The sequence below is a fragment of the Callithrix jacchus genome, chromosome 19 (genome assembly GCF_049354715.1).
Source record: "Callithrix jacchus isolate 240 chromosome 19, calJac240_pri, whole genome shotgun sequence".
Lineage (NCBI taxonomy): Eukaryota > Metazoa > Chordata > Mammalia > Primates > Cebidae > Callithrix > Callithrix jacchus.
In genome coordinates this window covers 37,653,019-37,713,966 of record NC_133520.1, presented here as the reverse complement: position 1 = coordinate 37,713,966, position 60,948 = coordinate 37,653,019, and the positions used below count along the sequence as shown (strand labels likewise).

The window sequence follows — 60,948 nt, the reverse complement described above, 5'->3', positions numbered from 1 at the left end:
AGGACCAGTCTTCTCTATACTGCGTCTTAGCCCTCCTCAGACAGAAAGTCCATCCCATGCAATCAACAGATACAGAAGAGCATAAAGGGCCATGTCTGAGAGGGTTCCGTAGATCCGGGTACTGGAGAAGGGAACTCACTTTGCCCACATATACAACGGATACAGAAGAGCATAAAGGGCCATGTCTGAGAGGGTTCCGTAGATCCGGGTACTGGAGAAGGGTACTCACTTTGCCCACATACAGCTCAAAAATTGCTGAGAGATGTGGTCTGGTGGCATCCCAGAAATTTGGAGAATCAGGGGTCCGTCTGAGCCCCCCACAGGATTGCTTAATTGTGGGATCAGCACCATGAGAACATCATGCAAGTTTGAATCCTGTAAAAGCTTTTCCTCGCCTGGCCCCCCACCTTTTCACAGACATTTATGAAACGTTGCTGTGGCTGCCACGGTTCCAAACTCTGCCTTGGGAGGACACAGCCCTCTTGGCTCTCAGTGTATGCACCTTCATCTTTTAAATTTGGCATTTAAAACAACCTTCACAGACCACCTCTGCCTGCATCCTTTATCCTGATACCCATCCATCTTTGAAAGAGGTATCCAGAGTATATGGCAAGAATTTCACACACAGGATTCTGAGGTCGGGGGAGAGTTCATTATACCTGTGACTTTACAGTCTGTGGGAAAGGACCCTCCTGGGACCTGAATGGTTCATTCAAAATAATTTTCCCTAGCAATGGGCAGCTAAGGATCAAGAGTGGGAATTGAGAATATCAGGAGGCCGGGCGCGGTGGCTCACGCCTGTAATCCCAGCACTTTGGGAGGCTGAGGCGGGTGGATCACGAGGTCAGGAGATCAAGACCATCCTGGTCAACATGGTGAAACCCCGTCTCTACTAAAAATACAAAAAATTAGCTGGGCATGGTGGCCTGTGCCTGTAATCCCAGCTACTCAGGAGGCTGAGGCAGGAGAATTGCCTGAACCCAGGAGGTGGAGGTTGTGTTGAGCCAAGATCACGCCATTGCACTCCAGCCTGGGTACCAAGAGCGAAACTCCATCTCAAAAAAAAAAAAAAGAAAAAGAAAAGAGAATATCAGGAAACACGTACCAGGATGTGTGGCTGAGGATACAGTGCAGTTCATACAAGACCGCAGCACAGGGAGTCGTATAGCTGCCATTTAGACTCCCCCCAAAATGTGCTTGGGTAGAAGGAGGAAGCCATTAGAAGAGTGAATGGGGTCTTTTTTAACCTAAAGTACAAACAAGTAATTACACACATACTTCTGGACATATCAGTTTTTTAATTCTCTGATGTTGTGGGTAGGCAGTGTGGGGAGGAAGACATTCAAGGTCTCCAACTTTTAAAGGTTTATAGAAGTGTTTGGAAATGTTTGTAGATGGGCTTGGAAGTGCCTAAGAGATCAAAGCAAGACTTTCAGCAGAAAGAGAGCAGTCAGAACTGATGAGATGATGGACGTCAGCCGGGGGCTTCCGCTACGGGCGTCCGTACAGAAGGTGCGGATTTTTATGTTATTTATCGCTTCCACATCCGTCAGGTTGCAGGCACTTTCAGTCGCACAACCCATGCCGAATATCGACTGTTGATTATTACCTGCAAAGAGAAAGACCCAGGGGTTAGACTTGTCTCTCACCTTGTCTCCCCTCCTCATCCACATCCTCAGGGCAACCTATATGCATCAATTGTGGAAGAAAAGGGTGTGCAGAGTGCCCCAGAATCCCTGACTTCTGCCTTCTGTATGAAGCATCAACAGTTGCACCAGCTCCAGCCAGGGACAAAGCCTTATTTCCCTCTGGTTCCAATATCTCTCCAGTTTGGGAGAGACCCCTAAGGGACCTTGCTATCTCAGATGGATGACTGAGACTGGGGCCTTTGGGTCCTGACTAAGGGAGGGATGGTTGATTTAGGGAAAAACACTAGCAAGAAGTCAGACCTCGTGCATTTGGCTAAAATATTTCTGTGCAACCTGTCCTCCTCCTTCCCTTTGCTCTCTTTGGAAAACCCAGAGTGAAATATTGCACATTCCTCTCAAGACTGTATCTCTTCTATCCAGGGCTCTGAGTTTCTTGGGAGATTAGCACTGTGAAATCGCATTCTATGCCTGTGCTATCCCCATAATAAGATGGAGTAGAGAGACTGCCTCACTTTCAACAGCTCCAACCCTCCTCTGTATCCTACGTGACATTACGTTTTTCTCAGTCACCTCAACACATCTAGACAAAGGGCCCTTCACCTGTTAGTGCTAGACCCTCCTTTGAGACCTTTCTCCCTTTCCCTCCAAAGAAAGCACAACACATCTCTTTTCCCAGTAAATTTTCTCTTCTATCATTTAATAGCTCTTAAAGCACCACTAATTCCAGGAAACCTCTGACAAATTATCAGAGGAGAACTGACAGTACCCATCCAACTGTACAGTACAGACTAGAAATAAAAATATTATGATTGAGTGGAACATGTGTCCTTCACCACAGATATACTTTGTCCCTACTGACGAAAATTACAAATCATTCCATAGATTTCAGAAGGACACCATGCAAAAATTAAATGCTTAATCATGGGGTTTGGTAATGATAATAACGGTAGTGATGAAAACAGCCAGAACTGAGGTGCCGTCACCCCTTCATTGCCAATGAGCCAAGAGTTGATTTCAGGACACCATAGTGATAACGTCCTCCTCAAGCCTAAGTCCTCGCTATGGGAAGCAATTGTGTTTTCTATTCTCCTCTCTTCCCTTTTCCTTTATTCTCCTTCCAGACCTTAGCAGGATAACCGAGCACCTGGCCCTGTAGCACACCTGGCTAGATGTGCTCATCGGCCTCTAAGATACTCCCCAGTGGTTCCCATCCCGTGGCATTTGTGCACTTGCACAGACCTCTCCCACGCTGTGTCCGACTTGATCTCTGTGTCACCAAGAGTACAAGTGGAAGCGATGATGTGTCACTTCTGAAATTAGATTATTAGAAGCTATAGCTCCTCCCTCTCTCCTGTTATCGCTTGTTCTGGGAGAAGCCAGCTGATATGTCATGATGTAACTCAGGCACCTCCGAGGCTCAGAGGAGAACAAAGGACTGCCAGCAACCACGTGAACTTGAAAGCAGACCCTTCATCCAAATGACCATAGCCCCTATGACACCTTAACTTCCACCTCATGGGAGACCTGAGCCAGAACCACCCAACTATGCCACATCCAGATTCCTGACACACAAAAACTGTAAAATAATAATGCTTTGTTGTTTTCAGCTCAAATTTTGGGGTAACTAGTTATCCAGCAATAAGTGGGTAATATACTACAGGAAAATGAACACCAAGATGCTATGGATACCTGAGCCTGTAAACACAACACAGCTTTTCTCTTCCCCTTGACAGGCGAGGGAAGTCTGTTTACAGATAGAATCACTTTCGCTGTAGCAGGTAGGACAGATAATGCCATTGGGATCTGAGGATTTCCGAGCCACTGAACGAAGAGAGAAAAATTTTATCTTAAGGAATAGGCAGATAAAATTAAAAAGAACATGGTTATTCTAGGATTTCTACACACACACACACACACACACACACAATTACAACGAGGATGCCATGGGAGGAGGGAGGAGGATTGTAGGTATTAGATGTTTCCATGTAAAGTAATTAAAAAAAATTTTTATAGGAACTCAGTGTTACTTTCCCTTTCCATGAATCACCCCCTCTCTGCCCTGGCTGGAGAAAAATATTTGAAGAATGGTAGAGAATATAAACTGTAGTTTAAGAAGATACTATTGATGGAGTGAGGAATTAAAGACATGAGGAAGCTGGGTGCGGTGGCTCACGCCTGTAATCCAAGCACTTTGGGAGGCCAAGGCAGGCAGATGACAAGGTCAAGAGATCGAGACCATCCTGAGCAACATGGTGAAACCGTGTCTCTACTAAAAAAATAAATAAATAAATACAAAAATTAGCTGGTCATGGTGGCACGTGCCTGTAGTCCCAGCTACTCGGGAGGCTGAGGCAGGAGAATTGTTTGAACCAGGGAGGCGGAGGTTGCGGTGAGCCGAGATTGCGCCATTGCACTCCAGCCTGGCGCCTGGTGACAAAGCAAGACTCAGTCTCAAAACAAAAACAAAAAAAAAAAAAAAAAAAAGGAGGGGAAGGGCAAATCTTTCAGCTGGAATAGGAGATAAAATTATTTAAGTCAACAGACTCACATTAATGGAAAATCCCCAGAACCAATCGCTGTCACCCACCATCGCTTAGTCTCCCCTGCAGGAGAGGGACTTCTATCGATGGTGCTCCACAAGGAGAGCTGCAGGAAGGACAGGCAATTGGCAAGTAACGTCAGTGGGTATCTCAGAAGCAGAGAGATGAACTGCGGGCAGGTTCTTAGAAGGCAGAGGCTAAAACCAGTGGATGGGGATCAGGAGCAGGAAGGGTAGGAGAGCACAGAGCTGGGCTGGTCCTCACCTTGGAAGTCCTCTTGGTTACAATTGTCAGTTTTGCAGCATTGATGGCCATACCCAAATGTGATCTTATCCCCCAGTGTTGCCGAGAAGAACAGTGGTTTACACTGGCTTGAACAGCCTTTCTGCAGGATGTGCTGCCCTGCGCAGAACCAAACCCCAAGAATTTTCTCTCTGAGGCACATAGGCAGTGATGCCCAATGGGCAGCCAGTCCCTACTCCATTGTCTTTAGTCTTTCCACTTCTCCAAAAGACTGCCCTGGCATTGGTCCATTTCACAGAATAAACCGGTGGAGGGACAATAGGTTAGAATTTGCTAAAAAGGAGTGTCATTCCTCAACGGTCCCCACTAGCTTGATGTATGGGCCCAGACCACCCAGACCTTTCCCTGGACACTCTGTTTGACACAGCACCCCATCCCTGCCACCTCCTGCCACCCCACTCTCCCAGCCCCATACTGGCAAGACATTATTTTAGGAAGAAAGGATGAACTAGACGATACATGAAGGAAGGAGGAAATACGTCAAGTTTCTTAACAAAGTAACCCTCTTACACTAAGTACCTCCTTTGTCTGCCCTGAGTGTCCAGCAGCTTGGGCAGGGTGGTTGGTGGGGCCTACCTGTTGATGTATTATTAAATTGTTTCCTGATGCTGAAGCAGATTTCAGTGTTCGTACAAGTGCGTGGTGTAGAGGTACATGCAGCATCAGCACAATCTACACATGTCAGACTCTCTACTGAAAGGAAATAAATATTGTTGAAAAAATAATTCAAGAATGAAAGCTGTCAAGTCATAGTTGATGTTTCCTATAGCCAGAGATCCCTGGGAATCAAAGTGCCATGACACCTGCTCCATGTGGGGCTGGATGGGTCTGGGGAGGCCCACATGGTCCACAGTTGCCCCCAAGGGACTTTATTGCCATCCTCACCCTCCAGGTCTTTGGGAGAAAGGGGCAATTGCTCATTCTTACCCACAGTACTGAAAACAAAAGTCGCGAAGGCACAGACGATGAGGAGACTCTTTAAGCTGGAGGACAGGGACATGATGGCTCCTTTGATACGCTGCAGAAAAGAGAATGGAGGAGAAAGGGCTACAGCAGGGCCCAGGCTCCTACTATCACATGTACTAGAAAGGTCTGGGCTGCTGCACTTCAAGGAAAGCACCTCCTTAGCTGAGGACGCAAATTTCTCAGTTTTGAAGTCACTGTACCACAAACAGGCAGCCACTCTGACACGGGTATTGCCAACCCACCCTGCAAATGCTCACCTTCAAGTATTTTGGATCTTCTTGTGGAGGGACTGCCTCTGAGATGGAGAAGAAGGCAAGTGTTCTTGCCTAGAGAGGGAAGACTTAGAAAATGAGGAGAATCCTGAAGGTGGACTATTCCTACCCCTTCCTTTCACTTACTTTTATAGGACTGTATTTCCAGTGGCCTAATAATTAACCACTGCAGACCAATATCATCTTGACACAAACCCAAGTGCAGTAGATTGCACTGGCCTAGGAAGGTACTGCAAGAACACCTGTTCTGATCCCCTAATGGAAAACTCTCAGGGGAAGAAGACTATTGTGAGCTTAGCAAGTAAGTCTGAAAAAAGAAAGAGTTAAGAACAGCTTGTTTGGGAGGCCGAGGTGGGTGGATCACGAGGTCAAGAGATCGAGACCATCCTGGTCAACATGGTGAAACCCCGTCTCTACTAAAAATACAAAAAATTAGCTGGGCATGGTGGCGCATGCCTGTAATCCCAGCGACTCGGGAAGCTGAGGCAGGAGAATTGCCTGAACCCAGGAGGCGGAGGTTGCGGTGAGCCGAGATCGTGCCATTGCACTCCAGCCTGGGTAACAAGAGCGAAACTCCGTCTCAAAAAAAAACAGCTCGTAATTCATAACTGCCTGGTCATATGTTCTTCAGCAACAATTTTAATGCTGGGTCTCACATAGGTATTTATCAAGAACCAGCTCCACAAATGGACACACAAAATGCAAGTGCTGTTGTAGCAGAGATGTTGACAGAACTAGAGATTCCTGTGGAAGACCCCAAACAACAAATCTCTTCTAGAATTAAGTGTCGCTGGCGGGGGCGGGGGGAACTGCCTCTCTTTCAAAGAAATAGCATGCTTCCTTGTTTGAATAATATGAACTATGAACCCTTAGATAAAAGAGTTTTGGCCACCAGAAAGCTCAGAGTTGTATTTCATACATGATTTCTCTAATGGCCTCCTCCTGTCCTTGTATGTTGGTATGTTCATCTTTTTGAAGACTACTTGTCACCATTCAAGGGCCAGTAGAGATATTAGCAGTAGGTCCACTTGTAAAAGAACATGACTAGGAGAAAGTGGTCATCGTGGTGGGGGGTGGAGGCGGTGGTTTGCAGCACCTTTGGGCCTGTTGTGTGAGCTGTAAAGAACAGTCCAAAGTCTCACTCCCTGGGTTTTGTGGGGATTAAGGAGACGGAATGTCTTGGGCCCACAGCCACTATCATTGTCCACCTGTTTCTCAGGGGTAATTCTCAGATCTCCTTCTCATGAGATCCATCCCTTCCGTTCTTCTCCCATAATCAACTCTTATGACCTGCTTATATTTCTCTAGACAAGGAACTGGGAATCTCCCTCGGCCCCATTTTCCTTCTCCCTCTGTCTTTCTTTTCTTGCTAATCTGTTGTTAGGGCATAAGCTCTATCCTAGGCTACTCGTTTGAAATGGGAGACAAGGGAGATAAGATAAACACCTTTATAAGCAAACGTTGAGAATTTGTTATTACAACATATGTCATTCTTCATTGGTATCTATGGACAAGTCAATATTTCTAGCCATAAAAGGCAATAAACCCTCCTGCAGGCACTGAAATGCTGATTGCACAGTCTGACAGTTCAGGATATGGTGGTTATTCTCTACAGCGGGCAGGAAGGGGCCTCCCGGTGTCTCCTTCAGCTGAAGAAGAAGGTGTCAGGCCTGCAGGAGAGAAGCAACAGGGCTGTCCAGGTGCCTCTGAGGCCAAGGCATGGAGGAGCAGGAGAGGGACAGGACCAGGACAGAGGCGGAGATCAGCAGGGTCTCCCTGGAATCCCTGCTGAGGCGCAGCACGATGCCAAGAAGCGATGCAGGGAACTTAGCAGGTTCTTGTTTATTGAACAATGTCGATTAAGAATTTCAGAGGAGACAGAAACAGGAGCTCAGAGAAGGCCAGAGGACTCACAAATCCCTCAGACATGGTTAGGGTAGAAGAGGCCCTTCAAATGTGTCAGGAAATGTCAGCTTCCATTCCAGACAGAACTCTTCTCAGGCCCCAGAAAATGACAGAGCCAGGACTTGCTAGACAGATTCCGGCAGTCATTCTAAACATTCTGTCACCAACTCTCCTTTCAAAGAAGATGTATGGACTTCCCCAACCTAGGAAGGAATCCCAGACTCCCTGCCTTGTGGAACTTCGTGAGCTATCTCCTCTACCACCAGCCTGTCCCACCCTACCTGCTTAAAAACTCATCTTGCCAGGGGTTGGAGGAAAAGCCTGCAAAAATCCTGCTATGTCATGGCGTGAGAACTCAGGAACGGTCAGGGCTCTGCAGCTTTTCCTTCTTGAAGGCAAGTTTTCAGGAAATGGCAAAGATGCATTTCAGACTCTGAAATTCAGGTTTCATTTTCTATAACCCAACCCAAGCAGAGACAAATCTATCTGATACCCAACCAAGGACGACATGCAGCCCCATTCCAACTTTCTCCTGTTCAACCTCCATCATAACCTCAAGATAACAGAGAAAAACCTTGTCTCTTGCTCTCTTTAGAAAGATGGAAAATATCACTTTACCTGGAGAGGGGCTGGTTGTGTGCAGTGAGAAGAGGCTTTGGAGTGAGGCCTGTCTCTAGCTCTGCCACAGAGCACTGTGTGAACCTGGACACGCTGTCCCACTAGTCTGAGCCCCAGTTTCAGGAAAGTGCAGGGAAGATGGCAGTGCCTACTTCTCAGGGTGGGAGTGGAGACCATGCATGCCCGTCGCAGTGCAGGCATATAGCAGTGGACTTCCCTTGTCCATGTTAGCAACATGTGAGCAAATATCAGCAACAGTTTGTGGTTGGTGTAGCAAGGTCAATGGGGCCAGTCCACCTGTTGGAATGCTCTGCAGACGCCAACATGGATGTGAAATGGGAGCAGAAATATAAAGTGACTGCACGTCTTGTGTTTTTCCTCTACCATCTCAACTGAGGACATGTCTCACAGGGTGACCAGATGCCCAGAAGCCCCCAGAGGCTTGGATCCCCAGACTGGAGACTCCCATGGAGTCCTGTGTGTGCTTGTGTAGAAAGAAAGACAGCATCTTCATTTTTACTGACTTCTATCTGAAATGTAGCTTTCCTTCCATAAAAATGGAGCCCACGAACCACAGCAAAACCACCTCCCAGTAGCCATCATTGAGGTTTCCTTATGATGTGGCCTCCTCAGATATCTGAAAGCATCCTTGGTCTTCATGAGCTGCTCTGGATTATTTCCTTATCAGTCCCCCTGATAGCTCTTGGTATCTAGTACTAGTCCACATGCTGAGAAGGGGTTCATAGGGTCCACAGCATGGTCCAAGGCTATGCATTTTACGGTTCTTTCTTTCCTTGGCCCATTAAACCTCTCCCCTTTTTTTCTAGTTTCACTTACCTATGAATTCTGACCAGCTGAGGTGGCTAAAAATAAGGATTGTTTCTGGCAGATGAATGTCAGGCCAGGAAGCCAGACTTACAGTGTAGTCTTGGTTAAACATTTGCTAGTTACATCCACCAAACTGCTGCAGTGCCATGATGCTGGATGCCTGCCTGGGCTGGCTGTCAGTGTGGCCTGGAGGGTAGGGAACCAGCCCCCATACCCAACCAGTGGGCACCCCGAGTTCGCTGGCAACAAAGGAATGAGAAAAAGATTAAGAATGAAAGTGGGATCGGGGACCATCATTTGTACTGGAGCAGTGAACGCCCCGAGCTCCGGTTCCCACAGTATTTGTTGGTTACAATGACCCTGAGCCGTCAGCAGATGGTGGGGTGAAGTTGAGGTGATGGTGGGGAGGGGTGGTACGAGGGTGGAGCATTCGTCGGTGAACAGGAACTGGCGGGTCGTTCTAAAGACTGTAGCAGTGGCAGCTTTGTGGGAAACTTTGAAAAGCAGAAGCATGTGGTTATTATCTACAGACTGCATTCTAGGCACAGCTGGAGGAAGTGCGTCTCACAAGGAGCCCACAGGTCTGGTTACTTTGTGATGCTACAGAAGGGGTGTTAGGCCCCTGAGCATGTGATGCGCCGTGGCAGAGTCAAGGCCACTCTGCACCGGGAACATGAGGCTTAGGGCAGTTTGCCTCGCGACAGGCCTGACGCAGTTTGCCTCTGTTCCCAGTACTTGTAACCATTTTTTGTGGGCACTCTGTAAGCCCTTCCTCCATTGCCATTCCCCCAACACTGAGCCTGAAGTGCAGGCCAGGGTCGGAGAGGAGGGATAGTCAGGCAGAATGAACAGTTTCGCTGATACTGGTCAAAAGCCAGCATGTGCATCACTCATGTCACATGGAGAATAGAATGTCACAGATACTAAATTTGGGACAGTCCCGCTCCGTGCCAACTTCCTACTTCCCCAAACAGACCCTGAGCAAATTCTCTGTGGCCCAGTGAGCACAGACCTGGGCTTACCTGTTGTTACTGTGGTGAAGCTGCCAGCAGCCCACCCGGGGTCGCCATTCCGGAAGAAAAGCAGAAGAGAGCCCGAGACACTCACGGGGAACATGGGTATGCACTGTCTGTGATTGATCGCCTCCCACACCTTGTGGCTTCACAGCCAGCCCGCAGATCTCCCTGTGGGTGTCCCACTCTCTCCGGGCAGCTGAGATCATTCTTGGAACCAGAAGCAACATTCTTCTCCATGTTCCAGATGAAAGCACTCCCTGCGGGCACCGTGGCCTCCCTCCCATCAACCCAGCTCCTGGGTTTGCTTCTGAAAGTGGCACCCTCCCTGTTCTCCCAGTCACTCACAAAGATTTTCTGCTTGACCAAATTCTGCTTCAGGTTCTCTCTGAGCTCTCTGCTCTACTGGGCCCTGACTTTTGGGCTTCCTTCTGTATTGGTTTTGCCTTGTCCAGTTTCAGCAAGAATCCCGCTAAGTCCATTTAACCACCTTCAGTATCCGATCATGCTTGCGATCTGATCAGATTCCTCATTCTCCATCAGCCCCAAGGTGATGTCTATCTTCAGCAAGAATCCAGTTAGTTTCCCTCTGCCAGAATCCCCTTTACACAATGTTTCTTCTTAGCAGTTTTCCAGCCACTGACTCCCAACCTTCTCCTTGGCTGTTAATGCCGATTTTCCGACGTCGTATTTGGAGTTGAGCCCTATCTCCCTTCCCCGCTGCAGAAGCCTGTTGTGCTGGTCCCTACACCTGCTGCCATGGCCTCCCTTGAATAAAGTCTTTCTTACCATCTTCAGTAACACAGAATACTTTTTGTTCTCTAGCACCATTCTATTTCTCTGCCCCTGTTTCCTCCTACATAAAGTTGTCCCATTCCACTTCTTAGCTCTGTGTGAGGAGCTCACTGAGAACAGCTCCCAGCTCTAGCAGACCATCTCCACGTTCATTATCTTTATCCCCACAGATCAGGCAGCATTTCCCTTAGAGCATTTGCTTCCTGAAAGGTCCCTGGACTGTTCCACAGGTCGGGTGAAGATGCCAGCATAGACCAGCTGGACACCAGGCTACAGGGCAGCCACTGAGATACAGTCAATAAGAGAAGGTGGTAGCCCATTTCCCCAGACATACCATGGTCTTGTCCTGTGACCCGGGGGAGCCTCAGTCTGGAAGGGAGGCTCTGACCCTTTGGAACCCCAAAAAGTTCCTTCCTAGAATGAAGTCCTTCTCCTTTTGAAAGACTCCCTCTGGTCAGAGAAGCCAGTGCCTGAACCATGAGTCCTCAGTGGCCTGAGTAACAGGAAGGAAGCACTTTGCTCCATGGTAGGAGACGCCTGACCTGATCGGCCAGGATGCCAGGGCTGGGCCTCTGAGGGCTGGATGGCGATGTGGTGATGCTCGTGCCAGGTTTGCAGTAGGACCTGGCTTACCTGCAAAGCTGAACATCCAGGCAGGGGAACCAGCCCGGTGACTGCCCCATTCCTAATGGACAGCGGGTTCTGAGGAAGGGCTGGGGGAAAGGCAGAGGAAGGAGCAGAGTGATGGGGACCCAACCCAGTCAGAGCTACTAACAAAGACGGGAGGGCTTCCTAGGGTTCAGTGGGAGATGAGCACCCAGCCCCTGGTTGGGGCTTTCAGATTCAGGCTGGAAATACCCAGGGCAGACGGGGACAGCAGCAGCAGAACAGTGAGGCTACAGAACGCAGAAGTCAGGTGAGGTCAGTGAGCACTGTCAGGGCAGGAAACAGGCTCAGGAGGGAGCAAGTGTCCTGTGTGCCCCTGACCGTCAGAGGTCATGCTACAGGACACTGGGTGTGATCCATACGCTCAGGTCACCACGTGACTCCTGGCCTTTCTTTCTTTTTATTTCTTCCTTTCCCCATTGAGTTTGCATATCTGCTGTCTCAGAAAGGCATCTGTACAGAAGCGACTCTGGGTCCAGCCCTAAGCCCCTCGATGCCTCTCTATGCTGGGTCAGGCAGCATAGAGGGTGAGGAAGTGTGAGCACAGGAAATGGCAAAGATCTATTTCACACTTGGAAATTCAGCTTTCATTTTCTGTAACCTTAAACCGACCCAGGCAGAGAAAAATATATATGATACCCGACCACCAGCAAGCTGCAACCTCATTCCAACTTTCTCCTGTTCAGCAGGGAACCCCCTTGCTACACTGGGTCAGGAAGCACGGGGGTGAGGAGGTGTGAGCACAGGGGTGGCAAGCAGGTGGGCACTGCCCTCGGGAGCTTCTCCTCTCAGGCCCCGTGTGAGCCGCCGAACACAGGGCTCCAAGCCTGATGGGAGGCCACCGGCCGAGCACAGGGCTCCAGGCCTGATGGGAGACCATGGTCCCCACCATGGTCCAGCAAGATGTCAACGCAGGCTCAGGCTCCTTGCTGCCTCCTTGCTGCCTCCTTGCTGCCTGCTTCTCCTCTCTGTTGCCACCCTAACTGCTGTTCTTTCTCTCCAGCTTCTCCTCCTTCTCTAAGGTACCATCTGCTCCTCTGATGAGGAAAACACTGAAGCAGAAACATTAATGGCAGCAGAGAGGAGGCCAGCAGCGTGGAGCAGCGGATGCCCACCCAGCAGTCAGGAGCAAGGCGCCCCGATGAGGAGCAGAGGAAGGACACAGGCTGTGAGTGCCTCCTTGGGTTCTGTTGGCTTTGAACTTTCTGAAGTTTTCCAAGGTGCTTCGTCACTTTTGTTGCCTTTGAAGCCGAGAGGCTGGTTCCTGGAAGTTCTGCCACTGCCTGCTGGCTGCGATGTTACAAGGCTCATCTGTTCCTGAGCTGAGTGTGGTGGAGGCCTGATTGCAAGTCTCACCACTACTCACCAGTCAACTAGGTCCACGGTGTTGAGAGTGGTCAGAGAACATCTCCTTCCCAGCCCAGGGGCCTCGGGGTTAGGCAACCTGAGTTTGCATTTCGATTCTGCTGTGTGGCCCTAGTCTAGCTACTCAACCTCTCTGCACCTTGGTTTCCTCGAATATAAGATGGGAGTGATATCATAGGGTTGTGTGAGGCTTAAATGAGTTAACCTGTATAAAACACTTAGAGCAAAGAACACCTGGATTACAGAAGCTCTCAACGAGTGTTGGCTACCATTATCATGTATTAAGCACCTACTGTGTACCAGCAATTTTAAGCAACAGTGAACAGGCATAGACTTTATTTCAAAGAAAGTGGGTGAGAGAGGAGGCAGACAGGAAAGCAGGCAAAGAGGTCACCGAGTGACAAGGGACATGAGAAGCCATAAAAAGGGCCCTCACCCACTCTGGGCACAGGAGGGTCTGCAGGACGAGGGGCCCAGGAGTCCTGGCCATGCACCCACAGCCAGCTAAGCTAAGTATGTTTGTGAAGAAAGAGAGGTAAGGACCCAGCTGGATCAGCTAGATTTAAGCTCTCAGGGGCCAGGTTGAGAGCCTGGCCATGTTCCAGGGGTAGGACTGATGCCAGCTATACGTGTAGCTCTGAGACACCGGACCCTGAGTCAAACCCTCCCCAGTGGGAGAAGCAGGTGGGCCTCTCCCGGGGGCTCTGAGGCTCAGCAAGGCCCCTCCAGAGATGAGAGGCAAGAGAGCACCCAGGGAGAGTCACTTTCCACGAGTCAGAGATGTCCAGGGCCCGGCTGAGTCAAGAGCAGGGCCCGGCTGAGTCAAGAGCAGCACCGGGCACGGACGGCTCCTCTGGGAGCCCAGAGCTTTCTCATCTCGGCAAGGAGGTTAGACTGGAGACCCCTGTGGGTGAAGGGTACTGAGAGCAGGATGCAGGAGTTGGGAGTGTAGAGAGAGAAGAGCCAGGCCCACGTGGAGGGCCCTGGGGACCTGCAGAATGCCTGGCCCTGCCTCCACTGTCCTCACCGACTTGCCATTCTAGCCCTTATTATTTTACAACCCCTGGCACAGCATAGGAGGCTTCATCTGAAGGTCTGAACAACTGCCAATTATCCTCAGAAACTGAAAGCCAAGTATCAGCAGGTCACAGGCGGGTCAAGGCAGGGAGCAGTTTCAGCCTGGAGAGCTTTCACTTTTACTTACCAACTACCAGTCTTCCGTAAGGACTATTTGTCTAGGCTTTGACCATTTGTGTATTAACATCTTAATGTCTTTTCTTAGCATTTTATGACAGTTATACATGTATATGAACTTACATATGTATATAAAACATATGTAAACACATATTATAACTTCTATATAAAGATGTCAATTTTATCATATTTACTGTTATTTGGTTCAAGTTCTATCATTTAACATTCCATTTGGGAGATTTTTTGTTCTGGTTAAGATGCCATTAGTTTTGCTATAAGCACATCTTGTAGCTTTTCCCAGCTGTGGGCTCCATGGCATAAGATTTCCATCTGTTGAGTTCACGCTTGCATCTCTAGCACATGTGATGGTGATACCTAGTCAGTGCTGGGTAATTTTTGTTGGTGAATGATTATTATTCTTGATCCAAGAATGGCAATTTTATATTGTTTGAGGCTTTCTCTTTAACTCTTAAAACATGGAAAACAACATGGAGTACTATGTGGTGATAGAGTTAAACTTTAGGGCCCACATTTCTTGATTACAGACTTTTAATAGAAATCAGCTGTCAAAAAACTAGGCCGGCATGGTGGGGACACCTGTAATCCCAGCTACTCAGGCTGAGAATCGCTGGGACCCAGAAGGCAGAGGTTGCAGCCAGCCAAGACAGCATCACTGCACTCCAGCCTAGACAACAAGAGCGAAACTCCATCTCAAAAAAAAGAAATGAAGAAATCAGTTGTCTAACCCCAAAGACTAATGAGGCAATATGCCATAGTCAACATAAACTTTTTATTTCCGCTAAAGCCACTGAGAAGATGAACAGGTCGTGCAGAACCAGCCACAGTCCTCATCTCCTCAAGTCCTCTTCTGTCTCTAGAAACGTGTGCACGCAGGTGTTGACAGGCTTGTTTTCACTCGTGATCACCCTCCCCAACGTAAAGCAATCGGTAACCCTTCTGCAGCTTCCCGGTCAGTGGTTCCCAACTCAGCACAGAAAAGCACTTTCAAAATTGCATTTTCTGACCTAAAGTTCCACCAGTTGGGTGTCCCCAGTCTTTGAATTTTCAACTCTTCTAAACATTTCTGATTGTGGTGTAGAAATAGAACATATTTGGCAGTTCATGCAGCCAACTTTTACACATTGGAGCAACTAACAGAAGCATGTAAACTAAGCATTATTGGTTGTTATGACTCAATGTTGCCCCTAAAAATTTATGTCTTGAAGACCTAACCCCCAGTACCTCAGAATGTGACTCTATTCGTGTTACTGGAAGAAGGCTCTTGAGTGACTTGTCCAGGTCCTTGGCATTTTGAACAAAGAATTGGACAAAATGCACAAAGTAACACAGGAATGAAGGGTCAGAAGCAGGGATTTATTGAAGCGAGAAAGCAGGCCACAGGGTGGGCGCGGGCCCGAGCAAGCGGCTCAAGGACCCATTTACAAAGTGTTCCGGGTTTTAAGTACTTCTTTCTGAAGGATTTGCTCCGTGGCTAAAGGCTGAGGGGAGCTGGTGCCCTGTGCAGATGAAGGGACGGTCCCTGCTTGGCCCACAGCCAATCCAAGGCCCTCTCCCTTTCCACGTGAGCCTTGGTGGAAGCGGGAGGGTTGCAGGAAGAGTAGCCTCTGATTCTTTGTTATCGGTGTGGGAAGACGGAGATTTTCTTTTCTTTTTTTTTTTTGAGATGGAGTTTCGCTCTTGGTACCCAGGCTGGAGTGCAATGGTGCGATCTTGGCTCACCGCAACCTCCGCCTCCTGGGTTCAGGCAATTCTCCTGCCTCAGCCTCCCGAGTAGCTGGGATTACAGGCGTGCACCACCATGCCCAGCTAATTTTTGTATTTTTAGTAGAGATGGGGTTTCACTATGTTGACCAGGATGGTCTTGATCTCTTGACCTTGTGATCCACCCGCCTCGGCCTCCCAAAGTGCTGGGATTACAGGCGTGAGCCACCGTGCCTGGCCTTAATCCTTTCCCTTTTTAAGCTACTTAAGAAAGGTAATACCTTCAAATAATATATCAGTTCACACCTGTATTTCCAGCACTTTAAAAGCAATACCTTAGAATAATACATCAGCTCATGCCTGTAATCCCAGCACTTTGGGAGGCCGAGGTGGGTGGATCACAAGGTCAAGAGATCGAGACCATCCTGGCCAACATGGTAAAACCTCGTCTCTACTAAAAATACAAAAATTAGCTGGGCGTGGTGCTGGGTGCCTGTAGTCCCAGCTACTCAGGAGGCTGAGGCAGCAGAATCATTTGAACCCATGAGGCAGAGGTTGCAGTGAGCCAAGATCACGCCACTGTACTCTAGCCTGGAGACAGAGCAAGACTGTCTCAACAACAACAAAAAAACAATGATTAGATGAAACCATTGTCTAGATAACGCTCCTTTGCCGATTCTTTTCTTGGCACTCAGAAATGCCAGCATTCCCTGAAGACCTGCAGTCCCCATCCAGGGAGAGGCACAAAAACATGAAAATTATTAGTTTGTCACGTTGTACACTGAGTTTTCTGGTGGGTGGTTTTTATCTTCTTTAGGAAAGCTTAAAACAATATATATTTCATCCTACTGACAGAGTTAAGCTTGCTTCATCTGCTTAGTGTCCTGAAGAAATTTCCCAAGAGATTACAAGAAAATGTAGTTTCAACACCAGCAATGGCAGCAATATCCACAACTTGTTATGGAGATTTTATAAGCTTTTCTGTTTGAAAATCAGTTTCTAAAAATGAATTGGTTGCAATAAGGGAATGATAATTCTGCTTACATAGGGCAGTAGAGGAAAAGCTGGAAAAAGAACACAAGCAAACTTGAATGTTGATGCAGTTTTATTCATTCAGCAATTTATATAAAGATATAAATAGGAAGAGCCTATTTATAGGCCTGCCACCACCACCACCAGCACCCATGCATGCCACCCTTGGGATGAAGACTGATAGCAGAGGGATGCAAAATAATATTTCATGCAACTGGAAATCAAAAGCCTACAATAATAGCTATACTTATGTCAGACAAAATAGAGTTTAAGTCAAAACTACATAAAAATAGACAAAGAAAATCATTAAATGATGAAGAAATAAATTTAGCAAGAAAGTATGACAATTATAAATATATACACACCCAGCACTGGAGCACCAATGTAAAGCAAGTACAGTTAGAGCTCTATTATTTATTTATAATGCAAAACAACTGCAATTAAAGACAGAAATAGACCCTCAATGTAATAATAGTTGGAGAATTTGTGAAAGAAAAATAAATCTCGGGGCCCCAAAATCACTAAGCTAAAGGGAAAAGTCGAGCTGGGAATTGCTTAGGACAAACTTGCCTCCCATTCTATTCAATCACTCCTCTGCTCACTGAGATAAATGCACATCTCATTGCATTTAGCCTTTGGAGGGGCTAATCAGAAACTAAAAAGAATGCAAACATTTGTCAGTTACCTACCTGAGACCTGGAGCTCCCTCCCTCCTGCAAGTTGTCCTGCATTTGCTTCTAGTTATCCTGCCTTTCCAGACTGAATGGATGTTCAGCTTACATCTGCTAATTGAGGTCTCCTGTCTTCCCAAAATGTATAAAGCCAAACTGTGCTCTGAGCACCTTGGGTGCATATCATAAGGACCTCCTGAGGCTATGTCATGGGTATGCATCCTCAACCTTGACAAATAAACTTTTTAAATTAACGGAGACCTGTCTCAGATATTCAGGGTTCGCATTCTGTTAACCATGGAGGGATTCTGAATGGAGATGCCCCTTAAAGTTTGACACCTCCTGACATTGCTTGGTACCAGCATGAGCTAACTTTATGGCTCAAGCCAATAGGACAATTTGCTGAGGTCTGGGAGCAACCCCTCTAGATGATACAAGAGCTAGAAAAAAAATATTTAGGCAGTTAGTGAGGGTAAGAGAGTCCTCAGCAAGGTTTGCCTTTTAATAAAAAGCAGCCCCAAATCATTTCTCTTCTAACAAACAGCAGCCTGAAAAATCAAACTGCAGACAGAAAAGCAAGCTAGAATCCTGCGTGGGTGAGTGCCGGCAGCTGTGCCAATGGGAGAAGGCACCTGAGGGCCAGGCATGCTCAACATGAAGGCTCCATCTTCCCTTTCTTTGTCTACTACATGTACAGAAAGGAGCAGATAACATGGAGCTGGCCAGGAGAGGACCCATCTGCATAATAACAGATGAGGTGGGGCAGCCAGCTTTTTTGTGTACTATGTAAATGGCACAGCTGGTCCTACCAAGGGTCTCTCATCCCCTATGTAAATCAGACTATGCCTCCTCAAGCCCACCCATAAAACTTCACGCATTTCACCACGAAACCAGAAGACCCACTCGAGAGCCTTCTCTCTCTGGAGAGTTTTTTCTTTCTCTAGTCTATTAAACTTCCACTCTTAATCTCACTCTCGTGTGTTCGTGTCCTTGATTTCTTTGGTATCAAGCAGCAAACCTTGGGTATTACCCCAGATAAACAATGCTGCTTCACAGAGAATACCTGATCTCCCAAAATTTCGTTGAGATCTAAAGTTTATTTGCCGTACAACTCAATTTTTTGAAGTTTTACTTGCTTCCAACAAGGAAGGCAAGATTCCTGCTTCCATGATGATGGAGGGCAGCTAACTCCTTTATGGAGTTTAAGCGCATGCCCACCAGGGAAGATGAGTTTCAGTTTTTATCCCAACTGCAGGATGGCAGAGAGCTGTCTTCAGGTGGAGACTCGTCCCTAAGTAAGCTAAAGGGAGAGATAGACCCTCAATGTAATGACAATTATAAATTGTCTTAATTTCTCTCTACCAGTAGAGTGTTCAGTAATCATATTGGGGTTGTTTCTTCCAGACTTTCTTCCATCGGATTTGACTGATTCTACCTGACTGGGTCAAATCTGAATGAGAATTCCAAATTATGGGTAACAAAACCTCTCTACTTTGGCTAAAATGCCTCTCCACTGCAAAGAAAGGGTGAAAAACAAACACACACGCTTGGTTTCAGAGTTTGCTTCCTGTCCTAATAAACAAATATTTTTTCATTTTATTTTCTTTCACACTATACCTCATCTTCAGGCCAGGTAGAGGAAGCCGATCAAAATAAACTGCAATCCTGAATGCAGGGCCAGCAATGAAAGCTATTCAGCTCCTTAAGGCCGTGGCCTATCACAGAAGACGTGGGCGTGTGAGATTTTAAGAGGTGATTAGAGATAAATAAGTTTAGTTTCTCTATAAATTAATCCTTAACGTCAAAGTCACACTGATGCAAGACCAACATATGGACCCCTGTGTCAGATTAACAAGGTTTTCTTGAAGCATTAACTGACTCTTTAATACAGGTTATAAAAATTATAAGAGGCTTGTGGAAGTTATATCTTATGATTAGGGCTAAAATTGTATAGATTGTTTATAAAATATCAAGAAACAAATTTAATTGGCTTAATGCTGTTTTTATTAGGGGTTATTGTTTGGAAAATTGAGTCTCCTCTCTCAAAGAACCGAGGTTTTCACCTGTGTTTGAAATCCTTGCGTTATCACTTTAGTTAAGTGAATGACTTATTTTACAATGACCTGTAACACCAAGTGTTTTAAATTTTTGATATTTGACAAACTTTCCAAAATCAAGATATAAATTATGTCTTTTTCTGACCTAATTAATCCTTGTGGAGTTAAAAATGTGCGTTGAATATTTGTTTCTGCCTTCTCTGTTCTGGTCCATTGGTCTATTTTTCTGTTTTCATTACACCACTATGCTGTTTTGGTTCAGCTTACAAGTGAGGTGGTCTGATGAGTCCAGCTTTGTTCTTTTTTTCTCAGGATTGCTTTGGCTGTTTTGGTTTTTCATGGTTTCATATGAATTTAAGAATTGCTTCTTCTGTATCTGTGAAGAATGTCATTTGTATTTTGATAAGGATCGCATTGAATCTGTAGATTGCTTTGAGTAGTACAAATACTGTAATAATTATAATCCTTCCAGTCTATGAACATGGGATATTTTTCCATTTGTTTCTGTGTTCTCTTCAATTTCTTTCATTAGTGTGTTACAGTTTTTATCGTAAAGCTCTTTCAACTCTTTGGTTAAATTCATTCCTAGGTGGGGTTTTTTTGTAGCTCTTATAAACTGCTTTCTTGATTTTTTTCAGATTGTTCACCATTAGCAAATAGAAATACTACTGATTTTTGTATGTTAACTGTGTATCCTGCTACTTTACTGAGTTCATTTAGCAATTCTAACAGTCTTTTTTTTTTTTTTTTGAGACGGAGTTTCACTCTTGTTACCCAGGCTGGAGTGCAATGGCGCGATCTCGGCTCACCGCAACCTCCGCCTCCTGGGTTCAGGCAATTCTCCTGCCTCAGCCTCCCGAGTAGCTGGGATTACAGGCACGCGCCACCATGCCCAGCTAATTTTTTGTATTTTTAGTAGAGACGGGGTTTCACCATGTTGACCAGGATGGTCTCGATCTCTTGACCTCGTGATCCACCCACCTCGGCCTCCCAAAGTGCTGGGATTACAGGCGTGAGCCACCACGCCCGGCCTCTAACAGTCTTATATTCTCTAAATATAAGATCATGTCATCTGCAAACAAGGACAATTTGACTTATTTTTTTTTTCTAATTTGGATGTCCTTTATTTCTTTCTCTTGTCTAATTGCTGGGGCTAGAACTTCCAGCACTGCATGGAATAAAAGTGATGACAGTGAACACCCTTGTCTAATACCAGATCTTGGAGGAGAGGCTGGATGTTAGCTGAATGTTAACTGTAGCATTGTCATATATGACCTTTATTGTTTTGAGGTGTGTTCCTTCTATACCCCATTTGTTAAAGGTTTATCATGAAAAGATAATGTAAGTATGTTAAGTGAAATAAGCCAGGTACAAAAAGATAAATATTGCATGTTTTCACTCATGTGGGAACTAACAGAGTTTATCTTATGGGTATAAAGAGTAGAATGGTGGTTAACAGAGATTAGTAAAGGTAGGGGGAGGTTGGTTAATGGATAACAAAAATACATTTCAATAGAATGACTAAATTCTTGTGTTCAATAGCCCAGTAGGCTATACTTTTTGTATCTCAAAATAGCTAAAAAAAAATAAAAAGATTTGTGACGTTCCCAATACAAAAAAAATTGATACAATTCTGAAGTGATGAATATCCCAATACCTGGATTTGATCATTATGTATTATATGCATGTGTCAAAATATCACATATACCCCATAAAATATATGTACAATTATTATGTATACATTAAAACACGTACGTTAAAGAGACATAGTGATAAGTGGTTTTTACTTCAGTTCAATTTATGTTTCAGATGAAAGGTTATTTGGAGAGTAGTTCCGAGTATAGTTCCAGAAACTTTTAGGTCAGACATGCTAAAAGCCCAGTCTTGAGCAGAAAGAAAGGAACCCACACCGCCCTCTTGTCCTCCTAGCTGGGGCAGTGAGAAAGGGTCAAAAGGGCTTGGGGTCTGATGGGTACAGTGCCCTATCCTATCCCGGTCCATGAGGCAGAGTTGTTGCTGGGAAAGGCTGACCCCTAGGGGCTGTTCTGCCTGTTGTCTTGAGTCCAGGTGTGGAGTGAATGCTCAACTCAATGGATTGTGAGCAGGGTGTTGCCAGTCACTTCCAGGAGGGGAGAGTGGAGATGCCTGGGCTAGAGTGGAGTGGGCTGTACAGGGGCCTAGGGGAAGTACTGGGGAGGCTTTCCTTCACCGGGGTGGGGGGTAGTTACATGGGCAAGTTTGTTGATACTCAGTCTGCACACATACATTTTATTGTATGTATATCCTGCATAACATATAATTTTGTGTACAATTTGATTGTAAATAAAACATGGGCAAAAGAGCTTTACAAATTATAAAGTATTGTGGAAAGACAGGGCATTACTTGTCATTAGTCCAACCATATGGTGTGAGTGTAGAATTCTGCAGAGTTTCTTAGATGTGGAAGCTTATCCTAGAGCCCAGGCTGCACTTAAGGAAGAATTGGCGGTAAGGGCTTTAGCTTAGGGGCAAAGTATGAGACCTGGCTCAGGCACCAGAGGACAGGAGTCTGGAGTTAAGCATGAACAGCCATGAGAAATAAAAGGGTTAGAGGCACTTTGCTCAGCTCCCTGCTCTGGGTAAGGAGGTGGGAGCCAGTAATGCATGAACATACATCTGTAGGGTACTAGTTTATCCTCCATTAATAGAATGAAAAGCATCGACCCCTGGGCAGGTACCCACTATTTCTGTTTCAGTTTCTTGCTGCCCTTTCTGCCGTCTTGCTGCCTTCGTCCTGCAGTCTAGGCAAGCTTCCCAGAATGGAAACCTAATCCCACTCTTTCTCACTTACTATACACTGATTCCCCATGGCCCTCAGTCTGAAGCCAGAGTCATCTACAGGGTTGTGGAGACCTCCTGGGATCTGACCCTGCTTGCCCTTCAGGCAGCCTCCCATGTGACCCTTTGCTGTTACCCAGATATGGCACTGCTGCCTCACATCAGCCTTGAGCACTGGGGCTTCCAGAACAGGTCAGTGGGTAGTGCAGACCATGCAGATAAGAGGCAGAGAAGCCCCCACTGCAGTCAGTGAGGCCATGGTGTCAGCAGCCACGGAGGGCCTAGGAAGGGTGAGTGAAGTGGACAGGAGATTCTGAGACTGAAACAGAAGCAGCTATAACCTTAGTGAGGTTGGCACCATCCGAGGGAGCTGAGCTGGGACAATTCCTTCCACATCAGCATTTCTTGTGGCCTCTCCTCTTCCTAGTGTGTTTACAGAGTACCTTCCAGACTACAATCTTCTGCTGTTAACATTTACTCCTCGCCAAGCTCTGTGCTAAGCTTTACAGGGAGACCTATGTCTACAGATCTCACAACCCCACATAGCAGACCTTAGCACTATCCCCATTACACAGGTGGGGATGCTAAGGCCCAGAGAGGAAAACTCTCTTGCTCAGGGTTCCAGGGCTGGAATTATGTGATGGATGCCACTGTCAGCCCTGGCCCCTAGGCCACTCTGCATAGCTCTCTGGACTCTCTTTCTCTCTCTCTCTTTTTAATTGTCAGCCAGCTGCAGACAGAGCACTTAACTGAGAGTCCAGTGAGTCATGAGGGATGGTGGAACCATGGGATAAAAGAAGCGTGACACCTGGTGGGGCACAGTGGCTCACGCCTGTAATCCCAGCACTTTGGGAGGCCGAGACGGGTGGATCACTTGAGGTCAGGCGTTCAAGACCAGCCTGACCAATATGGTGAAACCCCAACTCTACTAAAAATAAAAAATTAGCTGGGTGTGGTGGCGTGCGCCTGTAATCCCCGCTACTTGGAAGGCTGAGGCAGGAGAATCGCTCGAATTTGGGAGGCAGAGGTTGCAGTGAGCTGAGACTGTGCCACTGCACTACTGCAGCCTGGGTGACAGAGAGAGACTCTGTCTCAAAAAAAAAAAAAAGGAAGCATGATACCTTCCTTAGTCTTGGAGAACAGGAGAACAGCTGCTCCAGACAGATGCCCAACCAAGAGCATCTATATGGAGTTTAAGTTGCTGAGAAATGAAGTCACATTGTGTGATTGGTTGTTTTTTTTTACTAAGGTATGTTTGTTATAGCAGGCCTAGCCTATTATATTAAGAAGTATGGCCAGGCACGGTGGCTCATGCCTGTAATCCCAGTACTTTGTGAGGCCGAGGCAGGAGGATCACTGGGTCAGGAGTTTGAGACCAGCCTGGCCAACATGTTGAAACCCTATCTCTACTTAAAAAAAAATACAAAAATAATTAGCTGGGTGTGGTGATGTGTGCCTGTAATCCCAACTACTCAGGATGCTGAAGCAGGAGAATTCCTTGAACCCAGGAGACAAAGGTTGCAGTGAGCCATGATCAGAACACTGCACTGCAGCCTGGGCAACAGAGCAAACTTCAGCTAAAAAAAAAAAATAGTAATAGCAACTTCACAACGGAAAAACCTGAAAGAAAACCTTAACCAAGGTTAATGTCACCTGTAATATGACACACTGACATCATGCATCTCCTGACAAAATGCACTGAGACAGGCAGGTCGTCGCTGTAGTTTTCTTGCCAAAAATGCGTAACCTCAATCTGATCACAAGAAAATGTCAGATGAGCTCAGATTGGGAAACATTCTACAAAATGATTGGACAATACTCTTAATTATCGAGGTCTTGCTAGATTCCAGACTGTTACAGTTTGAAGGAGACTGAGGGGACATAACAATTAAATGCAAAGAATTGGATCCTGGACCAGGAAAAAAAGGACATTCATAAAAATTGGTGAAGTACAAATGAGTTCTGTTCCTTAACAATATTGTTTCAATGTACATTTCCTGATTTCAGTGACTGTATCGTGATTTTCTAAAATGTGAACATGAGGAGAAGCTGCCTGAAGGAGATAGTGGAACTCTCTGTACTAATTTTTGTAACTTTTCAGTAAGTCTAAAATTATGGTTCAAAATAACGAGCTGAAATAAGTAAGAGTGCACGTGGTGGTGTGTTGCCATCACATGACCTTCAGGTGGCTTTGTCCTTCCTGCACTGTCAGCAATCCTGGCTAAAGTTGACCCACGTCAGTTTACAAAAAGAAATTTACTATAGCAAACCCCATGTTTCCAAGTTCAGCTCAAAAGGCCCACCTTATTTACTAGACCTGGACCTCTGGGCATATTTGACTGAATGGTTTTCTTGTTCCCTTGGCATTTGATATGGAGTTAGTTACTCCGTGCTTGATTATAAGCTCTCGGACGGCTGGACTGGGGCTCTGTAGCCGCATTCCATTCCGCACAAGACTGAGAAAACTTCCTCAGCTGGGAATGGAGCCCAGCACTGCTGGCTGCCCAGTGAAGCCTAGACAGGAGGAGTATGCTGGTCTTTAGCAGCCCCTCCAAACCCTCCAGACTCTCTATGTCACCCAGGCTGATGGGTCTCTCTCTGTCACCAGTGTGACGGGTCGCTGAGGCCATATTGCTGTTTGTGACCACAATCGGGACAACTGTTGAAGAGCCGTATTTGTCCGGTACTAAATGAGCTTCCATGTTGGTACTGGGCCGACACAAGGCCTTATAGGGTAGGCTGGGGGCTCCTTGTGTGTGAGAGTGGGGATGGCGGCATGTTGGTCCCCAGGGTGCAGGGCTGCAAGGTCAAAGGGTTGGCTTCTCAGAAGCAAGATGAGCAGGGAGCAGGGATCATCAAATCCCAGAAACAAAAGTGCACAGGTTTCAAAGGCAAGGACTCCACCTCTAGCCCGGAAAGGGGCAGTGACGCGAGAGGGCAGCTCAAGTGAAGCCCAGCCCAGAATGCATCAGGACGGATTTGGGCAGTGAAGGGACCAGCTCTTTAATAATGGAGTAACAAGGCACTGTCAGCTTTACCTGGAGATGTGTGACTCCCACTTACTGGGCAGTTAAACAGGACGGGCGGGGAAAGAGTGTGGCAGCACCCCAGTGGTACTGGGTGAAGTACAGCTCCAGCACCTCAGAGCAGCAGTCCCAGCAGAAGGAGGCTGGCGAGCTCCAGGAAGTTGAGGGAAGCTTTGGAGCCCATGTTGTGGGAAGCGGCCGGTGTAGACATGGGGGTTAAGCTGTTTGCATCTGTACACTCGAACTTTCGAAAGATGACTCCTCCAACCGTCTTATTTTCACCAGACAGGAACTGACAGGTGGAGTTACTGACATTGGAACAGCCTTTCAGCACGAGACGCTTAGACTCAGTGTCTGTGAATGCAAAGGAGACAGTAGGGACCCCACTCAGTCCTCTGTCCTTCCACCCATGCCCGTTCTTAGTTGGTCACCTGCAGCGTGGTGGCCCAGTGACCAGCAAAAGCTGGTCTGCTCCTGAAACCCACGCAGGAAGAAGGAGCCTGCACGTCCAGAGTCAAGACCACCATGAGGTCAGAGGCCTAGACTCCCACGTACACCTAACCCTGGAGGAAGCAGACTCCTGGAGGTGAGGGGCAAGCCCAGGCTAAAAGATGAGGGTCAGCACTGGACCTGAGACTCACACCTGTGTTCCTGTGCAGCTGGCAGGTAGAGAAGCCAGGTAGAGACTCACACCTGTGTTCCTGTGCAGCTGGCAGCTAGAGAAGCCAGGTAGAGACTCACTCCTGTGCTCCTGTGCAGCTGGCAGGTAGAGAAGCCAGGTAGAGACTCACTCCTGTGCTCCTGTGCAGCTGGCAGGTAGAGAAGCCAGGTAGAGACTCACTCCTGTGCTCCTGTGCAGCTGGCAGGTAGAGAAGCCAGGTAGAGACTCACTCCTGTGCTCCTGTGCAGCTGGCAGGTAGAGAAGCCAGGTAGAGACTCACTCCTGTGCTCCTGTGCAGCTGGCAGCTAGAGAAGCCAGGTAGAGACTCACTCCTGTGCTCCTGTGCAGCTGGCAGGTAGAGAAGCCAGGACAGGCTCAAAGGGCAGTTCTCTGTTCTCAATTCAGGACTTCCCTCTCCCCTTCCAGGGTTTGCTTTCAGTCCTCGCTCCTCTCGGGACCTGAGTTCTCCCTGCCTGAGTCTTCCCTGAGAAGAAGGAAAAACCACTTTTTTTTCAGCTGAGTAACTCTTTTCTTCACTCTGTGACTTATTTATCTATTCATAATCACACAATTGGAACATCAAAATATTTTCTGTCAACGTATGATTTGATTAAATGAAGCAGGGGGAAAAAAATCTCACCCCCAGTGGTACTCTCTTGAAATTCATGAAACTGGCCTTTCACAAACTGAAGCACTAGGCTTGATTTGCCAACAGCAGACTCTCCCAGAAGAAGGAAGGGATATAGGAGACCAGGGCACATCTCTGCCATGAATTGGAGTTCTGCTATGTTTAATCATGTTTTGATATTCAGGTTCTAGGACAAGGCCAAGGGCATTTGCAGAGAAGATGTAACCCTGATAGCAGCCACCATGTACTGAGCACTTTTACTGTGTGCCCCACCTGCTGTCAGTATGTACTGAGCACTTACTGTGTGCCCCACCTGCTGTCAGTATGTACTGAGCACTTACTGTGTGCCCCACCTGCTGTCAGCTGCAATTCTAACAGTCCTGGAAGCTGGGCCCCTCAGAGGAAAGGGACTCAAGGAGGTGAAGTGACTCCACCTGCCACTTGTCAGGGGCAGAGCCGCAATTTGAGTTCAAGGCTGGCTCTGGGACCAGGGAGGGTGGCTTGCGCCTGTAATCTTAGTACTTTGGGAGGCTGAGGTGAGAGGATTGCTTGAGGCCAAGAGTTTGAGACCACTGGGTAACATAGTGACAACCTGTTTCTATGGAAAATTACAAAATTATCCAGGGCTGGTGGTACATGCCTGTAGTCCCAGTACTTGGGAGGCTGGGGTGGGTGATTGGCTTGAGCCAGGAGTTGGAGGCAGCTGTGAGCTAGCGATCACACCACTGCATTCCAGCCAAGGTGACAGAGTGAGGTCCTGTCTCAAGCAATAACAAACACTGACTCTAAACTTGCTTGGAAAAGGAGTGAGAAACCTCCAAATGCTGTTTTATAGCAAGCATCAGTGCTGAAGTTTTTGTTTTGTCTTGAGATGCAGTCTCGCTCTGTAGCCCAGGCTGGAGTGCAGTGGCACGATCTTGGCTCACTGAAGGCTCCGTTTCTCAGGTTCATGCGATTCTCCTGCCTCAGCCTCCCTAGTAGCTGAGACTACAGGCACATGCCACCATGCCTGGCTACTTTTTGTATTTTTAGTAGAGACGGGCTTTCACCATGTTGGCCAGGCTGGTCTTGAACCCCTGACCTCAAGTGATCAGCCTGTTTCAGTCTTTCAAAGAGCTGGGATTACAGGCATGAGCCACCACACCTGGCCAGTGCTGAAGATTGATTTAGAGTGAGTTAGGAAGGTGTGTTTCATGGAACATTTGTACTGTATTAAAAGAATGATCTTGGACAAAAACAAACAAAAATACCCCTATATTTATGATAGCTTTAATTTGTTTGGCTTTCAGCTCAAGTCAAATCCTATAATAAAAAAGAAAATCTATCCCTTTTATCAGACCTGGGAACCAGATAAGCAGAGAGAGAAAATCCTTCTGATGTCATGTTGCCCTAGACACAGCTTTAGAATCAAAAGCCTAGCAGTTTAGACATCCCAGATATTTTAAAAGTGAAAGAGCTTTAAATGCATTTTACTAAGGGAAAGAAGGCATTTTGAAAATGCTACGTACTGTATGATTTCAACTACAGTATAGTGTGGAAGAGGCAAAACTGTGGAGGCAGTAAAAATATCAGTGGTTCATGCCTGTGATCCCAGCACTTTGGGAGGCTGAGGTGGGCAAATCACGAGGTCAAGAGATTGAGACCATCCTGGCAACATGATGAAACCCCGTCTCTACTAAAAATACAAAAATTAGCTGGGCGTGGTGGCGCGCACCCGCAGTCCCAGCTACTCAGGAGGTTGAGGCAAGAGAATTGCTTGAACCCAGGAGATGGAGGCTGCAGTGAGCCGAGATCGCACCACTGCACTCCAGCCTGGGTGACAAGAGCGAAACTCCGTCTCAACAATGACAACAAAAAGACCAGTGGTTGTCAGAGCTTAGAAGGGAGGGAGGGATGAGTAGGTGGAGCATAGAGGAGTTTTAAGGCAGTGGAAACACTCTGTATGGCACTACAATGGTGGCTATGCATCATTATACATTTGTCCAAACTCATGGAATATATACACCAAGAGGAAACCCTAAAGTAAGCCACCAACTTCGGGAGATAATGATGTATCAATGTAGCCTCAATGATTATAACAAATGTACCCCTCGGGGGGGATGTTAACAATGGAGAAGTTTATGCATGTTCGGAGCACGGGAAATTTATATAACTTCTGCCCAATTTTTCTGTGAATCTAAAACTATGCTGAACAATGAAGTGCATTAAAAAAATAATAAAGAGGTTCAGGGCTGGACACTGTGGCTCACACCTATGATCCCAGCACTTTGGGAGGCTGAGGTGGGAGGATCCCCTGAGGTCAGGCGTTTGAGACCAGCCTGGCCAACATGGGGAAACCCCGTCTCTACTGAAAATACAAAAAGCAGCCGAGTGTGGTGGTTCATGTCTGTAATCCCAGCTACTCAGGAAGCTGAGGCAGGAGAATCGCTTGAACCCAGGAGACGGAGGTTTCAGTGAGCTGAGATCACACCACTGCACTCCAGCCTGGGTGACAGAGTGAGACCCCATCTCAAAAAACAAAAAAAGAGGTTCAGGATAAGCATGGCCCTAGATGCCACTGCAAAATAAATGATTACGGGTAAACACTGATTCCTGATGCTATAATTGACACTTCACAAATATTCAAATCAAACTGTGCCTGGATATTAGTCTCTTAAACTCTTACTGCTTTGGCAGAGACTGGCTTGTTGTTTATTTTAGCTTCATGCCTCTTTCCTTCCTTCTGGGTCACACTAGTCCACGTTCTCAGCCTCCCTTACAGCCGAGATGGCTATCTTACTGGGCTCTAGTCAATGGACTGTGGAAGGGAGTGATTCATTCACATCCAGGCCTAACCCATAAAATCCCTTCTGCCTTCCTTCACCACCTCTCTTTTCTACTGCTGGCAAGATGCAAAGGACAGAGCACAGAGCTGCCAAGACTTGGTGGGTGGGGGCCAGAGCAACAAGACAGAAGGAGCCCATGCCTCAAACTCTGCAATGAACTGCTCCGGCAAGAGATAAATATCGATTGTATTGAACATAGGCTTTGGAGATTGTTCTTCAACTCTTTAACTAGTGAAGGTTTCTAAACTGTCTTGGCTTTCATTTCTAAGACAGCATGTACTGAGAGATGGAGTCCACATAAATGAAAGTTCTTTGGGGTCCTCAATAATTTTTAAGACACAGAGTTATAGCAGAGGGCCTGAGATCACACAATTTGAGAATGACTGATGGGCACTAATGCCCTCTCACACAGCCTGAAGCACTCGTACTGTCTGTCTTCACTAAGAAAGAGGGGAAGCATGGCGGAAGTGCTGTTTTGCCCCTCTGTTTCCTACATATCGCTGTGAGTCAGAGGTTAATGCCATCCGGATATGCACTCAAGTGCCTGCACTTGCAATGTCCCCCCAAGGGAAAGGAGAACAGATGAGAAAGGAAGAGCCAGGGCTGGGAGGACACAGGAGGCTGCCCGCAAGGCCAGCACCCACCCAGGGCATCGCTGGTGCTGTTAACAGCAATTGACTAACCTTAACAAATTTATTAATCTGTAACTATTTGGGCAAATGTTAGAAATGTGTATTGTACAATGGTTAGTACCAAATTGCTTTCGTAGAAAAGGACAATTGGTTGGACTTTAAAACCCAATTTGGGCTGGGCGCGGTGGCTCACACCTGTAATCCCAGCACTTTGGGAGGCCGAGGCGGGTGGATCACAAGGTCAAGAGTTCGGGACCAACCTGGTCAACAAGGTGAAACCCTGTCTCTACTAAAAATACAAAAATTAGCTGGGCATGGTGGTGCATGCCTGTAATCGCAGCTACTCAGGAGGCTGAGGCAGGAGAATTGCTTGAACCCAGGAGGCGGAGGTTGCGGTGAGCCGAGATCATGCCATTGCACTCCAGCCTGGGTAACAACAGCAAAACTCCGTCTCAAAAAAAAAAAAAAAAAAACCAATTTGACTCTTTCTGCCAGGTGATCCATGCTACCAAAAGCCAACACCTCTTAGTGACAAGTAAAGAAGAAAAGCGTAGATATAAAAGGAAATAAAAGTTGCACCCACCCTCACCTATGCAGTAATGCAACCTAGTGAAGAAGTAAATGGGCCGGGCGCGGTGTCTCAAGCCTGTAATCCCAGCACTTTGAGAGGCCGAGGAGGGCAGATCACGAGGTCAGGAGGTCAAGACAATCCTGGCCAACATGGTGAAACCCTGTCTCTACCAAAAATGCAAAAATTAGCCAGGTATGGTAGCAGATGCCTGTAATCCCAGATTCTTGGGAGGCTGAGACAGGAGAATCGCTTGAACCAGGAGGTGGAGGTTGCAGTGAGCTGAGATTGTGTCACTGCACTCCAGCCTGAATGACAGAATGAGACTTCATCTCAAAAAAAATAAAGAAGCAAATGTCAGGAGTGGTGTGATACATTTAGACAGATATGACTTGATTATAAGCCACAGGGGACTAGAGTTTGAGAGAAGCGCAGCCCAGGAGAAACAGCTCTGGTCTAAGAAGGTAAAAACAGCAACTAGCTCAAGGCCACACTAACAGCCTCTTGATTTCAAACACATTATGACCCTGTCCCCCTTGTCCGCTGCTCCCCTGGTCCTTCTGTGTTAACCCAGAATTTATGAACCAAGACTCGACATGTTTCCAACTCAAGTCCCACATGGGAATTAGAACTCCAGGACTTACCAGTCTTCAGGTCTGCAAGTAGAAAGATGCACTGTTCTTTTTCATAACATTTCCAGGGTTTCCCACTACAGGAAGTTCCATTAGATTCATAACAAGCAGGGCACTCTATGCTGCTGGACACATTCTTCAGTGGAGGGTCTGGTGGAGTAAGAGTCATGACTCAGGACAGTGTTATCAGACAGAACGTGGGAGGAAGGGGATAAACCACACCCTTCCTTGGGGATAAGCCAAGCAAATAAACCACCGAAGACATCCCGAGACTGGAGGAATCGCATCATTGGGAATCTCAGATGTAGCCTGGAAAACACCATGTCCCCTCAAAATATTTCCTACACACTCCGTAGATCTGACCTCACAGACTCTCTCATCTTCACGAACTATGACCCATCAGTGAGTTGGGGTATAGACTGAGAATGGCAAGATTTTGAGCTGAAACCAAACTATAGTCAAGGTCAGCATTCGCCAGCCATTCTGAACATGAGCCAGCAAGTGTGTGACTGTTACTAACTCTTGCTCTGAACAAATGAACACAGGCCATTACTTAACATTATCACTAGAAGAAGAAAACGCACAATGAGACCAGTTCTGGGGTTCATTAACTGTGCTTTATGACCATGGTCAATAAACTTTGCCTTTTCAGCCATATTTTCTGTTCTTCAGAAAGAGAGCTGTGGTCTAGATCAGCAGATCTCAAATTATGGTCCGGTAACCCCTGAGTCCCTGAGACCCTTGCAGGGAGTACTGCAATGTTCAAAGAAGATCCATGATAATACCAAGATACTATTCACTTATTTTACTCTCTTTCTCTTGAGAATGTAAAGTGGAGCTTTCCAGAGGCTACATGATGTGTGAGACTCTAACAAACAGACTAATGCACAAGTTAATATGAGAATCCAGCTGTCTTCTATTAAGCCAGAAACTAAACACTTTACAACATGTATAATAACAATACCACTCATCCCATTTAATATCTTTCTTTTGGAAAATATAGTTATTTCTATGTAAAAACATTATTAATGTTGATGTGTAATGCGTTTTGGTTATTCTGGAGAACCAGTTACAATTTCTAAATTGTCTTGGCTTTAATTTCTAAGATAGATGGAGTCCACATAAATGAAAGTTCTTTGGGGTCCTCAATAATTTTTAAGACACAGAGTGGTAACTGAGAGCCTGAGATCACATAATTTGAGAACGACTGATGGGCACTAAGAATGCCCCTCACACAGCCTGAGTGCTTGCACTGTGTGTCCTCACTAAGAAAGAGGGGAGGCTTGGTGGAAGTGCTGTTTGGCCCGTCTGTTTCCTACATAATTGCTGTAAGTCCGAGGTTAACGCTATCCGGATATGCACTGAAGTGCCTGCACTTGCAACGTCCACCCGAGGGAAAGGAGAACAGGTGAAAAAGGGAGATCCAGGGCTTGGAGGACACAGGAGGCTGCCCGCAAGGCCAGCACCCACCCAGGGCATCGCTGGTGCTGTTACACTCCTTTCCTTGACAGCACTGGCTCACAAAATGAAAGCGTTCTTCAGCAGACACGTGGACAGTGAAGGCTGTAACAGGTGCCTCCTCACTGCAGTTCTCCGCGGAGCAGGACATACTCTGGTATGATCCGCTTGCTCTCTCTACACAAAGACAAACACAGACTGTCAGCCCCTGGTAAGGAGCGGGTGTGGGGAGGGTGGGGACCCTGAATTGCAAGTGCTTCAGGCAAAGGCAGAAGGTGCAACCACAGTTCAATGCAGTTTTAAAGACGCTGGAGAGGGTTTTCTGGAAATAGTAATAAGAATAATAATAATTCTTCCCCATCAGGTAGCTCTTTCTTTCAGTCGGAGACTATCAGCAGTGCAGGTTAAACTCCAGGCAAAAGGCTGATGGGGAGCCTGAAAATGGGTGGTCCAGGTGAACAGCCCCTGAAGCCAATAGAAAGTCTTAAGATCTGTGAAAATGATCAAACAGATGTGATGAGCCTTATGTACAATATGACATCCGAAGTTCCTGCCTAAAAATTGAACCTGAATCCAGTCAAGCTTCTAGCCAGAGCTATCTAATATGGTAGCCACTAGCTATTTGTACCTATTTAAATTTAAATTTTATTAATTAAAATCTAATCAAATTTAAAATGAAGTTCCTCGGTCATAGTAGCCATATTTCAATATTTCCAGTGCTCAGTAGCCATGTGTGACTACGGTATGGGATAGTGTTACTGCAGATAAGTCCCTCATTGAAGAAGGTGCTACTAGACAGAACTGATTCCCTCCACAAGAAACAATGAGAACAGGAGAACAAGTCAAATGGTACCACTAGGAAGCAATCAACCACAGCTAGAAAATGGGACAGCTACAGGGCAAACGACCCTCTTCTCCAACAAACCAACAGAATTGAACAAAAAGTGACGGAAGCTGTTATAAAACAAATGAGGCTTAACAGACCTAACAGCAAAATGCAATGTGGGGATTTTGCCTGGATCCTAACTCCACACATAGACCATATCATGCATGACATGTTTGAAACAACTGAGAAATGTTTAAGATGGCCTGGGTATTAGAAGAAATTAAAGAATTACAGCTAACTTTCTTGATATGATAACAGTATGTGTCTTAGTTCATTTTGTGTTGCTATAACAGAATACCATAGATTGGGTAATTTATAAAGAAAATAAATTTATTTTTTATGGTTCTAGAGTCTGGGAAATACAATATTAAAGTTCCAGCCTCCTCTGGGGAGGACTTTCTTCTGCATCATCCCATGGCAGAAGAGCAAGAGAGAGTGACAGCAAGTGAGGGAAAGAGAGGGTCAGACTCCCTTTCATCAGGAACCCACCTCCACATTAATGATGCTTATCCATTTACGAGGGTGGAGTCCTCATGCCTAATCACCTCTTAATACAATCACAATGGCAATTAAGTTTCAACATTAGTTTTGGAAGGAATATCCGAACCATAGCAGTATGATATTTATGTAAAAAAAAAAGTATTATCAGAGATACATAGTGAAGCATTTACGGAGAAAATGACAAACGACATGTACATACACACACATTATATAAATATAAATATGTGGAGAACGATCCAAGATGGCCGATCGCTAACATCCCGAGATTGCAGCTCTCAGGGAAGGCGCGGAGAACTAGAGGACGCCACACTTTCAGACAAAGTCTGGTTGCTCACGGAGCAGAAGATCCCCCAGTGGAGGAAACACACAGGTCGCCAGCGTGACTCTCGTGGCCGGCGCAGCAGCTCTCGGAGCAGAGTAAACAGGTTCGGAAGACCCGCACGGGCCCCCAGCACAAAACCAGAGCCCGGCGGAGCCGCTGTGACGGCACCTCGGCGCGAGAGCGCTTGGCGCAGAGTAAACGGGACGGGTTCCCCTTCTGACCGAGGTTTGGAGTCCTGGGAAGGCAGAGTCGCCTACTACGGACACAAGAAGGAAGCCAGACAGGAGAATCCTGGGCAGAAAAGCACCAGCAGTTTTAACGCTGCTGCTCTGGCCCTGGGAACTAACAACCTGGACGTCCACTCAAGAGACCTAATCTGAAAGTTGGTAATTTCAAAGACGACAGGAGGATAAATTTGCAATGATGGGAAGAAACCAGCGTAAAAAAGCTGAGAATACTCAAAGTCAGAACGCCTCTCACTCTAAAGATGACCACAGTTCCACATCGACAATGGAACAAGGCTTGATGGAGAACGAGCGCATCCTGATGACAGAATCACTCTTCAAGAAATGGATAATAACAAACTTCGGTGAGTTAAAAGAACATGTTGTAGCCCAACGTAAAGAAACTAGGAACTTTGAAAAAAGATTTGATGAAATCCTATTGAGAATAGACAACTTAGAGAGGAGTATGAGTGAATTAATGGAACTGAAGAATACAATACAGGAACTCCGAGAGGTATGCACAGGTTTAAACACTCGAATTGTTCAAGCAGAAGAAGGGATATCAGAGGTCAAAGTCCAACTTAATGAAATAAAATGTGAAGAAAAGATTAGAGAAAAAAGGATAAAAAGGAATGAGCAAAGTCTCCAAGAAATGTGGGACTATGTGAAAAGACCAAATTTACATTTGATAGGTGTACCTGAATGCGATGGAGAGAATGAATCCAAGCTGGAAAATACCCTTCAGGATATTATTCAGGAAAATTTTCCTAAACTAGCAAAGCAGGTCAACATTCAACCCCAGGTAATACAGAGAACACCACAAAGATATTCCTCAAGAAGAGCAACCCCAAGGCACATAATCGTTAGATTCACCAGGGTTGAAACGAAGGAGAAAATACTAAGGGCAGCCAGAGAGAAAGGTCATGTTACCCACAAAGGCAAGCCTATCAGACTTACAGCAGATCTCTCAGCAGAAACTCTACAAGCCAGAAGAGAGTGGGGGCCAATATTCAACAACCTCAAAGAACAGAACCTTCAGCCCAGAATTTCATATCCAGCCAAACTAAGCTTCACAACTGAAGGAAAAATAAAATCTTTTATGAACAAGCAAGAACTCAGAGATTTTATTACCACCAGGCCTGCTTTACAAGAGCTTCTGAAAGAAGCATTACACACAGAAAGAAACAACCAGTATTAGCCTTTCTAAAAATACACCATAAAGTAAAGAGCACCAACATAAAGAAGAATTTATACCAACGAATGGATAAAACAGCCAGTCAACATCAAATGTCAGTAACCCTAAATATAAATTGACTAAATCCCCCAATCAAAAGACACAGCCAAAACCCAACAGCATGTTACATCCAGACCTGTTTCACATGCAAGGATACACAAAGACTCAAAACAAAGGGATGGAGAAAGATTTACCAACCAAGTGGAGAGCAAAAATAATAAATAAATAAAAAGCAGGAGTTGCAATTCTCGTATCGGATAAAATAGATTTTAAAGCAACAAAGATACAGTGGTAAAAGGATCAATGCAACAACAAGAGCTAACGATCCTAACACCCAGATACGAGACTTAGATTCAATGAGACAGAAAATTAATAAGGATATCAAGGACTCGAACTCAGATCCGGAACAAGTAAACTTAATAAATATTTATAGAGCTCTCCACTTCAAATACACAAAATATACATTCTTGTCAATACCACATCACACCTACCCATAAGTTTAAATGAAACATTGATTGGCCATTATTAATACCCAATTTTTTTCAAAATAAAGCAATATTTCCATTTACTCTCCCTCTTTTTCTTCCTCTTTCTTCCTCTCCTTTACTTATTTTTTTTTTTCTTTCCTTCTCTCAAAAAAAAAGAAATCAACTTGTAAACCTCTAGATCCAGGTCCGCAATGTCTCTCTCATTGCTTGATTTCCTTCCTTCCCTTCCCTCCCTCCCTCCCTCCCTGCTTCCTCCCTTCCTTCCTTCCTTCATCCCTTCCTTCCTCCCTACCGTCCTTCTTCCCTCCCTTCCTGCCTTCCTCCCCCCCAAAAATAAATAAATAAATAAATATAAATATGTATATGTATATTTATGTAATGTGTACTTTAAAATGCCATAGCCAAAAATACTATATTAAAAAAAACATAGCCAAAAAATAGCAAAATGTTAATAACTGCTGACATAGGGTAGTGGTTACATGGCGATTTGTTATACTCTTCTTCCTACTTTAAACATACATAAAGTATGTTTGAATGTGTCTATTAGAAAAAAGTTAAGAACCCTAAGTGCTCTGAGAAAGCGGTTATAGTAATGGTTACACTCAACACACCCTGTGGGGAAGTCCTGAGTGAGGAAAGTATGTTTGATCTAGAAGAGGAGGAACCGTGAGGAAGAGAAAAGGGGCTGGGGAAAAGGAAGAATGAAAGCATCCTGAGCAAATCTGCCTGGTAATTTAAGAGCTGCCCTTGCTTCTCACATCCACTTATCCGTGTCTAGAATGACGCTTTGTGATCAAGGGCAGCAATTTCCAAAGCACGCCAGGGATTCTTGTCTGCACCGTCCCTGTTCTTGTCTGGCTTCTGCTTGTCTCAGCCATGCGCTGTTTCTCCTGGGAATTGCCTTTGGAAGTTCCTCTCCCCTTGCACAGCATGTCCCCATCTCTGCCTTTCTTTCCTCCCTGGTCATCCTCTCCAGCTCCCTCCCACTGCCAATCCCAGAGGCAGCAAGGACATACACCCAGACTCACCTAAAGAAGAGTTGGCTGAGGAACTGATACAGCTGGTGTTGGCATGTGAGGGACATTCAGTGGCAGTGCTGCTGACACAGGACTTTCCCCACGAATTACACTGCACACAGCTCAGGGATTCTGAGGAGAGAAGATACCCAACGTCTGGCAATTTCAGTGGACACTTATAGAGCATACTCTATGCTAGGAAAAGCACTGCTCCCACCTTGCAGTAAAAGACACAGACGGAGTGGCATCGCTGCCCTCTGGGGATCCCCAAAATTGATGCTATGAGATGGAGCCACCATAATTAGTTTCTTCCGCTGCTCACTATTCCCCAGTGGAAAGATCCAACCTTGAACAACAGTACAGAGTGGCCCCATTGAAAGCCGGCTGCACAGATAGGTCCCCTGGTCTTCCCTGACCACAATGTAACACGTGAGGCCCTCAGGGCTTTGAGAGCCAGAAGACACTGGTGAGATGGAAAAGGGGGTCTCCATTTTAAAGACGGGCCCGTGACTTCTCTTACCTACAGCGGAAACCAGAAGCACTGCCATGAGACCAGCAATGAGGATGCCCTTCATGGCGCTGGAGCTGACTTCTCCCAAGGATGGGGCCATGGAGCTTCAGGCCTAAAGAGACAAAAAGAAGGCAGCCCTAGGCCCTTGAAGGGCTGCCTGTCATCCCCTGGGGGTTTTAATCACACTGTAACAAGCCCAGTACTCAGTCCATCCTTGTGGCAGAAAGAATCAAAGTCCTGAGCTGGGAGCGAAAAGCTGTGACACAGATTCCAGCCCGCCCCACACAGAAGTCCAAGTTCTCTTCATCTCAGCCTGCAGTAGCATCTATGCATGGATTTGAAACACAGCCAGGGGGCATTTCCCCTGGAGCCAATTCAGTTGCAAAAATGCGCAGGCAGATTAATTTTTAGTTTCACTGGGGATGGGGTCCAAGAGGAAAGAGCTGGCTGGGGTCTGTGCCCCTCCCTCCCCCAGAGCACAACGGCCCTCCTCCAGCCTGCTGCTCACTCATTCATATTTTACACTTAGAGTTCTGTTGCTGCCACCTCCTCCACAACAGGTAGACACCTATTGAGCACTTACTCTGTTCCAAGCACTTTATAGGTATCAATTCATGTAATTCACCTACTGTAGCAGCAAGTACTATAACTAGCATCCCAAGAAAAATCAAGCGTTAGCAGGGTTCGGTAATGCACTCAAAGTCGAGGTCTTACTTCTGGGAGGTATCAGAACTGGAGTTGAGCGTCTGTCCCTAACCGCCAGCGCCTCCCAGGGTCCTCAGCCTGGACACACTCAACCTGCAGCACCAAATCAGAGTCTCCCATGCACTTCCGAGTCGTGTGTCGCCAATCTCTCCGCACCTTGCGTTCCCTGCCTGCAGATTGTCTGAATTATAGACCTTTGGGGATTGCTAAGGTTTGGTTGCATTCGTGAGAATTCTGAATTAGAACTCCCAGAATTTCAACTTGCTTGTGTGTGAAAGCAGCACAGAGGGCAGGTGTCTGGCTCTGCCCTGAGCGCTTCTTAATCACTATCTCATCTACCCTATACACGGTTTCCGTGAGCCACACATGGCGATTTATGATTCTCCCAGGTTAAAGTGAAGCATTCTGTTTTTCAGTAGCACCGCCACATTCCAAATGCTAAGGGGCCACATGAGGCTGGCGGCTGCTGTATTGGCCACTACAGGCACAGGACATTTCCATCATTGCGGAGAGGCGCATGGGACAGTACTGTGTGACAGAGGCTATCACCCCACTCCACAGGTGCGAAAACTGCAGCGTGGAGGGATAACAAAGTGACCGAACTCGCTCAGCTTACAAGAGCCAAAGTCAGTGCTCTATTCTAGGACCTCCCAGCTCCAAAGGCTAGCTGCCCCATAATAGCTGCTACTGACTGAGACAGAACAGCCTTCACCTGGAAGCCCCTACTCCCACCTCAACACACACGCGCACCACATCACGCACCACAGGCACACCACTCACACACACCACACACATCACACACACACCACATCACACACCACAGGTACACCACTCACACACACCACACACATCACACACACACCACTCACACACATCACAGACATCACACACACACCACATACCACACACACACCACACATACATCACATCACACACCACACACATCACACAAACACCACACATACACCACATCACACACACACCCCACACACCACACATACACCACATATACAAATACCACATCACACACCACACACATACACCACACACACCACACACCCCACATATCACACACACACTGCACATACACATCACACACCACACACATGCCACACACCAGACATCACACACACACATACACCACATCATACACCACACACATCACACACCACACACACCACATCACGCACCACAGGCACACCACTCACACACACCAATCACACACACCCCACTCACACACACCACACACATCATACACACACATCACGCACCATACACACACCACTCACACACATCACAGACATCACACACACACCACATACCACACACACACCACACACACACCACATCACACACCACACACACAAACACCACACATACACCACATCACACACACACTGCACATACACATCACACACCACACACATGCCACACACCAGACATCACATACACACATACACCACATCACACATCACACACACACCACATCACACACCGCACACACACCACTCACACACACCACACACATCATACACACACATCACACACCATACACACATCACTCACACACATCACAGACATCACACACACCACATACCACACACACACCACACACATCACACAAACACCACACATACACCACATCACACACACACTACACATACACATCACACACCACACACATCACACACACACCACATCACACACCGCACACACAGCACTCACACACACCACACACATCATACACACACATCACACACCATACACACACCACTCACACACATCACAGACATCACACACACACCACACACATCACACGAACACCACACATACACCACATCACACACACACTGCACATACACATCACACACCACACACATGCCACACACCAGACATCACACACACACATACACCACATCACACACCACACATCACACACACACCACACACATCACACACCGCACACACACCATTCACACATACCACACACATCATACACACGTCATGCACCATACACACACCACTCACACACATCACAGACATCACACACACACCACATACCACACACACACCACACACACCACATCACACACCACACACATCAAACACCACACATACACATCACACACACACACCCCACACACCACACATACACCACATACACAAATACCACATCACACACCACACATATACACCACACACACCACACACACCACATATCACACACACACTGCACATACACATCACACACCACACACATGCCACACACCAGACATCACATACACACATACACCACATCACACACCACACACATCACACACACACCACACACATCACACACACACCACACATACATCACATCACACACCCCACACCCCACACATATACCACATACACAAATACCACATCACACACCACACCACACACCCCACATATCACACACACACTGCACATACACATCACCCACCACACACATGCTACACATCACACAACACACACAACACACACACAACATATCACATGACACACATCACATATCACATGTCACAAACACTACACACACAGCACATACATATACCACATACACAAGCACTACACTACACACCACACACACACACCACACATACACCATACCACACACACAGCACACACAGCACACATCACATGTCACACATATTACATACATGCTGAACACACACAACACACATTACATGTCACACCACACGCATCACACACCACATACACAAGCTTCACACTACACACCACACACACACCCCACACACATCACAAGTCACACACTTCACACACACAACACACCATGCACTAAATACATCACACATACTAGACATATACACCACACATCACACACCACACATCACATGTCACACACATGATACACACACAACACACCACACACCTCACACACATATCACACCCAGCACACATACACCATATGCCTCCACACACAGAGACACATACACACCACCCACACTCACATACACACACCCCATATGCCATTTATACCACATGCCGCAAACATTACATACACACAATCATATACGCAATACACACACCACACACAAACACCACACACCCTACTGTGACACCCCGGTTGACTTATTAGGGGTTGGTAAAAGGAAGGGAAACCAGCCGGTCAGGAGAGAAGAGGCCGCACCGGCAGCCCCACCATTTAGAGATAAAGGAGGGTAATAAAGCACATCTGGAGCTTGTAAGCAGACATACGCCAGCCCTGCACCCTACACAACTGCTCATCCCTCCAGGCCAGGAGCCTCAGCTGCCTGCTTTTCTCTTCAGTAGGAAGAGAGTTTCAGGGGCCCGGCCTTCGGGGAAAGGGCCTCTCAAGTCTTACAGTGTCATGGAGGAGGGGAAAGGAGAGATGAAATAAGATGAGATGATGAGATGAAAGGGATCCCAGCAGCACATCAAGTGCACAAATCATCTCAGCCTACAGTGAAGACCTGGAAACTAGCCTCATCTTCAGGTAGAAATGACGGAGGCCCAGAGAGGTCAGGACTGGCCCAGGGACACACAGCAGAGAAGCAGAGCCTGGGAGTGAGTGACCCCATAGCAGGACCCAGGCCTTGCTCACCACCTCTTTGGGTAAGAGGGACCAGTGAAGCTGGGGTCCAGGCAGGGGCCCTGTGTGGAACATGAGACATGGCATCTGAGGCCCTTTTGCTAGGTACTTCCCACTTGCAAAGTTTCACTGTTGAATCTTTCCAACAGCCTGGCAGGGGCCTGTTATAACTGCTGTCATCTTTCGCACAGAAAGCTGGAGCTCAGAGAGCTATGAGGACACAATACCACACAGAATGAAGGCGGTCACACAAAGAATGATGCACAGAACACACACACACTGCACACAAACAACACACAGAATAGCAGATGGCAAAACAACAAGAAAAGTCTGTTCCCAGCCCACATCCTCCCTGCACTCCAGACTTCCCTCTCCTGAGCATGCGACTGCCCGGGGCAATGCCAAAGGAGCCACAAGAATGTCCAAGACCTGGCCGGGCGGACCTGAGCTGGCCCTGAATGCCCTCCTGTGGTTTCAGCTTCTCCCAGGGCTCAGGCCCCAGCCTTGTGGTCCTCTCACCTTCTGGATCTGGCCTGGTGACTGTCCTACGGAAGGTGGATCCTGGCAGAGGCTTAGAACTGGTGTGGGAGAGGACTTATATAGCAGGTGGCTGTACAATCAACAGCACAGCTGTCTTCTGGGGAGGGACTTCTGTGTCAGACAGGCTAAGGCTTCTGGCTGTCAGACTGTACCCTGCCCAACCATATGGCTACTGTGCAGCTGGTGTCCTCTCTGAGACCTCTAGGAATTGGGAACAACTTTGCACAAGGCCTGCCTTTGGCAAAATGTAAACAGGACCAACATATCTTCCAGCATTGGCTGTGGCCTCCTAAGTCAATTCCATGGCCTGCTGATGACAAGCATCACGTCATGACAAAGTGTCAATCGCCGTTATTAGCCCATTTATAGATGAGAACACCAAAGCACAGAAAGAGAAACATGTGAGAGATGCTCATGGGCACACAGCTGGGGCAGGGGCAGAACTCAGAGCTCAGAATCAGGCTACATGGGGGTCCGTGCAACTCAGGAGATGGGCTCCGGTTCCCAGGGGCAAGTGTCTCAACCTTGTTAAATTTGAGGGTCCTCCAGCCAAGACGAGTGTAAACTCACTGTGCAGCCTCACAGTGCGGTGGTAGAGGAGCTGTGAAGGTCAGCCCCGCCCACAGTGTGCTCTATACACCAGGTGAGGGCCTGCAGCAGCACTCAAGAAGGTTTCTGGCCAGGTGATCTGAGCAGCTACTGGTAAAAGCCCAGGTCAGGTCAACTGAGATCTCTCTGTATTAGTTTCTCTAGATCACATGATCACAAGGTGAAGTCCCACAACAGGCCATCTGCAAGCTGAAGACCAAGGAAGCCAGTCCAAGTCCCAAACCCTCAAAAGTAGGGAAACTGACAGTACAGCCTTCAGTCTGTGGCCAAAGGCCTAAGAGCCACTGTCAAAACACTGGGGTAGGCTCAAGAGTCTAAAAGCCTAAGAACTTGGAGTCCCAGGATTGAGGGCAGGAAGCCTCCAGCACAGAAGAAGGATGGAGGCCGGAAGTCAGCCAGTCAAGTCCTTCCACGTTCCTTGGCCTGCTTTTATCCCGGCTGTGCTGGCAGGGCTTTGACGGTGCCCACTCAGACGAGGGTGGGTCTACCTCTCCCATTCCACTGACTCATGTTAATCTCCTCTGGCAACACCCCACAGATACACCCATGATTAATACTCTGCAATACTTTTCAATCCAATCATGTTGACACTCAGTATCAACCATCACACTCTCCAGTCTCCTCACACGCTGCCATGGGTGCTCCAGGTTTTGAGTGTGGACTTGAGTTATCTTCCCTCCTCATCTTGCCACTTTACACACACACACACACACACACACACACACACACACACGGTGGGGAGTGTGGAGAGCCCACTCAGCCAAGGATGCAGAGGTTGAGGAATACACATCATTCCAGTATCCCCAGGCTGCATTTCAACCTTGCAGTTCCCTGCTCTTGAAAATACCCCTTGAGGCAGGGCACCATGGCTCACACCGGTAATTCCAGCACTTCGGGAGGCAGAGGCAGGCGGATCAGGAGGTCAGGAGTTCAAGACCAGACTGACCAACATGGTGAAACTGCCATCTCTACTAAAAAATACCAAAATTAGCTGGGCATGGTGGCTCGTGCCTGTAATCCCAGCTACCTGGGAAGCTGAGGTAGGAGAATTTCTTGAACCCAGACCAGGGAGGTGGAGGTTGCAGTGAGCCGAGATCACGCCACTGAACTCCAGCCTGGGGTATAGAGCAAGACTCCATCTCAAAAAAAAAAAAAAAAAATACCCCTTGGCCATTTGTTACCCTAGCCTGTGTCTCAGCTCTCTCTTCTTTCCCCAAACTCAGGCATTCATTCGACAAACACTTTTTGAGCACCCTGCACGTCTCAGGCCTACAGTAGGAAACTGGGAGGAAAAAGACAAAGACCTTTGTCCTTTTGGAGCGTAGTCTAGAGAGGACTACAAACACCACCAATGGATACGGCAAATAAGCAAATGACAGGGAAAGTCAGGATGTGGTGACTGCTCTGGCAAAAGGACAAAGAATAGGATAAGGCATTAACCATACTGGGGAGGCAGGCAAGTGTAGGGTTCCACTTTCAAAGAGGAGGCTGGAGTCGGTCTCATGGAGAAGACAAAATTTGAGTTATTTTTAAGAGCAGAGACTCTGGCTGTCTCTCGTTCTCTCCTCTCCTCACCATCTGCCTTCAGGCTGCTTGCCACAGCATTTTCCTAAACAAAAGTCATCTCCTTCCTAACAGAATCTTATTGTTTCCCACCACACACTAGTCAGCCACCTGGCAGCACACAAGAGAACTGGGCCCAGCAATAGACAATGGGTTTGAGGGTATCATGAATGTGGCCTCCCTGAGCCACAGGTGGAGGGCCGGAAGAGCCCATGAACGCTGCTTTGGAGATAACAGCTCTGGTGTCAGGCTGAGTATGACACAGGAAAATTGGATTAGTCAATGCTAACTCCTCTCTGAAGGCACCAGATACCCAGGCAAATGGACCCAAAGTGACCAGAAAGATCTGGGTCTGAATCCAGACTTTGTCCCTCACATCACCTAAGTTAGTTATTAACCTCACTCATTGGGTCAGAGTCTTTAAAAGGGGATCATCAGGCCCTGATTACCTATGTATTCCTGGAATCCTCAACCCATTCTTCTGTGCTTTTTCCAAAGCCATCTATCTATCAATAATGTCATGAGGCTGTCTAACCATGTGGGAATTGCTATTAACAGCATGTGTGAGTTTAACTGGGGCCCTTTATCAATAAGGACACTGAAGACAATAGCAGCCCCTGAACTGGGCTTTGCAATCTACATGGCTGCTCACAGCAGTCCTGGATTCATTCCTTTTGAGGCTCCAGGCAGTGTCCCAATGGGTGTCACCAGCTGCCTTGACAGATAAAGAAACAGATCCAGGGAGGCCTTCCCTGTAGGCCTTCAGACGCCTGGGCCAGCAATCTTTCCATCTCAACATGGCTCAGGTGGGACCCAGCCTCCACCCAAAGGATTGGAAACATTGACTAAACTTCTTTCCTCCCCTTCCAGGGGTCACCTCTCTGTTGTCAATGTGGGGTCCAAGGGCTTGGGCCAGTCACAAAGAATAATGAAAAAGCACCCCGCTAAAGCAGAGTCCTCCTGACTAGCCAAGAACTCCAGAGACTCAGGAGAAGCTAAGTCTCAACAAGCAGCCTAACTTTAAGAAGCCTTGGACACATCTTAGGCTCCCTGGCTTCAATGTCTTCTTAGAAAAGGACAAGGTTGCTTGTCCTTGCAACCTGCTGAGCTGAGGCAAACTTGGAGCTCAGCTGAGTCCCAGAGAGTCATCCTGGGGTGTCCATCTGGAACCACTTTGAGAAATGGACTTTTCCTGAAGTTTCCCTCGATGACCAGCAAAGCTTGGAGGTGAGTTTCCAGGGGATTCCACCCCATTTTAGAATAAGCATGTGTAGATGTGTAGGGTCAGGTCAGGGAAGCCAGAGCAGGAATTCCAACTAACAGAAGTCCAAGCCAAAAACTCAGCAAAAGAATCAAGAACATCCACCCCTGACCCTCCTTCTCTCTGTGTTTGCTTCTAGGAGACTTTCATTGACTAGCTTATTCCTCCAGCTTGGAAATGTGAGAAAATAGGCTAAAAAGAATGAATTATTGCCCCCAACATTCCTGCCCTCCAGTCACCGTGCAAAGGAAATGAGCATATCCTGAAAAATAAACTTCCCCAATAGTCCATGGCCTTATGGAAGACAGTGATCCCCTGAGTCTTGGGTTTCCCATCTTTCAAATGGCAAAAACGGCACTAACACCTGAGAAGCTATTCTGCGGATTGAAGGAGGTCACACAGGTAGACGTTGAGAATGAAACTATCACATCATAAAAAGCTCTAAAAACAATGGCTACTGCTGCTATCATTGCTCTATGAGCTCATATCGGGGAATGCACAGCCCAGGAGGACACTCACATCTGCACAGGGCAGTGCTTTACGGTGAGGCCCAGGCTCAGAACACACTTCTGCCACCTACCAACTGAGTGGGCTAAGGTTACACAATTCTTTATCCAAGAGAAAGTCACAGCTACAGCTCCAATACTTAACTTGTTGTAAAGATCACCAGATTTTAAAGTTACCTTTACCTTATCGATAAGTTATACCAAAACATCCTTTTAAGCTCTTCATTTGCACCATTCCTTCCAATGAGCAGGGAAGCCCAGTTAAACTGCCAGTGATTGAGTCTGGAATGAAATCAGCTAATTATATGAGAAAATTGTTAATATAACCATTTCCCTAAAAACTCCAGGCTCTAAATATAGGGCATATTTGAAGAATTATTGCATCCAGCACTAGATATCTGGTTTTTCCGTACAATCTACCAATACAGATCTCCACTAATGCTGGCAAAAAAAGAAAAAAAAAAACAGGACTGGTCTGACTCCTATTTATACCAGTTATTAGCTGTATGACCTGCTTAAGACTCTTAGTTCCCCAATCAAAACAGAGACAACACATGGATAGGAAGAATCAATATTGTGAAAATGGTCATACTGCCAAAATTAATTTGTAGATTAAATGCTATTCCCAACAAACTACCATTGACTTTCTTTGAAAAATTAGAAAAAGCTAATTTCAATTTCATATGGAACCAAAAAAGAGCACATATGGCCAAGACAGTCCTAAGCAAAAAGAACAAAGCTGAAGGCATCATGCTACCTGACTTCAAACTATAATACAAGGCTACAGTAACCAAAACAGCATGGTACTGACACCAAAACAGATATATAGACCAACAGAACAGAACAGAGACCTCAGAAATGACACCACACACCTACAACCATCTAATCTTTGACAGCCCTGACAAAAACAAGCAATGGGGAAAGGATTCCCTATTTAATAAATGGTTTTGGGAAAACTGGCTAATCATATGCAGAAAACATAAACTGGACCACCTCATTACACCTTATACAAAAATTAACTCAAGATGGATTAAAGACTTAAATGAAAAACCTAAAACCATAAAAACCCTAGAAGAAAACCTAGGCAATACCATTAAGGACAGGCATGGGCAAAGACTTCATGACTAAAACACCAAAAACAATGGCAACAAAAGCCGAAATTGACAAATGGGATCTAATTAAACTAAAGAGCTTCTGCATGGCAAAAGAAACTATCATCTTATTGAACAAGCAAACTACAGAATGGGAGAAAAATTTTGCAATCTATCCATCTGACAAGATCTAATATCAAGAATCTACAAGGATCTTAAATTTATAAGAAGAAAACAACTCCACCAAAAAGTGGGCAAAGGATAGGAACAGACACTTCTCAAAAGAAGACATTTATGCAGCCAAAAAACATATGAAAAATGTCATCATCACTGGTCATTAAAGAAATGCAAATGAAAACCATATTGAGATACCATCTCATGCCAGTTAGAATGGTGATCATTAAAAAATCTGGAGACAACAGATGCTGGAGAGGATGTGGAGAAATAGGAACACTTTTACACTGTTGCGAGTGTAAATTAGTTCAACCATTGTGGAAGACAGTGTGGCGATTCCTCAAGGACCTAGAAATAGAAATTCCATTTGACCCAGCAATCCCATTACTGGGTATATATCCAAAAGATTATAAATCATTCTGTTATAAAGACACATGCACACATATGTTCACTGCAGTACTGTTTATAATAGCAAAGACCTGGAACCAACCCAAATGTCCATCAATGATAAACTAGACAAGGAAAATGTGGCACATATACACCATGGAATACTATGCAGCCATAAAAAACGATGAGTTCGTATCCTTTGTAGGGATATGGATGAATCTGGAAACCATCATTCTCAGCAAACTGACACAAGAATAGAAAAACAAACACTTCATGTTATCACTCATAAGTGGGTGTTAAACAATGAGAACACATGGACACAGGGAGGGGAGCATCACACACTGGGGCCTGTTGGGAGGGGGTAGGGGAGGAAGGGGAGGGGGTGGGGGGGATTGGGGAGGGACAACATGGGGAGAAATGCCAGATATGGGTAACGGGGGGATGGAGGCAGCAAACCACATTGCCATTTATGTACCTATGCAACAATCCTGCATGATCTGCACATGTACCCTAGAACCTAAAGTACAATTTAAAGAAAAAAGATTTTATATTACACAAAAAGTCCACTTATAGGTGTTTATCTCATTTATATGTATTAAAATATTTTTAACAATTTAATTACTCTTGAAAATCAAGGTAGTATTTAAAGTTAGTCATTATTTAAAGTTATTTCCCTGATAACCACAGATGTCAATATAAAATTTATTTTCTTAGATGGAAATGTATGCTGATGACTCTAAAGACATTTTTATTATTTATCTAATAATTTTTGAAGCCAGTTTTATTTATTGAAGATTCACATTAACTTCAAAAGTGTTTAGCCTTAATTTATAAGTAGTCATTTACATGTATGCCAATTTGGTAGCAAGATAAGTGAAACAAAAAGCTGGTTCTTTGAAAAGATAAATAAAATTGATAGCCCACAAGTGAGACCAACCAAAAAAAGAGGAGAGAGGATATAAATAAGCTCAATTAGAAACAAAACAAAACTATTACAACTGATACCACAGAAATACAAAAGATCATTCGAGGCTACTATGAACACCTTTACATGCATAAACTAGAAAACCTAGAGGAGATAAATAAATTCCTGGAAATACACAACCCTCCTAAATTAAACCAGGAAGAAACAGAATCTCTGAACAGACCAATAACAAGCAGAGAAACTGAAATGGTTAAGCTGCCAATAAAAAAAAAATTCCAGGACCAGACAGACTCACAGCTCAATTCTATCAGATATTAAAAGAAGAGGCCAGGCATAGTGGCTCATGCCTGTAATCCCAGCACTTTGGGAGGCCAAGGCGGGTGGATCACTAGAGGCCAGGAGTTAGAGATCAGCCTGGCCAACATGGCAAAAATCCTGTCTTGACTAAAAATATAAAAATTAGCCAGAAGTTGTAGCGCACACCTGTAATTCCAGCTACTAGGGAGGCTGAGGGAGGAGAATTGCTTGAACCCAGAGGGCAGAGATTGCAGTGAGCTGAGATCACACCACTTCACTCCAGTCTGGGAGACAGAGCGAGACTCCATCTTAAATAAATAAATAAATAAACAAAAGAAGAATTGATACTGATCCTATTGATACTATTCCAAAAGCTAGGGAAAGAGGGAATCCTCCCTAAATCAGTCTATGAAGCCAATATCACCCTAATATCAAAAGCAGTAAAGGATGTAACTGAAAAAATAACACACTACAACATCCCTGATGAACATAGATGCAAAAATCATCAAGAAAATACTAGCTAACCAAATCCAACAGCAAATCAAAAAAATAATTCACCACAATCAAATGGGTTTCATATCAGGGATACAGGGATGGTTTAACACGTGTAAATCAATAAATCTGATACACCATATAAACAGAATTAGAAACAAAAATCATATAATCATGTCAATAGACACACAAAAAAAGCATTTGACAAAATCCAGCATTCCTTTATGATTAAAACCCTCAGCAAAATCTATATAGAAGGGACATATCTTAAGGTAAGAAAAGCCATCTATGCCAAACCCACAGCCAACATTATACTGAACAGGGAAAAGTTGAAAGCATTCCCCATGAGAACTACAACAAGAGAAGGATGCTCACTCTCCCCACTTCTATTCAACATCGTACTAGAAATCCTAGTCAGAGGAATCAGACAAGAGAAAGAAATAAAGGGCATCCAAATTGGTAAAGAAGAACTCAATCTGTCACTGTTTGCTGATGGTATGATAGTATACCCAGAAAGCCACATAGACTTATGCAAAAAGCTCCTAGAATTGGTAAATGAATTCAGCAAAGTCTCAGGATACAAAATTAATGTACACAAATCATTAGCTCTGCTATACACCAACTGTGACAAAGCTGAGAATCAAATCAATAACTCAATGCCTCTCACAATAGCTACAAAAAAAGTTTAATACTTAGGAATATACCTAACCAAGGACGTGAAAGACCTCTGCAAGGAAAACCACCAAACACTGCTGGAAGAAATCATAGATGACACAAACAAATGGAAACACATCCCATGCTCATGGATGAGTAGAATCAATGCTGTGAAAATGACCAAACTGCCAAAAAGTAATCTGCAAATTCAATGCAATTCCCATCAATTGGGAATGATGATGCCACCATCATTCTTCACAGAACTAGAAAGAGCAATCCTAAAATTCATATGGAACCAAAAAAGAACCCACATAGCCAAAGCAAGACTAAGATAAAAGAACAAATCTGGAGGCATCACATTATCTGACTTCAAACTATACTATAAGGCCATAGTCACCAAAACAGCATGGTACTGGTATAAAAAAATAGGCATATAGGCCACTGGAACAGAATAATAAAGAACCAAGAAATAAAGCCAAATATTTACAGCCAACTCATATTTGACAAAGTAAACAAAAACATAAAGTGGGGAAAGGACACCTTATCCAACAAATAGTGCTGGGATAATTCACAAGCTACATATAGAATAATGAGACTGGATCCTCATCTCTCACTTTACACAAAAATCAACTCAAGATGGAGCAAAGACTTACATCTAAGACTTGAAACCATAAAGATTTTAGAAGATAGCATCAGAAAAACCCTTCTAGACATTGGCTTAGGCAAAGACTTCATGACCAAGAACCCCAAAGCAAATGCAACAAAAACAAAGATAAATAGATAGGACTTAATTAAACTAAAAAGCGGCTGGGCATGGCGGCTCAGGCCTGTAATCCCAGCATTTTGGGAGGCAGAAGTGGCCGGATCACCTGAGGTCGGGAGTTCAAGACCAGCCTGACCAACATGGAGAAATCCTGTCTCTACTAAAAATACAAAATTAGCCAAATGTAGTGGTGCATGCCTGTAATCCCAGCTACTCAGGAAGTTGAGGCAGGAGAATCACCTGAACCCAGAAGGCAGATGTCACGGTGAGCCAAGATTGTACCATTGCACTCCAGCCTGGGCAACAAGAGAGAAACTCCATCTCAAAAAAAAAAAAACCTTCTACACAGCATAAGAAATAAGTAGCAGAGGTAACAGACAACCCACATAGTGGGAGAAAATTTTCACAATGTACACATCCAACAAAGGACTAATATCCAGAATCTACAATGAACTCAAACAAATCAGCAAGGAAGGCACAAATAATCCCATCAAAAAGTAGACTAAGGACACAAATAGACAATTCTCAAAAGAAGATATACAAATGGTCAACAAACATAAAAAAACGCTCAACATCACTAATGATCAGGGAAATGCAAATCAAAACCACAAGGCGATACCACCTTACTCCTGCAAGAATGGCCATAACAAAAAAATTTAAAAAGAATGGAAGTTGGTGTGGATGTGCTGAACAGAAAACACTTCTACACTGTTGGTGGGAATGTAAACTAGTACAACCACTACAGAAAACATTGTGGAGATTCCTTAAAGAACTGAAAGTACAACTACCATTTGATCCAGCAATTCCACTACTGGGTATCTACTCAGAGGAAAAGAAGTTATGTATTGTTTATTATTATACAAACAAGATTATTATTTGTTATTATACAAAAAGATACTTGCACACACGTTTATAACAGCACAATTTACAATTGCAAAATGGAACCAACCAAAATGCCCATCAATCAATCAGTGCATAAAGAAACTGTGGTATATATACATGATGAAATGCTACTCAGCCATAAAAACAAATTAATTAATAGCATTTGCAGTGACCCAGATGAGATTAGAGACTATTATTCTAAGTGAAGTAACTCAGGAATGGAAAACCAAACACTGTATGCTCATACTCATAAGTGGGAGCTAAGCTATGGGGATGAAAGGCATAAGAATGACACAATAGACTTTAGGGACTCGGGGTAATGGACAGAGGTTAGAACAGTTTGGAAGGCACAGAAGAAGACAGAAAGATGTGGGAAAGTTTGGAACTTCCTAGAAACTTGTCAAATAGTTGTGACCAAAATGCTGATAGTGATCTGGACAAATGAAGTCCAGGCTGAGGAGGCCTCACATAAAGATGAAGAATTTATTGGGAACCAGATTAAAGATCACTCTTGCTATGCTTCAGCAAAGAGACCCATGGCATTTTGCCCCTATCCTAGAGATCTGTGGAATTTTGAATTTGAGAGAGATGTTTAGGGTATCTAGTGGAAGAAATTTCTAAGCCGAAAAACATTCAAGATATAACCTGGATGTTCCTAATAGCATATAGTCATATGTGTTCACAAAGAAATGATCTGAAATTGGAACTTATGCTTAATAGGAAGCAGAACATAAAAGTTTGGAAAATTTGCAGCCTGGTCATGTGGTAGAAAACAGACACCCATTTTCCAGGAAGGAATTCAAGCCCAAGCCAGCTGCAGAAGATTGCATAAGTAATAAGCAGCCAAATGTTAAATAGCCAATAAAATCAGGAAAATGTCTCCAGGGTATTTCAGAGATATTTATGGCAGCTCCTCCCCTCATAGGCCCAAGGCATAAGAGAGAGGCAGCAGGAGAGAGGGAGAAAGAGAGAGAAAAAGAAAAAAGATTTTGTGGTCCAGGCCCAGGACCCAGCTGCTCTATGTAGCCTCAGAACTTGATGGCTTGCATCCCAGCCACTCCAGCTCCATCCTTGGCCACAAGGGGCAAAAATACAGCTTGGGTTGTGACTTCAGAGGGTATAAGCTGCAAGCCTTGGTGGCTTCCATGTAGTGCTGGGCCTCTGAGTTCACAGAAGGCAAGACTTGAGATTTGGAAATCTCCACCTACATTTCAGAGGATGTATGGAAATACCTAGATGTCCAGAGAAAAGTCTGCTGCAGGGGCAGAACCCTCATGAAGAAATTCTACTAGGGCAGTGCAAAGGGAAAACATGGGGTTGGAGCCTTCTCACAGAGTCCCAGTAGGGCAATGCCTAATGGAGCTGTGAGAAGGAGCCCACCATCCTGCAGAACCCACAGTAGATCCACTGACAGCTTGCCATCATGAACCTTGAAAAGCCAGGCATTCAATGCCAGCACTTGAAAGCAGCCACAAGGCTGTACCTGTGGAGCCACAGAGACAGAGCTGCCCAATGCCTTAGGAGCCCACTCCTTGCATCAGTGTGCCCTGGAGGTGAGATGTGGAGTCAAAGGAGATTATTTTGGAGCTTTAAGATACAATGACTGCCCTGCTAGGTTTTAGACTTCCATGGGGCCTACAGCCTCTTTGTTTTGGCCAATTTCTCCCTTTTGGAACCATAACATTTACCCAATGCCTGTACTCCCATTGTATCTTGGAAGTAATTAATTTGCTTTTGATTTTACAGGGTAATAGGTGGAAAGGACTTTCCTTGTCTCAGATGAGACTTTGGACTTGGACTTTTGAGTTAATACTGGAATAAGTTAAGACTTTGGAGGACTGTTGGAAATGCCTGATTATGTTTTGAAACATGAGAAGAACATGAAATTTGGATGGGCAGGGGCAGAATGATACGATTTGGCTCTGTATCCCCACCAAAATCTCACCTCAAGTTGTAATCTTCATGTGTCAGGGGAGGGGCATGGTGGGAGGTATCTGAATTGTGTTGTAGGGGGTACTTCCCTCTTGCTGGTCTCATAATATAGTGAGTGAGTTCTCATGAGATCTGATTGTTTAAAAGTGTGTGGCATTTTCTTTTCTCTCTCTCATGTCTCTATGTAAGACATACCACTTCACCTTCTGCCATGATTGTAAGTTTCCTGAGGCCTCCCCAGCTATGTGGAACTGTGAATCAATTAAACCTCTTTCCTTTATAAATTACCCAGAATCATGTCGTTCTTTATAACAGTGTAAAATGGACTCAAGCAATATGTGTTTGTGAGATTGCAAGGGCTGGGTTTTGGGGGATAAAATTAACTCAGACCCTCTGAATTGAGCACAGGCATACAGATGCCCAGGCAGCTGAACAAAATGTTTGTGTTTTGTAAAGACAATTGCTACAAAGCAAGATTACAGAAGCACAATGCACAGAATTTGTAGGCAAGACAATTTTATAATCTTATATTTTGGCTTTTTGTGTGTGTGTGTCTCTCATGTTGCTTAGAAAGGGTTTTAATGGTTAATAAGTACCTGCCCACCTCCATTCACATCTGACCTTGAATGTTTAATCGGCTATAAGCTTTCCACTCTACGTCCTGCAACTGACCCAACAAACATAGAAATTGACCCTTCTTGTCTTGAAACTTGTTTTATCTGAGTTCCTCCTCAGGAAAGATTCTTTCAAAAAGTAACAAATGACTGAAAGTCATCAGATCACTGCATCCGACAATGAGATGTCAGACCCTCATTTTGTTCTCCTTTTCCTCCCTAGTTCCTGTTTTCCAACACATTGTCACATTTCTTCCCTGGTATATAAACCCCTAACTGAAGTTGGTCGGAGAGATGGGTTTGAGACTGATCTCTCATCTCTGTGGCTGCAGCACCTGGTTAGAGGCTTCTTCCTCGTCAGTACTGTCATCTCAGTCATGGGTTTTCTGTGCAGCAAGCAGGACCTAAACTGAACCCCTGGTGTTTTAGTAACAGTCCTTTGGCCATAGGGACCTCATGATGGACATGATAGATCTGAGGCAGGCAGCACACCACTCCGGCATCAATATAAGAAAAACGAAAAGCCGGACTATTGATAGTGCCCTGGCATACCTTAACAAAAAAAGTGGGGAGGGGAATATAAACTAAATAAAAGAATTCTAAGCCATGCAATAGACTGAATCAACACCCCTGCTGGCCAGCAAATCCAGGGGGAAAAAAAAACCCTTGAAAAACAAGTTCAGGCCATGAGTCAGACATGCCTCACTATACCTTCCCAACTTTTTGGAATTTAGGTGTGACCTCAATCACATTGGGGTCACCGCCTGCGATGTTGATCATCACCTACAGAGGTCTGTCCTGCAGACTCTGACTCAACAACGGATGAATAAATGCACTCTCACACCTGGTTCAGTGATTCGTATGGGCTAGGGATGGTCATCAGCTGCTTTCAGAGGGCGAAATGCAGCCAATCAACCAAGACCCCCTGTTCCATCCTCACATTTATTCAGTAAACATTTCATAACAGAAGTTCTAAGTTAACATGCTTGTGGATAATTAACATGGTTAAAAGAGTGGTTTTAGAAATGATAAAAGCTTTAAGTTCAGAGGCCCAGAGTAAACACTGTTGGTGGGTAATTCCCCTTTGATCTCCCCCTGAGAGGGACATCCAGCACAAAGTCTACATGAGTAAATAGAGGAGAGACAAAGGGATGTGGGGTAAATAGACTGAACTGGAGGCTTTTATCATCCCTATCTTTTCCTAACGTAATGGACCAGCTATCTTCAGCCTGTCCCAATAAAACTTTTTGGCCTTCCAAACGTTTGAGACCATAACCTATAACTTTCTGTAATATTTCCCTAATATTCTTCCAGTCACTCCAAGCGAATTCCAACACTTAGGCACAACTAATCAGCATTAACAGTAAAATCAAGATAATAAGAATGACAAAACATACTCTGTAATAGTAAAATACCAAGTTATAAACAGTATCTAAAAACATGTTAGGCAAGGGTTAAGTCACATACTCCTACACTTTAAGAGTAAACTATGTTCTAACTGCCGCAAGGTTTTTCTTTTTCTCCAGCACCCAGATAAGAACTGGCCTTGAGATAAGCTGACTGACTCCTAGCCCCTACTCCACCAGCTATAACTACAGCTTTAGTTAGACAAGAGACCAATTTCAGTAACTTTCTCCCAATAAGAGACCACCAACCATGGGCCAGTTCTGACTAGTTTATAGAAAACACACGCTTGCATACCTTTATGTCCTAAAAAAACCTTTTGACTTATAAGGCCTAATTTTAATACATTTACATGTTAAGTCTTTATCTCAAAATAAACCTGGGTCACACATGTATGTTTGTTCAATATACACTTGTCAGGACCATCTTCGTAAACATGTGTTATCTGTATATAAGGCTGAGGTAACCTATGGATCAGATTATTCTCACAACAGAACCCAGGCTATGCCGGACTTCGATGCTCATATTCCTGCTCTATATGCTCTCTCAAGACCCTGGGACAGCATGATTTACTCAACTTCCGAATACATGGAAGACTCTCATATACAATATAATTGTCATTCTGCTCACTGTTTGCTTTTGTTGCTATGGATTTTATTGCTGTTGTACAGTTTACACGGAAATGCAGGACAAGCTTTCTCAAAAACCACTAGGTCCTTGCACCATAATGCTCCAACAAACCCCTCCTGTAAGTCCAGGAATTCGAGAATTTTTCCGAGTCCAGGTCAACATATTTTATTCCAATACCACTTTACTGTGCCCTTTCTCAGCGGGAAACAGCCAGATTGACTACATTGCCTACTTTCCATAAAAATGTAATGGAATTTGGCATGGGGACTTATAAATGAGCAGCTTTGAGATATTGGTGAGAAATCACAAGCTTGTTGAGGTTGGCCCTGTAAGAGGCACGATGCCAGGCTAATTTTTGTATTTTTAGTAGAGATGGGGTTTCCACATGTTGGCCAGGATGGTCTCTATCTCTTGGCCTCATGATCTGTCTGCTTCAGCCTCCCAAAGGGCTGAGATTATAGGCAAAAGCCACCATGCCTGGGCAATACTTACTATTTTCCAAAGCTAGTCAATACCTGTGATATTGGTTTGGATGTTTGTCTGTGTCTCAATGATTGGCTTTCTGTGTAGTGAGCAGCAGGACCGAGGCAGAATCCCTGGTGTTTCAGTAACACCTTTAGCTCAAAATAATTATCATGGAATATTTGGGGTGGCATGTCATGAACTCCCTGATAATCTTGCATGTTATGATGAACAAATCAACAAGATCACAGCACCTTAAAGAGATGCACGTGTCCCACGTTTGAAACTGCTCAAAGAAGCCTTTTGACTCCTGCAGTAGTGCTTGTCGCCCCCCCAACTCACACCCACTTTCCCAGTGCCCAGGCATTGGAATCTAATATTGGCTCAACCCAGAGGAAGCAGAATTCCTTGGAGGGTAGCTATGTGAGTCCATTTTCACACTGCTATAAAGAACTAACCAAGATTGGGTAATTTATAAAGAGGTTTAATTGACTCACAGTTCCACATAGCTGGGGAGGGCTCAGGAAATTTACAATTATTGTGGAAGATGAAGGGGAAGTGAGGCACATCGTACATGGTGGCAGGAGAGAGACAATGAGAGCAAGGTGGAAAGTGCCACACTTTAAAACTAGCAGCTCTCAAGAGAACTTATTCACTACACAATGACAGTAGGGGGAAAACTGCCTCCATGATTCAATCACCTCCCAACAGGCCCCTCCTCTGATGTATGAGGATTACAATTCAAGATCAGAGCCAACCACATCATTCTGCAACTGACCCTCCCAAATTTCATGTTCTTTTCACATTTCCAAACCAATCATGACCTTCCAACAGCCCCCAAAGTCTTACCTCATTCCAGCATTAATTCAAAAGTCCAAGTCCAAACTCTCATCTGAGACAAGGCAACTTCCGTCCACTTATGACTCTGTAAAATAAAAAACAAGTTAGTTACTTCCAAAAAACAATGGGAGTATAGGCATTTGGTAAATGCTCCCATGCTAAATGGGCAAAATTGGCCAAAATAAATGGGCTACAGGCCCCATGGAAGTCAAAAACCCAACAGGGCAGTCATTAAATCTTACAGCTCCAAAATAATATATTTTGACTTCATGTCTCACATCCAGGGCACGCTAATGCAAGGGGTGGGCTCCCAAGGCATTGGGCAGCCTCTGTGGCTCTGCAGGGTATGGCTCCTGATCTAGGATCTGGAGGATGGTGGCCCTCTCCTCACAGCTGCACTAGGCAGTGTCACAGTAGGAACTCTATGTGGGTTCTCTGACCCCATTCCTTTCCACACTGTCCTAGGAGAGTTTCTCCACGAGGGCTGTGAATTTTCCACGTCTTTATGCTTTGCTTCCCTTTTAAATATAAGTTTCCATTTCAGACCAATCTCTTTGTGAATGCATATAAGCATGCACTTTTAGAAAGAGCCAGGTTACATCTTGAATGTTTTGCTACTTAGAAATTTGTTCTGCGTGATACCCTAAATCATCTCTCTCAAATTCAAAGTTTCACAGATCCCTGGGGCAGGGGCAAAATGCCACCAGTCTCTTTGCTGAAGCACATCAAGGAACTGAACCTTTACTCCAGTTCCCAAGTTTGACTCATGTCAATGTAAAACCTCCTCAGCCTGGACTTCATTGTCCATATCACTTTCAGCATTTCGGTCACAACCATCCAACAAATTTCTAAGAAATTCCAAACTTTTTCATATCTTCCTGTCTTCTGAGTCCTCCAAAATGTTTCAGCCTCTGCCCATTATGCAGTTTCAAAGTTGCTTCCACATTTTTAGGTACCTTTACAGCAGTGCCCCACTGTCCTAGTACCAATTTTCTGTTTTAGTCTTTTTTCACACTGCTATAAAGAACTATCTGAGACTGGCTATTTGTTTATTTATATTTATTTATGTATTTGAGACACAGTCTTGCTCTGTCGCCCAGGCTGGAGTGCAGTGGCGCAATCTCGGCTCACTGCATCCTCTGCCTGCCATGTTCAAGCAATTCTCCTGCCTCAGTCTCCCAAGTAGCTGGGACTACAGGCACACGCCATCACGCCTGGCTAATTTTTTGCACTTCTGGTAGAGATAGGGTTTCACCATGCTGGCCAGGCTGATATCAAACTCCTGACTTCATGACCCCCCCACCTCACTCTTGCAAAGTGCTGGGATTGCAAGTGTAAGCCACCACTCCCAGCTGAGAATGGTAATTTATAAAAAAAAGAGGTTTAATTGACTCACAGCTTCACATGGCTGGGGAGGCCTTAGGAAACTTATAATCATGAGAATGCAAAGGGGAAGCAGGGCATGTCCTACATGGTAGCAGTAGAGAGTGAAAAATGAGGGGGAACCATCAGCTCTCATGAGAACTCACCATCATGAGAACAGCATGGGGGAAACTGCCCTCCACAATCCAATCACTTCCCAGCAGTCCCGCCTATGACACATGGGGATTATAATTCAAGATGAGATTTGAGTGTGGACAGAGCCAAGAGCTGAACCATATCAGTAGCTGATTCCATGGGTTGAGGCAAGAAAATTCATGAAGGCTTTGAAATCACCTGTTGTCCTGGAGAACAGGAGTTTTCAATGCAAATGTAAGGGACAACACAGAAAGGACAAAGGAACCAATCTACAGTGCCCACTGGCCACGATGTGGCAATCTGAACATCAAACATTTTACTTTAGCAAGACTTTGAAAGACAGCATGTTAATAATGAGCTTAAAAGAAAAAAAATGTAATATAAACATACTTAAAGCCAACTTGGGCAAGGGGTTAATATAATTAAATAGGTTTTATATTTATTGATTTTATCAGTAGGGAAATAGGTTAGCCTGAATAACAACCCCCAAATATATCAGTTTCTAATCTCTGGAACTTGTGAATGGTACTTCATATGGCAAAGCCTTCACAGTATGATTACGTTAAGAATTTTGTGTCGAGGAGATTATCCTGGATCATGCTGATGGAACCTAAATGCCATCACATGTATTCTTATTACAGAGAACCAGGCGGGGAGATTTGAGATAGACGATGAGGATCAGGCAGTGTAATCACAGAGGCGGAGATTAGAGTGATGTGGCCACCAAGGGAGGGATGCCAGCAGCCACCAGAGGCTGGAAGAGGCAAGGGATGGATTCTTCCTGAGAACATCCAGGTGAAGTGCAGCCCTGCTGACACCTGGACTTCAGCCCAGTGAAGCAGATTGAAGACTGCTGACCTCCAGAGCTGTGAGGAAGAAAAAGTGTATGTTTTTTCAAGCTACCAATAGTTTGTATGGCGATTTGTTATGGTAGTCACAGGAAGCTAATTCAAGAAGTATTAATACGAAATAGATGTTTTGTTACTACCACTGGTGTCTGTGTATAAAGTGTACAACTTTTTCTGTGTAAGTAAAAGGAAGGGAGTAACAATATTAGGAGCTAATGTTAAATGTAC

General features: G+C 45.3%; 2 protein-coding genes across 3 annotated transcripts; both read right to left on the bottom strand.

Annotated features, from left to right (window-relative positions):
• Nucleotides 1-1,278: 1,278 nt before the first annotated feature.
• LOC100896830 (protein RoBo-1-like) lies at nt 1,279-5,833 on the bottom strand. Of its 2 annotated transcripts, none has more exons than XM_017966730.4 (6): nt 5,716-5,833; nt 5,420-5,510; nt 5,069-5,185; nt 4,454-4,591; nt 3,339-3,470; nt 1,279-1,609 (listed from the first exon to the last, which is right to left on the bottom strand). In XM_017966730.4, the coding sequence occupies exons 2-6, from the start codon at nt 5,490-5,492 to the stop codon at nt 1,419-1,421; spliced, it is 651 nt and encodes a 216-aa protein (XP_017822219.1). In that variant the 5' UTR covers nt 5,493-5,510; nt 5,716-5,833; the 3' UTR covers nt 1,279-1,418. The 2 variants fall into 2 exon arrangements, with proteins under 2 accessions (XP_017822219.1, XP_035136629.1); XM_035280738.3 differs by having other exon boundaries at nt 5,069-5,182.
• Nucleotides 5,834-21,363: 15,530 nt separating this feature from the next.
• On the bottom strand, nt 21,364-42,900 carry LYPD8 (LY6/PLAUR domain containing 8). Its single transcript, XM_035280714.3, has 6 exons — nt 42,848-42,900; nt 38,035-38,137; nt 37,527-37,646; nt 32,856-33,020; nt 31,398-31,535; nt 21,364-25,793 (listed from the first exon to the last, which is right to left on the bottom strand). The coding sequence occupies exons 2-6, from the start codon at nt 38,123-38,125 to the stop codon at nt 25,555-25,557; spliced, it is 753 nt and encodes a 250-aa protein (XP_035136605.1). The 5' UTR covers nt 38,126-38,137; nt 42,848-42,900; the 3' UTR covers nt 21,364-25,554.
• Nucleotides 42,901-60,948: the final 18,048 nt, after the last annotated feature.

Coding starts and splice junctions, on each gene's coding strand:
- LOC100896830 (XM_017966730.4), bottom strand. CDS start 5,492: ATGTCCCTGTCCTCCAGCTTAAAGAGTCTCCTCATCGTCTGTGCCTTC. Junction 4,592..5,068: donor ATTTAATAATACATCAACAG/GTAGGCCCCACC, acceptor GGTTCTGCGCAG/GGCAGCACATCCTGCAGAAA. Junction 3,471..4,453: donor TAACCAAGAGGACTTCCAAG/GTGAGGACCAGC, acceptor CTCTTCGTTCAG/TGGCTCGGAAATCCTCAGAT.
- LYPD8 (XM_035280714.3), bottom strand. CDS start 38,125: ATGGCCCCATCCTTGGGAGAAGTCAGCTCCAGCGCCATGAAGGGCATC. Junction 37,647..38,034: donor GCTTCTGGTTTCCGCTGTAG/GTAAGAGAAGTC, acceptor TTCTCTCCTCAG/AATCCCTGAGCTGTGTGCAG. Junction 33,021..37,526: donor CTCAGCCAACTCTTCTTTAG/GTGAGTCTGGGT, acceptor GTCTTTGTGTAG/AGAGAGCAAGCGGATCATAC.